This window comes from Cupressus sempervirens, chromosome 1 (genome assembly GCF_028749045.1).
Source record: "Cupressus sempervirens isolate cs-2001-9-10 chromosome 1, ASM2874904v1, whole genome shotgun sequence".
In the NCBI taxonomy this organism is placed as follows: Eukaryota; Viridiplantae; Streptophyta; class Pinopsida; order Cupressales; family Cupressaceae; genus Cupressus; species Cupressus sempervirens.
Window position 1 is genome coordinate 375,951,799 of NC_143118.1, and position 72,089 is coordinate 376,023,887.

At 34.3% G+C, this 72,089-nt stretch overlaps 2 protein-coding genes across 2 annotated transcripts; both read left to right on the plus strand.

Moving 5' to 3' along the window:
* Nucleotides 1-31,624: 31,624 nt before the first annotated feature.
* On the plus strand, nt 31,625-33,729 carry LOC149577812 (chalcone synthase 7-like). Its single transcript, XM_089825986.1, has 2 exons — nt 31,625-31,892; nt 32,505-33,729. The coding sequence occupies exons 1-2, from the start codon at nt 31,694-31,696 to the stop codon at nt 33,497-33,499; spliced, it is 1,194 nt and encodes a 397-aa protein (XP_089682112.1). The 5' UTR covers nt 31,625-31,693; the 3' UTR covers nt 33,500-33,729.
* Nucleotides 33,730-46,873: 13,144 nt separating this feature from the next.
* Nucleotides 46,874-48,451, plus strand: LOC149577813 (chalcone synthase-like). Its single transcript, XM_089825997.1, has 2 exons — nt 46,874-47,147; nt 47,260-48,451. Exons 1-2 carry the CDS (start codon nt 46,949-46,951, stop codon nt 48,252-48,254), a joined length of 1,194 nt encoding a protein of 397 aa, XP_089682123.1. The 5' UTR covers nt 46,874-46,948; the 3' UTR covers nt 48,255-48,451.
* The last annotated feature ends 23,638 nt before the right edge of the window (nt 48,452-72,089 follow it).

Consider the following 72,089-nt stretch of genomic DNA (forward strand, 5'->3'; position numbering starts at 1 on the left):
GGAAAGAGGCATATAGAACAAGTTGTAGAATTTTGCGACACTAAGAGCATTGGATAGATTCTTGCTTACCTCATAAGCCCAATCAATATATTGGGTGTCAAAATAAATTACTTGCACCAAGAAGAAATATTGCTCAATAAAATTCAAAGCTTTTACCTCACCTTTCAATCTGTGCAAGAGGACCATGATGTCAACAATCTCAAGTTTGAGGTTAGTCCCAAACAGAGTTTTAGGAACCTTACTCTTGGCTCCCTATGGCTTTTGGAACTGTGATTGCATGATCTCCTTTTTCCAAATCATTTTCTTAGCAGAGAATTTGGAGATGGCTCATTTGAACATTAAATTCCAAAATTCTTCCTACTTTGGAACTCAAAGGCAATTCACCACAATTTACCTATCAATAGAGATCAATAATGTGTTATTAGGCAAGACAATCTACCTAGTGTCTAGATTATAATGATTTATGCATTCATAAATCAGTTCAAGAGCCTAGACTACAACTAGAAAACCAACTACCTCAGCTAGCTCACATCCTCAAAGCTTCTTGGTAATGGGATGTATTGGTTCTAACTTCACTCTCCTCTGAAAATCTTGCATGTTGAAGAAATAAAGAGAAGTATCTATGAAATTTTGCAGTGAAGACTTGATTCCATTCAATTCGTCGAAACCCACAAATCTAGTTTCCATTTTGTTTGTGAGTGAATTTTAATGTCTAGAAAAATAGAGAATAGTAAATGCACAAATACTTTCTTTTCAAAAAGAGGTTGTACAAATTAATAGTTCAAACAAGAGCGGTAATTTTGCAACTGTTCATGTATCCATCTATATAGGAGTTCCAATCCATCCATTGATCTTTAGGATTCATGCCACATGAATGAGTTGCATGAGAGGTCTGTTGAAATAGTAAATGCATGGTTTTAATGGATATCTCACTATGCCAACAATAATTTTATATCCTCTCGTACCTACTTTCCCATTTCACATTAAGTTTGAAAAGTCACAAATAGAATACTCTATAAGGGAAAATCCATCGAGTCAAATTTTTCTTTAGTAACTTTCCCCACAGTGGTTTAAGATAATCCTATCATTATCTTTGGAGGCTTTACACACATTTTGTGAATCCAATTCACTTCTAGGTTTAATTTCCTTTAAAATTTGGAATATTTTCCTCATGGCTTGAAAACCCATAGAGGAGAAGACAATTTCCATTTCTCTACCCAGGTTTCCATCTTTACTTTACCTTTAGGTTTGGGAATATCAAAAGTGAGTGCAAAAATCCATTATGGGCCCACTTCTCATTACTTTCCTTCAGAATTTCCTTTTGTGGAAAACTAACTTCATCGATAGCAAACTTGCCGAGGAGAAGTTGATTTTAAGCTTTCCACCTAGAATGATTATTGGGACCATGACAAATCTTGGATACTTCCTGAGGTAGATAATCATCAAGAGAAAAGTAAATCATCATAAGGTACTTCATTTTGATCTTCTTTTGACTCGCATGTGTCATTTGAGGCTCTTTGTGGAAAATTGCCTTCATGGGTTGAAAACCTGCCAAGGAGGAGACAAAGTCTAGATTTTTGTAGGCTTCTACTTTCATTGAGTAAAAAAAAAATCACAAGTAGAAATAAATTTGAAAATGATCTTAACATGAACCATGTGGATTTCCATAAGATTGGGTCCTAAGCTACCCACAAAATCTCAACTTCAAAAAGGAGAACCACCTAGCTATGAAATGCGAAGAAGGGGGGATGGAAAATTTGATGAAAACTCATATCTCCTAGGGTTTTAGACTTGGACTTGAACACACCTAGGACCTTACTAAAAAATTAATTTCCACTTTACTTGATTGGTTGGAAGGAGAAAAGTGGGGCACTAGGTTAAAGTATTGACAATATGGTGTCAGAAAAGATGGTCACAAATTTAAACCTCAAGAGGTAGAAACACCCATGTCCATACAGTATTGCTTGGGTGCAGGATGACCACAAGATCATGGTTAATGAGTAGTTCCTAGTGAAGTTAAAGATTGGAAGCTATTAGGATGAGGTGTTTTGCGATATCATACCTATAGAAATATGTCATGCTGTTGGGTAGGTTGTGGAAATTTGAAAGGCATGTTATAAATGATGGTGAAGAAAAAACCTACACTCTGACAAAGGATGGTGTGAAATATAAGTTGAAGCCATTAAAGAAGAAAGAAGAAAAGGTATACAGTGCTACCATAATATGTTTTGTTGATGGAAAGGAGTTTCTCCAAGGTATAAATCACAAGCATATATATCTTGCTGTAATCCCAAAAGATGGTAAAGAAGAAGTAGAGGAGGTATTTTTTTCACAAAAGTTTGCACTCTTGTCCAAAGTTTTTACCTAAGGAAAACCTTGTGAAGCATTGAAACAAACTCCATGTTGTAGGACTTGAACCATGAGGTTGAGTCTTCGGAGAAGGATGACTTCCTTTACTATTAGGATGCACCTAACTACTCTTATAGAGGAAACGGGAGAAGGAATGCATAGAAGAAAACTACCTAATCTATTCTAAGGATGTTATGCACCAAAATAGAGTGTTTGATCTTATCTTTGCCCATAAATGCACAATTAACCACTTATAAAAAAGAATATAGATTCAAACCTTGGTTAATCTAAAAATCACATGTAGATGAGACAACAAGAAAATGCTATAGGAAGAAACTTCACTCAATATCATTCAAATGCCAAAAATAGATACAATCCTACAAATTACAAAATATAGGTAAGAACATTAACCAGAGGAAAATAAGTCTTACATAATGTGCTAATGGCTAAAAGAGATACAATAGAGAATTAAAAAGAGGCACAAGACATTATAGTAGTATGCATGGGAAGTAATACTAGAGAATCAGAGAAAGATCAACCCTTTGAAAGGGTACAAAACTTGTTCTTATAGTTCAAGCATAATTGAGAAGCTTCTACTGGAAGCTAGGAAACCAACCACTATTATCAAGTTATAGAGAGACATCAATGTTGATATAGAAGGATTTTCTTAGGTGCATGCCCATATGAAAAAAATATGATTTCTATATGCACATTCCACTCTAGAAGGGATAAAAATGGTGACCATGACTGAAAATTGGGTAGATGGATATCCCATAGTCACAAGAAGATAGAAAATTATTTCACTAGGCCTGGAGAAACAAAAAAGTAGTTGCAGATGATCAAAATATTGATCTAATCATTAAGAGCCATGTTTTTTGTTCTCCAAACTCACTAAATTTGATATATTAGTAAGTCAAACATATTCAACCTTCATCTTTTACCCTTCCTATAATTTTATTGGTTGAAGATCCCTTTATAACCTCTACAATCTTATGATCGTCATCTCATCTTAGCATCAGGCTCTTCTTTTACCCTTCTTATGATCTTATGACACACCAATATTTCATAGCATCAAAAGCCTACCAATTTGTATGTATGATCTTATGATATGCCTTGTTCAGGGGTCGTGGGACCCTCAATCTTTCCTTGCGATGTTATGATATAGATAACTAACCCTATGATCTTATGATCATGATTTGGAATCACATTAGAATTTAAACACTTAACCATTACAATCCTATGATTGTGATTTACATAGATCATTTTCATGACTTTGGCAGTCACATCATTTGCACCTATGATCTTATAACATTGCTTCATCGTAAGATCAAAAAACTTCACATGACTACCTTTGCCCTTAAACATGACTACTAACTACATTATTACCTTCCAAACTAGGCCTTCCATGTACACATGTCCACTCATCACTTTCTTGCATTGCCAAAATAACTTGCAACTCCAAAATGTGGAAGAGTGACCATCATAGGTCTTCTTTAATCTAACGGTGAAGATACCTTGAAGTTGAATGTAGAATCAATTCCTTGACCAATAGGAATGAGCCAAACATATAACATTTGACACATCCAAAACCTATCATAGCCCACCAAAGAGGAATAGACCCAGCATGTTAGGTCTCAACTCATCACTTTCTCGCATTGTCTAAAGTTCATACTTCTTCAAAAAGCTAGATTGTGATGGCCATAGATTTGGGAAGATCTGACAGTAGGGAAAGTTGTAGCGGAACATAAATAAACTTAGATTCATATGAAAATATAATAAGGTTTTTAATTAAGTTATTTTGTATTTCCATTGGCATTTAATATTCAAATGTGGAAGTGACTATTGAGTGGGCTTTGGAATTTAAATTCAATTTTTTGGCGGGAAGACATTTTTGATTAAAAATTCTAGTAAATCAGAGGGGATGAAAGCCTACTATGCATAAACTAGTAGCCTGTGCATCAATTGGGAAATAGAGTCATAGAGATCATGAAGATCTAGCTAGCAAAACCCTAAAATCATAGAACAATATGCTCAACAAAACCTCAAAACTTCCCTTTGCAATTGTAAAACAAAAACCAAAAACTCTTTGCAACAAACCATGTGCTCCCAAAATTCTTGAAAAAATAGGAAATAACATAAATACCTACTTTGAATATATACACAAAACCCTAACTTTTATAAAAAATAAGGCTTAAGATATATCCCATTGATTGGAATAGGCAAGATTTCACCATTAGGCTTACTTAACTGGAAAGCATTGGCCTACTACAACTAATAACCACATTAGGACCACTCCATAATGTATCAATTTTGAGTGCCTCCCTGGTTTTTCTTTGTTGGCATCCTACTTCAACACAAGATCACCCTCTCTAAAAATTCTAACCTTAGCCTTCCTATAAAAGGACTTCTTGACTTGCTATTGATGTGCTTCTAGGGTCTGTATGGCTGATTTCTTTTCTCTTCCAACTCCATTAGTTCTACCATTCTTATAGAGATAACATCATTTTCAATAGCTCCAACTAATGAGCCAACTCAAGAGCAAGAAAATCCGATGAAATAGGAAGTCTAGCTTCTCTATCATATACCAACATGAAAGGATAATTTCCTATGGCTCTCTTAGGTGTTATTCTATCAACCCATAGTGCTGTTTTCAACATTTGATGCCAACATCTCTAGTTATCCTCTATATTCCTTTTCATAATCTTTATTAGGTTCTTGTTAGATGACTCAACCAATCCATTTCCCTTAGATAGTAGTTTGAAGATGAGCCCAAGTAGATATTATGATCAATTTTCCCATGCACAAATTTGAGCTCCTATAAAATATTTTGCATTTTCTAAAATGATGGTTAAAGGGGCACCAAACCTACTTACAATTCCACCAAGGAATTTAATAACCAAAGATTCTATGGCATCCTTCAAGGAAATCACCTCTTTCCATCTGGTAAAGTAATCTATATTGCTAGAATCCATTTTTGACCCAAGTTGGAAGGTGGATTGATAGGGCCTATGAAATCCAATCCCCATTGAGAAAAATGTTGCTCAACCTGAATGGGATGAAGAGGAAGAGCTGCAAGTCTTTGCTTACTAGAAAAGAAGGCACATTTTTCACACTTTCTTATATGTCTATGACAATCATGGAATAAGGATGGCCAATAGTAACCAACCCTCATGGTCTTCATTGTAGTTGTCCTTATTGAAAAGTGGCCACCATCATAACCGTCATGAAGCTCTTTGATCATTCTTTCAGTTTGATCTATATCAATACATCTTAGCAAAGCTCCATTGAAATCCCTCTTGAAAAGGATAGCATCAACTATGACATAAGGAATTGACTACAACATGTACTATCTTTTTTAGCTCTATCCAATCTTTGAGGATATCCATTGCCTAACAAGAATGTCATCATATCATCCATCCAATTCCATGGATTATCATTTCTTTCTTCTTGCTGTCTTGTCAATATAATAGCAACTTCCTCATCTATATCCTAAGATGAGATCATCTACTTGCAAAATCCTTTCCCTCTTACCAAATTGGTAATCTAAATTTTCACATCATGCTCCATTACCTTAGTGACCCACCCATCTCTCTTCTCAATAATATCTTTTCTCAAAAGAAAGTCCTTCACACTTGTGTAAGGTACTAGAAAATATGTCTTGTTGTGTGATAGAAGGTGTCTGAACTTCTTCAAAGATCTTATAACTATGAGGGCCTCCTTCTCTACATAATTATACTTGTCTTCATATTCCTTAAGCCCTTCACTAAAGAAGGCTATGGGTTGTTCTTTATTCTTATCATTTTCTTGAGTCAAGACAATAGAAATGCTTGACTCACCACATAAGGTATAAAGAATGAAATCCTTCTCAAAGTTTAGATTGATGAGAGTAGGGGCTAGTGCTATGGTTGCCTTGATCTCTTCAAAACTTGTCTTCCCTTACTTTATCCATGAAAAGACCATGTTTTCTTTGACCATATTTATAAGAGGTCTCACCGTGGTAGCTAAATTAGGAATAAATCTCCTTAGAAAATTTATTCTACCAAGAAAACTTTGCAACCTTTTCTTGTGGCTAGGAAGAAAGAGAGTAAGTATTACCTTTTCTCTCTCTGGATCAATGGTTAGACCATTCTTATATAAAATGTGTACTAAAAGTTTTCCTTAATTAATAGAAAAGACACACTTGCTTGAATTAAGTGACACCCCAAACTCTCTACATCTTATGAACACTTGCCTAAGATGGCCCAAATGATCTGCTATATTCTTTGAATACATTGTTATATCATCAAGGTATACCAGCACAAACCTTTCAATCATGTTCTTGAAAGCCATTTCCATTTCCTTTTGAAATGTGACACCTACATTTGTTAGCCCAAAAAGCATTTTACTGTGGGCATAGGTGCCCCACTTCATTGTGAATATAGTCTTATATCGATCAGCCTCTTTGAGTAGCACTTGATTGTAATTAGAGAATCCATCAAGGAATGAAAACCTCTCTAAATCACTAACCTTAGATAGGATTTTCTCCATGGAAGGAAGGGGATGATGATCTTTAAGGGAGGCCTAGTTAAGGTCCCTAAAGTCCACACACAATCTGATTTCTCCATTCTTCTTCCTAATAGGGACAAGGTTTGCTACCCATGATGAGTTCTTGATAGGTAAAATTATATTAGCCTCAATCAGCTTGGATAGCTCTTTTCTCATTAATGGCTCAATCTTAGAATTCATTGGCCTCTATTTCTATCTTACAGGTTTGACATTATTAATTAAATATATGGTATGCTAAAACAAACTTGGGTCAAAACCCTTCAAATCATCATATGTCCAAGACAATACATAATTAAATTATTGACATAGATGAATGCAATTCTCTTGCTCAGTTTCAGTATATACCTTCCCCATGTTTAAGATCTTCCCATTGGCCACCACAATTGGTGTGTAATCATACTTGTTAGCAACTAGGTTCATGCCTCTATCCCTTGCTTGGTCACCATGATTGAAGATTCCCTCTAAGGTAATCAGACCCTTAGGCAACTTATTGAAATTGAGATTGATGATCTGATCACCATACTGGCCATGCAACCTCGACTAATTTATTTCTAAGAATTTTACCTCATTCTACAAGAAACTTACAATTTGTGCAGTTGATTCAAACACTTGCCAATTGGTGTTATTTTTAGAAATAGTAGGCCTAACTACCACTTTAATCTACTGCTTCTTTTTACTTCAAGGCTCTTTGGCACACCATAAGATACACCCATTACCGTAAGTCTATCAACATATCTATTCTCTTTCCTAGGGAAACTTTAAATATTAAATGCATTGAAACCTTCAAGAAAAACTCATACTCTATGTTTATAAGACTTGAGAAAACCATTCTTGGTGACATTTTTATTTCTCACTTGATTAACCACCAACAACTCACTATCTCCATATATACTAAATGCTTGAATTCCTCTTTTTTGACAAAGTAGAAGACCTTGAATTAGAGATTCATACTTGGCCACATTATTAGTACAGCTAAATTGGAGCCTAAAGGAGAAGTACTACTTTACTGTTGTAGGAGAAATCAACATCACACCAACCCCTGCTCCATTCTTATTCCTTGATCCATAAAAGTACATACTCCATACCCCACTCATATCTTCTTTTTCCTTCATAAAGTTAGGGACAAGATTATCCTTATTTGATATACATTAAGTACCAAGGCATATCTCTAGGGTTTTTGATATAGGATCAAACTGGTATGCATTAGCCTATTCATCAAAGAGAAAATTAGGTGTCTCTGCTAGGAAAGTAGTAGGTTCATTTACTATGTCATTCTCATCTATCTCTAGGATAGTGCAATTCATATTGATGAGATTAGGGGTGTAGGGCTCAATATGATGGAGGGCTAGAGGCTCTACTTTGATTGAAGCCTTGGTCTCACATCCTATTCTAAAAAACATATATGACCAGTCAAAAGATATGTAGCCACCTATTTATGTAGTGAAGTCTCTTGAAAGACAAATGGAAAAGTGTCACTTGACCTCAACAACTAATATATCTTGAGTTATAATACAACTAGGGCATGCATATAGGCCATTTAAACATTCCTAAGGATCCCTATAGTCCTAAAAGTACTACCATCCAACTGTAATGCATCCCTAACAATGGGCTCATATTTCATTTCTAAAGCATTAGTAACACACTTAGGCATCACTGAACTACTAGCCCTTGAATCAATCATGCAGCTATGGACTAGTTTATCCCCTATAATTAGAGAAACATGAAATGAAGGAGGTCTAATATTTTTACTTGTTTCTACCTCCCTTGATGGTTGTACTAGGCTTGTGGAAGTTTCTTCTCTTGTTGGCTGATCATTTGGTTCAATGCTCTCCAATTCTTACTTCAGCAACCCCTTCTACATAGGTATAGTAGCGACAACATCCCATATGGAAATATTCACATTTTTCTTCTCAATCTTCTCTACCACACTGAATGAGGCATTGGTGCTTTGGTAGAAGCCTTGGGAGCTACATGTGTAGGAGTTTGAGATGGAATAACTTGGGGATCATTCACATCTCCTCTACTATTATTTTGTCTTTGTTGTTGAGGAGCATTGGATTGATCATTTTTTTTTTGTACATGATGTACTACATTTAATGTTGAAGCTTGATTAGGAGGAGGAGGGGTAGCATCTTCAACAACTCATCTTTTTCTTCTAGTATTGTGAGAAATGGAGTCCTAGTTTACATTACAATGTTCCTCCACTCGATGATTCATGAAGGAGGAATCACCCCATCTTTGCATATGTGAGGCATCTTTGGGTTGGCTCTCATTATATGACTATCCTACTGCATGCCCTTGAGTGGTCAAAACCAAATACAATCCAACCTTTTGACACATACAATAGGCTTAGGAGTAATTGCAGGAGGGGAAAAAATCTTGATCTTGAGCCATATTATTTTGAGGGAGTATGGCCCTACTTTGATTTGTACTTGAAGTAGAAGCATAATCATTCTACCTACTATGATCAAAAGAAATGTTACCATGATTCTAATTTGGAGTCCTACCATTATTTGGAGTTTGATATTGTATTTGAGGAGCCTTATTACCTTGAGCATGTTACCTTTCTAAAGTCACCACCTTATTGCCAACTTTATGTATCACCGAGAGACCATCCTCTAGCATCTTATCTTGGCCTTGAAATCTCTTATCTATGTTTTGCAGCATAGACTGCATCATCTCTTTAATTTCATTAGTTCCATTTGAAGAGATGAAAGCTTGAGGGGCAAGAGCAAGGGGGTGTGATATGGAAGGTGTGGGAATATGGGGTTATTATTGGTTGATGATTTGGCATATTAGGGAAGAAAAGCATAGGGGGCCTTGGAGCTAACTTTTCTCCTTGTATTAGGATATTTTCTTCTTTTATTACTATTTCATAAGCATCATGTAATGTGTCTTCTCCCATGGTTTGGATTGTAGTGGCAATTTTACTATTAAAGGCTCTAAGGTAATGAAAGAAGGCATTACCAAGGGTAGGCTTGATTGAAGTAGGTATTTGGTCCCATGTCTTTTGAAATCAGTAGTTGAAATCAATCATACATTCATGGGGGCTCTTTTTACAGTAGCTAGCTATTCTAAAAGTGACAAATAATCACTTTTGTCCTTAAAATGTTGACATACTCTTGCCTCTAACCCATCCCAATCCATTATAGAACCATGTGGTAGACCCCTGTACCATTGTAGGGCTTTCCCTTTTAAAGATGAATCTAGGAGTCTAACAACCACATCATCTTTTGCAATACCATGGATATTGCAGAAATTTGCAATCTCTTGAATGTGTTCTAAGGGAGAGATAGAAATTTAACCAGTAAATTCAAGTATACTTTTAATTATAGTTACTAGTATGTCATGTCTTTGGGCTAACAAAAGATAACTTCAATCATTAAAGGTGGAAAAATCATGAGCTCTAGCCATATAAGAAAGTGACCTATTGATATGAGTAGAGGGTATTCTAGGTTGAGATCTCACAACAGGAGGAGTAGAGATTGATCTTGTAGGGGTATGTATTTCCTCTATACTTCTAACTAGTGATAAAGATACTCTAGTCTTTCTACTTCTAGGATTTGAAAATGAAAGCTCTTGGTACTGAAATTTACCTTTAGAAGATGACCTTGTTTCAGCTTTGGTCATGAATCACTGCAAATGAGTCTGAAAATAGATATGAATGGTGTAGAGTCGCCAAGTTCTTCATGGAAATGAGCCTCTTGAAGGCCTAGAATACTGAGAAAAACACTATCTTCTCAACATCAACTTGAAATTCTTCTCTTTTGACACCAATAGAATTTGAAATCTTCTAAATATTGTCTCACCAAACATGACAAAAACTAATGTCACAAAATTTTGCACCCTTGTCCAAAGTTTTTACCTAATGAAAACCTTCTAAAACATGGAAACAACCTCCAAGTTGTGGAACTTGAATTGTGAGGTTGAGTTTCTAGAGAAGGCTGACTTCCTTTACTATCAAGATGCACCTTACTACTCTTGGAGAGGAAAAGGGAGAAAGAATGCATAGAAGCAAACTACCTTATCTATTCTAAGGAGTTGATGCACCAAAATAGAGTGTTTTCTCTTATCTCTACCCATAAATGAACAATTAACCATTTATAACCTCAAAGAATATAGATTTAGAGCTTGCTTAATCTAACAACCACATGTAGATAAGACAATAAAAGAATTCTATAGGAAGAAACTTCAATCAATATCATTCAAATGCCAAAAATAGATACAATCATGCAAATTGTAGAATATGGACAAGAACATTAACCAGAGGCAAAGAAGTCTTGCATAGTGTGTTAATGGCTAAAAGAGATACAACTAAGAATTTCAATGGCTTAGAGGCACAAGAAATTGCAGTAGTATGCATGGGAAGCAATACTAGAGAATCAAAGAAAGATCAACCCTTTGAAAGGGTACAAAACTTACTCTTATAGTTCAAGCATAACTAAGAAACTTCTACCAGAAGCCAGAAAATCAACCATTATTATCAAGTTGTAAAGAGACATCAATGTTGATACATAAGGATTTTCTTAGGTATGTGCTAGTATGCAAAAAATCTAATTTCCATATGCATATTCAACTCTAGAAGGGACATAAATGATGGCCATAATTGAAGATTGGGTAGATGGATAACCCACAACCATAAGAAGATAGAAAATTCATTCATCAAGCTTGGAGAAAGAAAAAAGTAGTTGTAGACGATCAAAATATTGATACGATCATTAAGAGCCATCTTTTTTGTTCTTGATGCTTGCCAAATCAGATATATTAGTAAGTCAAACATATTCAACCTTCATCTAGTACCCTTCTTGTAATTTCATTGGTCGAAGATCCCTTTATAACCTCTATGATCTTATGATTGTCAACTCATCTTAACATCAAGGCCTCCTTTTACCCTTCTTATGATCTTATGACACCCCAATATTTTGTAGCATTAGAAGCCTACCAATCTATCCTTATGATCTTATGTCTACCTTGTCATCAGGTCATGGAACCCTTGATCTTTCCTTGCGATGTTATGATACAACTAACTGACCATATGATCGTAAGATCACAGTCTAGCATCACATTAGAATGTAAGCACTTAACCCTTATGATCCTACAATTGCAGTTAACTTAGCCCCTTGTTGTGACTTTGATGGTTACATCATTTGCATCTATGATCTTACGACATTGCTTCATTGTAAGATTAGATATTCACTTGATTACCTTTGCCCTTAAGGAGGACTACTAACTATGTTATTACCTTCCAAACTGGGCCTTCCATGTACATGTGTCTGCTCATCACTTTCTCACATTGTCAAAAAACCTTATAACTCCAAAATGCAAAAGAGCTACCATCGTAGATCTTCTTTGATCTAATAATGAAGATAACCTGAAGTAGCATGTAGATTCAATTCCCTGACCAATAGGAATGATCCATGTGTATAACCTGTGACACATCCAAAACCTGTCATAGCCCACCAAAGAGAAATGAACCCACCATGCCAAGTGTCAACTCATTGCTTTCTTGCATTGTTTAAAGTTCATACTTCTTGGAAAAGTGAGATTGTGACTGTTGTAGGTTTGGGAAGATCTAACAGTAGGGAAAGTTGTGGTCCCATGGAAATAAACATAGATTCATATGGAAATATAATAAGTTTTTAAATTTGGTTATTTCATATTTCCATTGGCATTTAATAGTCAAATTTCAAAGTGACCATTAGATGGGCTTTGGCATTTAAATTCAAATTTTTAGTGGGAAGGCATTTTTGGTTACCAATTCTAGTGACTCAGAGGGGATGCAAGCTTGCTATGCATAGACTAGTATTCTACACATCAATTGGATAATAGAGTTATAGAAATCATGATGATCTGCCTAACAAAACCCTAAAATCATGGAATAATATGCCCAATAAAACCTCAAAACTGCCCTCTATAACAATAAAACAAGAACCAAAAGCTCTCTACAATAGACCATGTGCTTATGCACTTCTTGAAAAAATAGGAAAGAACAAAAATAACTACTCTGACTATATACAAAAAACCCTAACTTTTATCAAAAAAAAAGGTTAAGATATATCCCATTGACTGGAATAGGCAAAATTTCACCATTAGGCTTGCTTAAGTAGAAAGCACTGGCCTACTAATTGATAAACACATAGGAACCATTCCATAATGTATCAAATTTTGAGTGCCTCCCTGGTTTTTCCCTATCTGCATCCCTCTTCATCAGAAGATCACACTCTCTAAAAATTCTCACCTTAGTCAAAGGACTTCTTGACTTGTTGTTGATGTGCTTCTAGGGTCTATATGGCCTGACCTCTTCTAGTTGCATCAGTTTTTCCATTCTTATAAATGTAGCATCATTCTCAATTAGCTCCAAATGATGAGCTAGCTCAAGAGCAGGAAACTCCAATGAAATAGGAAGTCTAGCTTCTCTACCATATACCAACATGAAAGGAGAATTTCCTATGGCTCTCTTGGGTGTTATTTTGTTAGCTCATAGTGTTGTTTTCAACTTTTGATTCCAACACCTTTGGTTATCCTCTATAGTCCTTTTCATAATCCTGATTAGGTTCTTGTTAGATGACTCAACCAATCCATTGCCTCGAGGATAGTACTTTGAGGATGCACCCAAGTAGATATTATGATCAACTGCCCATACACAAATCTAAGCTCTTACAAAAGATTTTGTAGTCTGCAATGATGGTTCAAGGGGCACCAAACCTAGTTACAATTCCATCAAGGAATTTAACAACCAAAGATTCTATGGCATCCTTCAAAGAAATCACCTCTGTCCATTTGGTAAAGTAATTTGTAGCAGCTAGAATCCATTTTTTATCAGAGCTAGAAGGTGGATTGATAGGGCCTATGAAATGCAATCCCCATTGAGCAAAAGGCTGCTCAACCTAATGGGATGAGGAGGAAGAGCTGGAAGTCTTTGCTTACTAGAAAAGAAAGAACATTTTTCACACTTCCTTACATGCCTATGAAAATCATGGAATAAAGATGGTCAGTAGTAACCAACCCTTATGATCTTCATTGTAGTTGTCCTTGCTAAAAAGTGGCCACCATTAGGACCATCATGAAGCTCTTTGATCATTTTTTCAGCTTGATTTGTATCAATACATCTTAGCAAAACTCCATTGAAATCCCTCTTGAAAAGGATACCATCAACTATGGCATAAGGAATTGACTGCAACCTATAATATCTTTTTAAAGCTCTATCCAATTCTTGAGGATATCCATTGCCTAACAAGAAGGTCATCATATCATCCATCCAATTTCTTGGATTACCATTTCATGTTTCTTGTTGTCTTGTCAATACTATAGTAACTTCTTCATCTATCTCCTGAGATGAGATCATCTACTTGCAAAATCATTTCCCTCTTACCAAATTGGTAATCTGAATGTCCACATCATACTCCATTACCTTAGTGACCAACCCAGCTCTCTTCTCACTAATATCTTTTCTCAAAAGAAAGTCCTTCACACTTGCATGAGGTACTAGCAAATGGATTTTGTTGTGTGATAGAAGGTGCTTGAAATTCTTCAAAGATCTTATAGTTGTGAGAACCTGCTTCTTTACATAACTATACTTGTCTTCATATTCCTTAAGCCCTTTAGTAAATAAGGCTATGGGCTACTCTTCATTCTTATCATTTTCTTGAGTCAAGACAAAATAAATGCTTGACTGACCACCTAAGGTATAAAGAATGCAATCCTTCTCAAAATTTGGATTGATGAGAGTATGGGCTAAAGCTATGGCATAGTGTGGCTTGATAAACTTACCTAGAAAATCCTTCAATGCCTCATTCATGACCCTCATGAAAGTTCTTGGTGCATTGGTTAGCCCAAAAGGCATGACTAACCAATCATACAATTCTTCCCTTTTCTTGAAGGTACTATTCTACTCATCTCCTTCTCTAATGCGAATGTGATGGTACCCACTCTTCATATCTATCTTTTTGGAATATAGAACTCCACTCAAATAGTCCATGTAGTATAAATTTTTAATTGATTGTGATCTTGCTAATACCCCATGAATTTGTGCATATCCTCCATTCTCCATTCTTCTTTGGTTCTAATATAGTTGGTACAACATATGGACTCAAACTCTCTCAAATCAACCCCTTCTGCAACAACTCATGAACTTGTATGTTAAATTCTTCACTTTCTGTTGGTGTCATTATGAGCACTACCTTGTTTGGAAAACTAACTCTTGGAATTAAATTCATCTGGTTACTAACCTGATTGGGGTAATCCATTAGGTACATTATCTTTAAGTTTGAGTGTCTAGAACCTTCTCAGGTGACATAAACTTTTAGATTTAAGAAATGTTTTTACATTGTCTATGACAACACTGGGTGACAATTCAAAGCTTTGTCTTGTAAATTACTCTAATGAAGGTGCTCGAGTGGGTTAGCATATTGTAATTATGAATTCTATAATCCTACATTTACAACGATAATAAGAAGCCCATATTTTGGTCTCATAAATTGTTGTTATTTATTTTTTTCTCTTATGTGTTTAAGGTATTAAGGGGAGCACGCGTCATCATGATAATTTTTTTGGGAGTCTTTAATTAATTTACTTAATTAAATCACTTTATATAAGTTGGAGATGTTATAATTTAATATGCAAATTTCATAGGCAATCCTTCCTTTAGAAATGCAAAGTTGTTGTCTCCCAATAGAGGAGAAATGAATGATGACACGAAGTAGCCATATCTTGGTTATAAGGAACATGGAAAAACTTGTCCTACCTTTGATACACATAGTATTGTTGAGGCCTTGGTTGTGATTGACATACATTATGAAATTTTAAATTTTATTCCCATTGTTCTCTTATGTTTTAAAGGGGAATTGATAACCTAGCTTGAAAAAATAATAGAGAAGATATAAGTTTGCATGAACTTGGATTTTAATAATGTTTTAAAATCAAATATGAAAATATGATCTATCCTTATATGAGATTCCCCTTATCTAAATTCTCTCAATATATAAGAGATAAAAGGTGGATGTGTCCCATATCAACATATTCTTATTAGAGATAAAGGTGGTTGTGTCCCTCTTCAATATGATCTAGACAATTTCATGAAACAATTTAAACACTAGTTAAAACTTCATTTATCAGTTGTGGGGTATACAAAAATATCATATTTCCAAATAATTGATTTTGCTAAGGATGTGCACATTTCCTTTTCTTCGTCTTTTTAAAATATAATATTTAGTTTTTCAATTGCCAACATCACTTGAATATGAAAAATTTAAATCATATAGTTTAATTGATTGTTGATGGTACATTTCTTCATTATGTTATTTCATCAAGGTTCAAATTTATTGGAAGTAAAATAGACAAGGACCGAGGCTAATATTGTGACTTAAAAAATTTTGATAAGATCTTTAATTATTAGTCAAAGAGATATAAATTTAGACTCACTACTCATATAAAGATAAATGTCAAAGAAAGAGAATCCACCAATAGTTCAATGTATTCATTTCCTATAGGAATAAAATTTAGAATTAACTTCCACAATTCCTTTGTTGGCTCCTTTTTTGGTCTAAGAATTGTATATTTGTAGTTGTCTCATTAACTTTATGTTATTTATATTGCAAATAGTTCTTTGTTTATCTCTTTTGACTTTAGCAATGTAATGCATCGATATACTATTTTCACCCAATCTTAACTTTAAATGCAATATGCTATCGATATGAACTATGATGCTTTATGTCTCTTGTTATTATTAGACAAGAGAGAACATCCACCATATAATACATAAATTAAATTTGATTTTCTTTTAAAATGTAAAAACAAATTTGATTTATTTTCAAAAGGTAGCAATCAAATTAATTTTGTTTTTAATTTTCCTAACTTAAAATTTAGATATAATTTTATTAAACTTGAAATTATGAAAAATAAGGCATTTTTATTATTATTAGATAAGATAACATAGTTACATAAAAATTAAATTTATATTGTTTAAAGTAAAAAATAAAATTTAATTTGTTTTTAAAAAAAAAAAGATTTTTTAAAATTGTCTTGATAATAAAGTTATAGACCTTTATAACATTTAAGTAGATTAATAATTTCATTACTTTGGTCACTTTATTTAATAATTATATTAATTAAATAAGTCTTATAATTTAATTAAATTATCCTTATGAAATTATTTAAATTTTGGGACCACTAATTAATTAACTTAATTAAATAACTCTATAGAAATTAAGGACATCACAATTATATATCGAGTTTTCATAGACAATCCTTCCTCTATAAACACAAAGTTATTTTATCTCAATTGAGGAGAAATGAATGATGACACAAAGTAGCCATCTTTTGGCTACAAGGAATGAGATAGAATTGATCTTGCCATTGATATACATAGTATTGCTAAGGCCTTGGTTGCAATCAATATGCATTATGAAATTCATGATTATGTTCCCATTGTTCTCTTATGTTTCAAAGGGGAATCAATAACCAATTTTGATAAAATAAGAGAGAAGATACAAGTGTGCATGTATTTGGAATTTAATAATACTTTTTAAATCAAATATTAAAATATGATCTTCCCATTTATGAGATTCCCCTATTCCAAATACTCTCAATATAAGAGCTAGAAGGTGGTTATGTCCCACATCAACATGATATCGTTAGAGATCGAAGCTGATTGTGTCCCTCTTTGACACAATCTAGATTATTTATGAAATAATTACACTAATAAATGCTCCATTTATCAGTTGTGTGACATACAAAAATATTTTCTTTCCAAATAACTGATTTTGCTGAGGATGTGCACATTTCCTTATCTTCCTCTTATTTTCATGTAATATTTTTTTTTATCAACTACCAACATCAATTGAATATGAGAAGTCCAAACCATATAGTTTAATTGGTTGTTGATGATACATTTCTTCATCATACTATTTCATCATGGTTCAAATTTATCAAGAGTAAAATAAACAAGGTTTGAGGCTAAGGTTGTGATTTAAACAATTTCGAAAAGATCTTTTATTCTTAGTCAAAGATATATAAGTTTATGCTTGTTGTTCATATGAAGGTAAATTTCAAAGAATGAGAACCCACCAATATTTTAGTGTATTCATTTTCTATAGGAACAAAGCTTAGAATAATTAACATTAACAATTCATTTGTTGACTCCTTTTTTTGCCTAAGAATTGTATATTTGTAGTTGTCTCATTAATTTCATGTGCTTTTTATTGCAAACATTTAAATAGCTTATCTCTATCTACATTTGTAATAAATCATTTTGAAAGCTTCTGTTTAAAGGAGAAATCTATACATTTGTAATGCATCAATCTAGTAATTTCACCCAATCTTAACTCTAACTACACTAGCACTTGCACCAATAGGAGCACAAGGATGCACTGATAGGAATGCAATTAAATAGTGTATTGGAGATTTTAAATAGAGAAAGGTAGGTTAGAAAATGTAGATAGGAACACAAAGCAATGAAGGCAAAATTTTATTTCTTTAAGCTGAATAGTAGTTTATCAATATTATTGTAAAATGTCATTACAAGAATGCATAATATTTGATAGAAGCATTGTATGTAAGTAAAAGTAAGTGTGCCAAATTTTATAGTACAATGTTGTTGTATGGGTAAAATTTGTAGGATGTCCTATAAGATTTGAGCAGTGCAATTATTAGGACTTCTTTAGTAAATCTTGTGTATGAAAAGTCAAAATGACTTTGTTCCTCTTCTTCCTACAACTAGTGAACCTATAAAATAGAAAAAGATAAAATTGATAGAAAACAAATGGTATTCTTAGGTTAGGTAATTGAAAAAAAAGGAAAAGTGTATTGAAGAGAGGGAGTGAAAATGAAAAACATACCAAATCAAAGTGAGAGCAAGAACACTCAAGCTTCTTCTTTCTTTCTAATAATATTGTAGGGATTTTTTTTCATTTTGCAAAAGTTCTCAAAAGAAAGGATAGGTTCAATTCAAAGGCTATGTAGGGATTTGATCCTAGATTTGGTTGCAAAGGTGAGTCCTTGTCTTTTAGTTTTACCTATATCAACTATGGCTCACTCTAGGGTGAGGCCTTGTGATTTGTGTATAGTGATAGCCCATGTAATGGTTAGCAATAGTTGGGTATGGTTGCCTCGGGTAATTGGATGAATTGGAATAGTTGTTGGGTTGTTGATATATCATGGTGGGCCATTGTAGGTATCAAAAGTAACACTAACATATGTTGGCAACTATGAGGGCTTAAAGGATGAGGCATATACAATATCCTTTACTTCACCAAGAGATCCATTGACAAGACCAACTTGTATCCATAGGTTTGTGGTAAGCATGACATGTTGAAATTTAGATTGGAGAACTTCTTACGAGAGCTAGTCATCTGTATATGTTTCAACATATTTGTGTTGTGTATTTACTGCTACACAAAGTGCAATTGTGCATTTAGTTGTTTGAGTTTTTTTAACTATGTAAAGAAACTAGTTCATTAGTGGCAAACAAATGTACTACTTGGTTGAAATTCATTGCTCACTTGGTGGTAGGTGTTTTTTTGTGCACATCATTAGTAATTTCTATTCATTTGTGGATGGTTTTGTATTGCACATGTTTTGTAATGCATGGCACAATTTTATTTGCATTGGATCACCACCATCTTGTCTAAAAATTGTTTTCAATGTTAGAATGATATTAAACTTGAGCCAAAGATTTTGAGCTATCATGTGTGCTACATAGATAGGTTAGTCCATAATAGGTGAAAGTTGTGCAAGGTCTCCAATTAGAATTATAGATAGAACCCTAAAAGAAATGTGTTGTCAATGGGGAAACACCTCACATAACCTAAAATCAATTGTAAGCAGCAATTTTGGGCCTATGAAACTCATCTCATCGATCAAAATATATTTGATATTTTTCACATCTTCTTGGAAAGTTGTTAACATTTTCCCTTATAGTAGTATCATTTCTCTAATTGGAATCTTAAGGGTTGCATGTATAGTTGTTCTAAGTATATTAAATGCAATGAATCCTATTGGTGCAAGAACTAGGATTATAATTAATCCATATGTGGAATTATTTTGGAGAGATGTTCATATGCAATTAAATAGCTATAACTTGTCCCTTCCTGTTGTGCCTTGCAAGAGCATGTACAGAGGTTCAATATAACAAGTTTCTTTTGAGTAGTTGAAAATGAGTGAAAGGTCCAACTGTTGTTTAGGAAATAACTCATAGTTTTGATTGTGCTCATGTGTTGGGAGGTCAATAGCCTGTTGAGACATCTTAGTTCTATAAAACAATTGGTTTGTATCTTCGTGCAATTGTGAAGGAACATTGTGACCCTTCCAATTGTGGTTGTTGTCAAAATCATGTTTTCCCAACAAGTCAAGTTTATTGAAGTTCAAATAATTGGAAAGGTTCATATGAGAAAGAAGTTCCCACTTGTGCAATTTTGGTGGGTTTGTAAAGACAACTCATCCTCACTTTCATTATCTTCTCCCAAGTTAGTTTCAGTGAGTAATGATTTCTTCTTTGGAAATACCAATATTTGTGATGATTATAAAAAAATATTTGCACAAAAGGATCTCACTCCAATAGAATAGTTCAAAATTGTCAAAGTCTTTAGGTGGAACCACATAAATTTTTGTGAAGACTTGGAAAATTGCTTTGTCCTCTCTTGGGTGCCATTTGCACCCTTTACGATTGGCATAATATGTATAAGATTTAGTTGAACCAATGAGTGAAAGTAGTTCTAAGTGTGTGGGGTGATGTACATAGGCTTTTATGTAAGTGGACTATATCTCATTTCCATCAGCAGTTGGTGTAATGCGATGATTTTTTTTGCCGACATTGAGCAATATGAAATGGCAATTGCAAATGAAAAGAGGAAGTTTTTGTAGCATGTGGCATCTTTCTTATGCACTAGTATCATGCTCAGATACAATTTTTGCCATGAATTTTTGGTATGCTTTGATGACATTATCTTGTTGGCTAGCATCTAGACAAATCCTTGATAACATATTAACACATCTCTCAGATTATTTTCTCAGCTTTAGAATCATATTTGGTGATGTATCTGAGAACAAGAAGTTGTGAGGTGGCAGGTTTGGAATCTATGTTTTCCCTCGACATAGAGAGCATAGGTGGGTTATAGATTTTAACCCTACCATCATTTCCTACAAGCTCATATAACTTGTGACCTAAATTATCACAAAGCAATAATGAATCATCACATTCTTTCCAAGGTACTTTATACCTACATTCTAATTGGTGGCCTTTTTTTCATAGGAAAGTCCACTTGGTACAATTGGTGTATCATTGAACATGATTAATTGATTCTTCATAGTCAACATGTGGATTTGTAGCATATATTGCATGCATGTTGAGCAAGCATGGATCATTAGTTGGGACCCTATGAATAACATTTTCATTATCAAATTTGGATCTAGGGTTCCAAGTAGTGACATATTAGTCGAAGATTTCTTTGGCCTTTTTTTACTTTGATAGGGTTTCCCCAGTCTAATGTATCCATATTGGGTGCATTCTTTATACAAATGAACCCATGAATGTGAGAAGACCCTCAATTTTGCCACTTGTAACAATACCAATAATTGATTACACCTATTAGTTTCTCAATGACCTCTTCTTGAAAGATTGTGAAACACTGATGTAGGTATAATGATGTTGAATGGGGGTTACTAATCACATTATGTATGCATTATTTGTTGTTTAGATTGGTAAATGCAACATTTGGGAAAGGACAATGTGTAAGTCGGTCCATTTTGTGTCAGTTGCACTTAATGTAAATAAAATTAATATGGGAGAGCATACTTGGGTAATCAAATCTATTATATTAGTGTGATGTTTATTCTAGTATGAGTTTTTACCTCACAAGGTGGATCTAAAATGTATTAGTTCTTTAGCTAATTGACAATCTGGCAGGTTTGTTAAGTGGGAGCATAGGTCTTCTATAGTGGAAGGTATCTTATCATCATTTTTTTGTTTAATAAATACTAAAGCTAGAGCTTGGCTATGATGGCGCATCATAAGGTTAATGAGGAAGTATCTAAAGTGTGGGTGTTGGCCAAACCTATCATCATGGAATCACATAAGGTGCATAGCATATGAAGTTGCACATCTCTTGCCCAGGCTTGCATGGGTTGTGCAATTCCATTTGGGAATAGAGCTAGAAATGCCATATCAAACAATCCCTTAGTGGTGTACTCATTAATAGGCATTAAACTAATGTGAGGCCAATTGAGTATGGTGTTTGGTTCATGGTCAAGGTGCAAAGATTCCTTAATGATTTGTAATTCATGCAGTTTGTTTGGTAGACTGACCATAAAAGAGGTAGAATTTTATGTGTACAGTTCATGGTTAATAAGTTCACTGTCAAGGTCATTATTGGTTGAATGTGTCTCTTCATTTTCAGTATGAAATGAATGAAGCATTTTAGAGAGGTTAGTAGTAGTATTTGGCAGTAGGGATAATGTGGTCTCATCAATTAGCACATCATTTTAGTAAGATCATATTTGATCATGTGTTAGCATTCATTGTGAACAAAAATTTTACACACATAAAAATCACAAGTCTTCCAATGTGTATTAAGTCTACAAATTATTATAGCATCCAATTCTTGAAGTGTATGTGGGAATATTTTGTAATAATTTTTATATCTTGGAGAAATCTGATACTATATTTGGGCATGTGTTACTTGTAAGATTGGGTTAATACATGTAATGAACATCTCTTCTACTTATGTGAGAACTTTAAGAATGTTTTGTTGTTCACGTTGGTCCATATTGTTTTCAAAAGAGAAGTAATGAAGGTATTTCTCAACAATGCATCTCCTACAAGCTAGGCCTTTGTTTGAGGAGTGCACAAACATACTCGAGTAGCACTCATTACATAAATGACTTGTGCATAAGTTGGACAATGCATCTAGCCTAGTTCTATATGAATTTATTATGTCTAAGAAGGAAGATGACACATTCAAATCCATCTGGGTAAGTGAGAGTGGACAGGGAGCCCTATGTTGAGGAAGGTGTGTTTGAATCGGTGTACATGAAGAACTTGCATGGGTGGTTGGAAAAGATTACGAAGACAAAGTGTTTGGTTATCCTAATGGTTGGTGGAGTGGTTGCATGCACTAGAGTTTTTGGTGAGCACTCATTTCCTCTCTATGACGAGCATAATACAAGCGTCTTCTCTTGCAAGACTGTAGTTGATTGGGGCAATTGAAGAGTGAAAGGATGTTAAAAGTTTGTACAAGTGAAAGTGGAGGTAGTGGGGTTTGTGTAGGAAGATGTGTTTGAATGAGAACAATGGTCAATTGATATAAAGAGGTAGTAAAAGGGTGGGAGTAGGACTGGAGTGTGTGAACAAGAGAGGTTTGGGAGAAAGATGCATGATGGATAGTATGATGTGCACTGATTTTAGCTCTATGGCTAGCATAATACAATCAACTTCTTTTACAAGATTGAAGATCAATAGGCCTTGTTAGATTAAGATGACCATCTGAATCATGTAGATTTGAGTTCATTTTTTTAAGTCCATAAAATAGACAAAATAAGTGATCAATAACTTTGATCCTTAATACAATATACAAGTGTAGGAGAATGTATGGTAGCAACAAAAGTAATTGTTATTTTCTTAGTGAGGTATAATGTGTTACAATTAATCTTGTGTGATTAACTATTTACATGAAAGAATTTTATTGTGAGAATTCTAGAATAAAGGTTATAGTGCTAATCCATGTGGATTTAGAATGAATTGGTTTATAGACTACATTATATAGTTGTAAGGTGCAAAAGAAACAACATCATACAGCTATACATAAACTGTATGAATATTAAAAACACCAAAGTGTGTGGATTTAAAAGTGTACATAAAAGAAAATGAGTTGCACAATTGTATACCAGACAAGTAGTACCTTTGTTAGATGCTTTATTAAAACCATAAATAAAATTGTTATCTCTAGGTCTAGTGTATGTAACAAGTTTTGAAGGGGACTTGAAACCCTTTACATAGATAGAAAACATAGAAGTGGAAAGAATAAAGAGAGTAGGGAAGAAAAAATAAATTAAAGAGGTATATATAAATGTGTGTAGAATAGAGATGCTAGGTAGCACTCAGAAGACACAATGAAGAAATAGCTTGTAAGAAAAAGTTGCTTTCGTTAGTGATACCAAACTTGTTCACATCTACAATTGTTAACTTAAGACGTGATCCATTATTGTATGTTTCCATGTGGTTTGATAGGGTAAAATGGAATTGATGGTATTGTATATTTTTAATAACAAACTCAATGGAATTTTCATTTTCATGGTTGAATTGTAGCATAAATAGTTCCTTTGTGGGCATTCCAATGAGTTTAGTCGTAGCCTCATCAAAAGTTATTGCCCAAAGACCACCTATGGGGTCTTCAATCTTGACTTGAAGAACGCATCTATAGTTACATTCTAGAGAAGTAGCTAGGCACTTTAAACAAGACCAATGTTTATCAATATTTTGTTCTACTCTTTTTTTACATTGTTTCCCCTCAATTTCATTGGGACAAGTTGGATAGTAGGTAGTTTTGGTCTTAATGAAAACCAAGGTTTATCTAACAATGCATTGTACTAGTTGTAATGAGCATGAAGGTTTTTGTGTGATAGATGAGATGTTATATTGCTTTAAGATGGTGGATGGCTCTACAAGGTCTATTTTGGACATGAGGATTTTTGGCCCATTTGATCCAAACCAAGATAATAGTTGCTTTGTCTCATCGATATCAGGATTGATAAACAATTGGGATGTTGCCAATGTATTCATCGCCTTACTATTATATTTAGTGACACAACCATTTTTATAGCAAGAACAATAACCTTTTCTAGATGGTACATTTCTTGCAATTGAGTGCCTTCCTATTGGGTTGTTTTACCTCACAAAGTAATAGTTGCAGTGGATGAAGACATATCTATAAGTTTGGGACTTCACCTAAGGACCTCAGTTGCATAAATTTTGTATTTTATTGTAGAGGAAGGATCAAAACATATGATGATTCCAATGAGATCAAGAGAACAATTAACATTCTGAGAAAAGATATCTAGAATGTGCATAAATGAGAAATGTAGTGTTAGAATTAAGAGATCACCATCACAACATTTGACCCTTGAATTATGCTTCAATGTGATTTCTATATCACTATTAAGCTTATTATAAAACTTGTTTGCAGTTTGACAGTACCACAAGACAATGCATAAACACTTCCAAGTTGAATATATTAGAAATGGAGGTTTTCTATTTCATTGAAGCATGTGACACAAACTTTAGTTCTTTCACAATCAATCATATAAAAACTAAACATGTGCCCATTTCCTTTGTTGTTTATGAAGTGGTGGATGTCTTTCTTTGTAGTAACATGACCTTGTATCATCCACTGTGGTTGGAATGGATTCAAGCTTCTAACAGGAGAAATAGTAGTGGGGGGAGGTTTTTTTAGTAGTGATGCATGCAAGACAAACATAAACTTTGGAGGAGTTGGTGGAATGGATGTGAGAACCTCTTTTGTATTTGTAAATGTATCTAAAGAATGTTTTTCCTTTTCTACAAGTTTCTTAGGTTCTTTTAAGAAGAAGGTGGGGTCACCAATTATTGCATGTAACACAAATGCAACTAGTAGTTTGAAGACTAAAATCCACCTACACAATAGAGAATATTTGTATATTAAGTATATTGTGTTCTTGGATGACACAACATAAATGGTATATTGCAAGAAAGATTCTACAATAGGTGGTTTACCTTGAGGAGCAAATGGTAAGAATAGTAAACGTAATAAGTTGGACTATAGCACCCTTTTGAATCTGTCATGTTGTGACAAGGTTACTAAACTTGCTTGGAAAAGGTATCTTTTTGTATGTAGATCCCATCAGAGAGCTCTAACTTGTATCTAATTGTCAATTGAGTTGTATGACCAATTGGTGCAATCAAAAATACTTGAAGAAACAGATGCATGTTTAAATTGTCACTATTGAGAAGTGTAATAACATCTTGTGTCAATGACAGAGACATAACTAAATGGATTGGTAATGAACCTATTATTGGTGGAGAGGTGTTAAGCATTGTTTAAAATATAAACACAAATAAAATGTTTTCAATATTAAGGAGCATGGAAACAAAGAATGTAATGCAAGGATAAGATGTTTGTAATAGACATCGAACCACAATTATACTATTGTAAAAGTACAAGACTATGAAAGCAAAGGTGATAGAAAAATATTAGGTTGTTATATATAAAATAACATGGATGAAAAAATATCAGGCCATTATTCCTTGTGCAAACATGTATGAAAAAAAATGAAGAGTTGGGCTAATGTAAGTTGTAAGGAAAAACAAAGCAAAAGATAGAAAGATGCACCTTCACACAAGAAGTAGATAAGAGTATGTCGTAGAACTTTTAAAATGCTAGATATAGCAAATCCTATAAATACAAAAAAGAGGGAAAGCAAAGTTAGATAATAGAATTAAATAGATGCACATTTGCGAAAATTGGGCTATGGTAATTTAGCTTATTAGTATTTGTTAGTAAAGAAATATTTTAAAAGAAAACAAATTTTCATACCATCAATTCAAATTGATTAATCAATATCTCAAACTTTTCATGGAATCAACTAACTTATAAGATATATATGGGTAGCATTAAAATGTGAAGTGGTTGTATTCATCTTAAATAAAAAGAAAAAAAGTGAAAGTTGTATAGTAAAAAAAATCTAGGAGGAAAGAATACACATAGAATATGCCAGGTAACTAAAACAGTAAAGCATGTTTAGTCCCATGAAATAAGAATAAACTTAGTTAAATTATGGATTTCTAAAAAAATCAACGTTAATTTGAGAGCTAAATATGAATGGAAAGTAAGTAAGAATAAACATAGTTAAATTATGATTGTCAACCAAAACAATCTTAAGTTGAGATCTAAATATGAATGTAATGATAGTGAAAAAAATAGAAATAAACATATAAGAATATAAATATTGATTAGAAAAAAATTGGTATAAAAGTCAGGTATTCAATTATTGTAAAATATATTACTTATATTACTTATATAACTAAAATATAGATGCACAATTTATGGAAAATTTATAATTTTTTAAAGAGATCTCTAGTGTAGTGTTGTAATTATTTTTTTAAAAGTAAAGATTTAAATGAAACAAATTATACAACAACCACAAAGAACATAGAATTATGAAAAAATAATAGGTAAAAACCATCTTTTTGAATAGTACAAAAAAATTAGATGTAAAGAGTATTTATTTGAACAATCTAATAACTAATTTTTAAAGATTGTATTTATTTGAATAGACCTATTTTATTATGGAGGATTTACATTGAGGTAAGGATAAAAATTTACATAATTGCAAAAAAATTAATAAGTTAACAAAAATGATATAAAGAAACTTATGAGTTAAAAAAAATATTTTAAAAATAACAATAAAACAATTTCAATATAGCATATTGTAATATGAAAAAACTATAGTATTATATTAAGAGTAACATTTAGTTTCTAATTTTCTAAATTTAGAAATATAATATAATATAATATTACAATTTTCTAAAAAAATAAGTGATTAACAAGAGCATGCAATATTCATCTATATTTATAGGATCTAGTCGTTTAGGTTGTTTAGGTCATTAAATCTTGTTAAAAAATGGCCATTGTTCAGAAGTAAGATCTATAAAAATAGAGATAGCATTTGATAGGGTATATTTTATTTTCCAATATATTTAGAAATAATTCATCGATGGCACTCTTTACTAAGAGTTTATAATACTCAATATACATTCTTTATGAATTGAGTACACGCAGATTTTATAGCATGTCTACGAAGAGGAATATGCCCATTTACTAGACCCACAAAAAACATCTTTTAACAATGAATAGTAGAACTATATCATGAGTTCTTTAATGGTCACTGTCTATTTCAAGTTTGCATAGGCTAAATCAAATTTTATTAAACCCATAACACATTGTTAAGTGCGGTTGAGGTAGTCTTGGAATGCACGATGAATGACTAGAGCATAGCCTTGACGATAATGTTCACCATCATGCATTTTCCTTAGGTAAGTATGGAATCCAACACATTTAACATAATTGGCATGAAAATTTTCAAGCATATCATGTATAGCGAAAACTTCAAATTCTTTGACATCACATGTATGCCCACTTATTACTTTCAGCTGTTCAACATTTAGTTGACAAGCAAAATTAGGTGAACTTGCGTAATGCCCAATCTTTGTTTTTGGAAACCCTTGGTAGTTCATGGATGAGTTTGAGGTAGTTGACGAAAGTGGAATACTTATTTTAGACAAGCTACTCAATACATCAATAATCTGGTCTTGAAGTGAATGGTGTGCCATGACCTATAAAATAGTTTAAATGTTAAATATATGATGGAATATGAATTGTACGTTATTTTGTGTTTATGGAGTGCAGTGGACATAAAAATAAAATCACCATCCCCAAGCCATAAGTGGGACATAATTTATAAGAATCTATGTCATTTTTACATAGCCTTGGCCTAAGAGTCTGGATAGTAGACTTGAGTATAAAGACATAATAAAGGGGTATCAATACAAATACAAATTCACAATAATAAAGTTTGTTTTAAAAAAAAAACATAGCAATTCAAAAAATTTGTTTAATCTTCTTATATGCTCACAGAAAATCGGAACAACCTTATTGGAAAAAATAATAGAGAATTATCCAATAACTAGACTACACAAAATATGACATTATGACTTATATAATGTAACCTCTCTTAGTATCATTGGTTGTGAAATAGTGGTAGATGCTATCAATTCTTTTTATAGCCACAAACTCTTTTAAATAATTGCGTTGTGTAGAAATATAATGTCTAATGTTAGAAAAAGTAAAAAATATAGAATAAAGCATTGTGAGGTTGTTTAAGCATATGGAGATTAAATACACTATTCAAGAATATTAGTTCTCTTAACAACATATCAAAGATATCAAAAAGATATATAAAACGAGATGGATAAGAGATGTTAGCTATTTTTGCTAAACTATAAATGTTATTAATATTATGAAACTCTAAAAATTAAAAATATTACAGGAGAAAGTGCAAATTTCAATAAAAAACAATGGTTAAAACATTTCAGATCTCGACATTGTATGAGACACTACTCTTCTGATCTTTCGTCAAACACTTATCGTGTATTCCAATGAATTTACTCCTGAAGGATATTTTATCAAACCATTCACACATCTTTTGTATGCTTATATTCCTTAGGCTTTTTTTCGGATTGTTAATGATTCATTGATTCCATCCATTCCTTCATGGCTAACAGACAACTAAAGCTAAAACATTTGATAAAATTGCAAGAATAACAATGTGCTCTTCAATGATTTTGCAACTGCCATGATAAAGGTGGGAAGCAATAAGCTTATCGTTGGTAGCAATGGAGAGGTACATAAGTATTGTAAGAATGTTGGATGAGGCACATATATGTGTTTTACCTTGCTATTACATTGGATAAAATCAAGTTTGTTTCCTGGAGGAAATCAACGATCATAGGAAGATTAAACAATGTTGGTTTTCTCATTTAAGCATTTATTGTACCCTAAAATTATAACAAAAATATATTCAACATGCAGGATTATAGATGGGAATCAATTAATACGAATCACAATGACTGAAAAAAATTGAACAGATTGTCTCAAATAAAAAAAACTGCATCACATTGTGGAAAATACTTGAATAAAAACTCTTGATTGTTTTTTATTTGAAGTTTAATGCTTATGGTCTATACTGTAATCCAGAAAATAATTGGGAAACTATGAAACTTGATGGTATTGAAAACTGGAAGCATTTTTATACAGCTGAATGAAAAATCTACATACCTAAAAGATTGCAAAGGAGATTAGCAACAAAATCAGAAGTGTTTGACAATAGATTAAGAGGATTTGACACTACAACAAGAGCAATGGACAAGTGGACTATCGTAGATAGGTAATTGGATCAAAGAGAAAGATGTAAAGATAGTCATTTGTTCAAACTCGAACATTGTGACCAAACTACAATGAAACTAGAAGCTTGCTACCAAGAGTAAAGCACTGTGGTGGTTCATTATTTAGACCCAGGAAGAAAGGAGTTCATTATCTATAATGGAGTTTTGTTAGACTGGAGTAATTTCTCCACTCCGCTTCTGCAATCAATTAACTTGAACGTCAACATGTTTCCTAGATTTTATGTTTCATTATACTCCATGTTTTTCATTTTATCTCAACATCTTCTTCAATCTTCTGTACGCATATTTTTTATTCTTTTATGTAGTAGTTTCCTAAACAAAATAGAATTCCTTATATCCATTGAGATTGAGCATATCAACCATATCAACCATATGTGAGCAATTTACTTCTTGTAGTATCCATCTCATCCATTGAAATTATAAAATATGACGTCCTAGTTGATTTGTAATCACATTGTATGCTTTTCTCCCTTTTGAATGGCTTTTCTACATTGGTTGAGGTTTACTTTTGTTGACTTGAATTAAATTTTAAAAAGTGGCCATGATATAGACGAAAGCTATGCTGGAAATTCATTAATTAAGTCAGGGAATGTGATGGTGAGGGGATATGTGCTAGCATAAACATACACATTCTATTTTTTTGTGAGACGGTGATTGTGCATGAGACAATAAATGCATATATTTTGGAGTGTTTGCTCCATAGGAGAAGCCTATTGGCTTAATTATACTATTGACATGACTAGCGCTTTGTGTCTCTTGTTTCCAGCATATCAATGATAAAATATAGAAATTAAATTTGATTTATTTTTAAAAAGAAAAAAATGAATTTGATTTGTTTACAAACAAGTCAAAATTAAATTATTTTTGTTTTTAGTTTTCTTAGCAATGATATACATCAACCTTTTTTATTTTTATTAATAAATAAGAGAACATACCCACCATAAAAAAGTAATTTTTAATTATTTAAAAAAATTAAAAATTAAAAATAAGTTGAGATGTTTTAGAAAAAGGAAAGATTAGACTTTTTAAATTGTCTTGATAGTAATATCAAAGACCTTTTTAACATTTAAGTAAATCATAATCATGACACCCCTGTTATAGCTAACCTCAAGACAAAGTGTACAACTAGTAACCAAAATTCAAAAAATCTATCAGCTGACCTATATATTTTTTGATAAAAAATAACATAAAAATTGAAAAAAAGAAAAGCAAAGTTTTGAATTTTGATTTTTGTTTTTTTGTTTTTTTCATGCAACGCCACCATGAGTAGAACTTAGTGGAACACTCCACACGAATGTTGACCACTCTTAAGTGCAAAAGCAATTAGATACACCGAATCGTCACAACTATTAATGGCTTGCTTAATTATTTGGTTGGCACGCTCGCACGTACCAACACAAATGGCTGTTTGTTCTAATGAGCCATCGTCGGAAGGGTTAAGTCGACTATGTGGCACGGATTAGTCGAAACAAAGTTTAAAAAGGGACGTAACATCCTAACTACCCCTCAAAATTGTGATGTTATGCCTACCCTTCACTCCCACCTCTCATTCTCCAACAATTCAATTTAATTCCCCTCGACCTGATTAACTGATGTTCCGCAGTCATGTGTATTGTGTGCTCCGTTAAGTTTTCGCAATTAGTGCCTGGCCCTTGAACCATCGCTCGCACGTGTTCTCCATCTAACACCTCGTCCAACTGCCCCCTCTGCAGCTATAAACCTTAATCACTCCACTCTAACCCCAAGCCACAATCTCCAGTGCAGGCATTTCATTCCTTCATATAGCTCGCCTGCCCCTCTTTCTCTAACAAAATGCCTTCAGGAAAGATGAACATGGAGGAGATCGAGGCCTTCAGGAAGGCCCAGAGAGCCGATGGCCCTGCAACAGTCTTGGCCATTGGCACTGCCACTCCCCCCAACGCCATCGACCAGAGCGAGTACCCTGACTACTACTTCAGAATCACCAACAGCGAGCACAAGGTCGAGCTCAAGGAGAAATTCAAGAGAATGTGTAAGTTCAATTTAACCCACTTCAATTTATAGCCTCAATTGCTTAAAACAAATACCCACCTGAAATTATAGTCTCAATTGATCATCTATATATGTAGTCTCGATTGTTCATGTATATGCCTAGAAAATGCTTAGTAAAATACCCAGTTGAGATTATAGCCTCAATTGATTATGTATATGTCTATCAATACTTCAATTACTAAGAAAAGTGCCTACTTGGGACTTTGGCCTCAATTGATAATAATATTTATCTCTACGAATGCTTTAATTCTTATGAAAATTGCCAATCTTGGATATTAGCATCAGTTGAGATTGTGTATATGTTTATGAATGCTAAAAAAAATTTACCTACTTGAAATTATACTCTAAATTGAGTACATATATTGTTGGAATAACCTACAAATCTACAATCAATTCGTCAAGAGGGACTACTAATTCAGTTGCTAGAACACTCCAAGAAGATCTAAGTGTGCATCAATTTTAAACTTCGTCTTTGTTTTTTTAATTCTCAAGAAAAAATACTCGGTTGAGATTTTAGCCTCAATTGATTGTAGATATGTCTAGGGATGCTTTATAGGCTTAACAGAGTCCGTCTAATGTTGTGTTGCTGCAGGCGAGAAGTCGATGATAAAGAAGAGGTACATGTATCTGACGGAGGAGATACTGAAGGAGAACCCCAACCTGTGCGCCTACATGGCTCCTTCGTTGGACGCTCGACAGGACATGGTGGTTGTTGAAGTTCCCCGCTTGGGAAAAGAGGCGGCGGCGAAGGCGATTAAGGAGTGGGGTCAGCCCAAATCTAAGATTACCCACCTCCTCTTCTGCACAACCAGCGGTGTCGACATGCCCGGCGCAGACTATCAGCTCACCAAACTCCTCGGCCTCCGCCCTTCCGTGAAGAGAGTCATGATGTACCAGCAGGGCTGCTTCGCCGGCGGAACGGTCCTCAGAGTGGCGAAAGACCTCGCTGAAAATAACCGCGGTGCCAGAGTTCTGGTTGTTTGCAGTGAAATCACCGCTGTTACTTTCCGCGGTCCGTCGGACACCCATCTCGACAGTCTGGTCGGGCAGGCTCTTTTCGGCGACGGCGCGGCGGCCGTGATCATTGGAGCAGACCCTGTTCCTGAAATAGAGAAGCCCTGTTTCGAGCTCCTCTGGACTGCACAGACCATTCTGCCCGACAGCGAGGGCGCCATTGATGGGCATCTGAGAGAGGTCGGTTTGACATTCCATTTGTTGAAGGACGTTCCCGGGTTGATCTCGAAGAACATTGAAAAGGCTCTGGTGGAGGCATTTCAGCAGTTCAACATCTCCAACTGGAACGACCTCTTCTGGATCGCCCACCCGGGTGGTCCGGCCATTCTGGATCAGGTGGAGTCGAAATTGGAGCTGGACCCGAAGAAGATGAGGGCCACCAGGCACATTCTCAGCGAGTACGGAAACATGTCGAGCGCATGCGTGCTCTTCATATTGGACGAGGTAAGGAGGTCGTCGAAGGAAAAGGGATGTGCGACGACTGGAGAAGGATTAGACATGGGTGTGCTCTTTGGATTTGGTCCCGGACTCACAGTGGAGACCGTTGTTCTGAAGAGCGTGCCACTGCAGTAAGGTGAAATTTGTGTCTACGTAATTCGTTTGACAGTCTATTTCGTGTTTGTATTCGTGTGTTCGTGTGACTAATACGCATCCAGAGATGGCAAATAAATTTTTGCCTTCTTCTCTTCTTCTGTAATGTTTGGACGCTTCTCGCTGATATAGTATTTCTGCGACATTTGTCACCTGCTCCAAACAATAAAATCAAATGGTAACCATCATTTAAAAAAAATTAGATTGATAAACACTAGGATTTGTCGCCGTGAGGATCAAATTTAATTATATTAAAATCTAAATAACGTGAGAAAGATACATGTATTGTTAATACGACAAACACTAGAAATGGTCTTTCTCTGAAAATTTCATGTCAGTGAAATCTATCTATAGAAGATTATAGGGATACATCTCTATTGTAATACGATAAATGCTAGAAACTAACATAATATTAGATCAATATGTATTTATTAAATGATAAGTTTGTTATTATTTTAATACATTGAGTATTATTAGCTGTCTTTTTATTCAATTGTCACATTTAATTACAATTTTGAATTTAATTAAATAAATATATATTTATTGCAATTAGATAAGTTATCTTTCTTCTTAATTGTTTTAAGATCAAATTTTATGAAATCAAATTTCTCTCTCTATATATACATACACACATACATATATATACATAATACTACACATTGCCTTTCTTTTAAAATGTTATGTAATGAAATCTATCGAAAAATATAATATTAGTGTAGCTCTTATTGTAGTACGATAAGTATTAAAAGTTTTTCTTTTTCTTTTTACATAAGATATTTTTTCCATTTCAATAATTCTATAGCGAAAAATACAATATCATCTTCACTGATTTATCTATATGTTCACAATTGATTCATTGCTTACACACCTTTTAGTTGATCTCTGTTTCATATATGAATGATATCTTCTACCTTTTAGTTGATCCTTGTTTTATATCACACACCTTTTAGTTGAAGACCCTCCTTTCATATTAATGACATCTTACACATTTTAGTTGAAAATCCTCAACATTAATGACATCTTGCAACCAACCATAATCATTAGATATTATAATTTTTTTATTTTTAGTAATTGATATGTATTCAAATTCAATATATTATCACAAAAAGCTTTATCTTCCTAATAATTTGCAACTTATACATGATAGAAAGTGGAATTTATGGATGAAAATAAAAATTTCTTTAATACCTTATTAGATATAATGAGGTAGTTTAAGTTATTACGATATCTTCACAAAATTGTGACGGTGAAACTTTTTGTTTAGTTTGTATTGAGGCACTATTTTAATTTATTTACATAGTTATAAATGGTGTATTTTATTTGTAAAATTGGATTTGTGTATCTAAATTTACTTCCACCTAATTTATGTTTTACAAATAATTCTATTTAATTGACATATAGAATTGATTATAATCAACGATTTAAATTTTTTCCATGATTCAATTCTGTCAAACATATTTCTAACCAAGTTGTTTAATGTAGGTTGTCCTTGCAAGTACGATCTTGTAGGTTGTCCTTGCAAGTAAGATTGGATTTGTGTATCTAAATTTACTTCCACCTAATTTATGTTTTACAAATAATTCTATTTAATTGACATATAGAATTGATTATAATCAACGATTTAAATTTTTTCCATGATTCAATTCTGTCAAACATATTTCTAACCAAGTTGTTTAATGTAGGTTGTCCTTGCAAGTACGATCTTGTCTTATAAGCTATATTTTTTATTTTTCAATTATCAAATAGAAATAAAATCTAAAAAGTTAGTTGATTATCTCCATCCAATGTTTAAGAAACATTCACAATTCTATATTATTTTTATGTATAAAAGGACATGAACTTGTAGTCATTTAACTCCACACACACACACGCACACACACACACCCCCCACACATGCATGTGTGTGGGTGTGGGTGTGTTGCACACTCAAAATATGAATTTCATCACTATTATGTATAAGTCACAAATGAGTCTATAGACTAAGATATTCTAAAGGGTGAAAGACAAATAAATAAGTCGACATCCACTTTCAACCAAAGTTTATGCATTATTGATAATGATTGATATGAATCACTTTTTCCTTGGCTTTTTTAATATGTAAAGATAAAATAAATTGTAGTTTTGATATTCTAACTTTAGTAAATCTTGATAGAGGGAATAGAATATAATAAAGAAAAATACTAAATTAATTGACATGTAAAAGTTATAAGATTGATATGTAGAATGATAAGACATTTTTTGTATTTTGATGTTCACATAGAAATAAAATGCAAGATAAAGGATTCTAGTTGTAAGGAGGCTTATAGAGTACAAGAGGAAAAATGTTAATGAATGTGAGTGGATTGAGATGATTCATGGATGTTTAAAGACAACATTTATAAAGACTAGACACTAAAATGAAATGAAATAAAAATAAATTAAACCTAAAAAAATCACTAGAACTATTAAAAATACATGAAAATAATATACCATTTCTTAATAGTTTTGTGAGGGAATATCTTAAGTTTGGGAGCTATTTTCTCAAGCTTAGTGACATCTTGCCACTTCGTAATATTTCTCACAATTTTCCTCTCTCTCTCTCTCTCTCTCTCTTCTCAAGCTTAGTGACATCTTGCCACTTTGTAATATTTCGCACAATTTTCCTCTCTCTCTCTCTCTCTCTCTCTCTCTCTCTCTCTCTCTCTCTCTCTCTCTCTCTCTCTCTCTCTCTCTCTCTCTCTACTTTACTATGAGTATGAGTGTAATTTTGTTCTCATGATTAATTGGAGGATAAATGAAGTGCCATGTAAACTATAATCACTTATATCTCATTCATTAGTATATCTCTAAATTTATCTTTCCAAGCCTATTTCTATGCTCTTGACTATCAAATGGTTGTCAATTGAGCTAATATGGAGATCAAATGTCGTTTCTAGAGCCTTGCATGTTCTATGTACGAGTATCCCAACTCTTATTGTATGGAATTTGGGGTTGGTATCTAGTCCCAGTGGACTATGGAGATATGCACCAGAGTGCAAAATGGGCTCAAATTTGAATATGGTCACATATTGGTTCTTTGATGTTGTTATTTGATCTCTACATTTACACATGAGTGTTGGGGGTTAACCCAATTTATAAAATAACTTAGGATCTCTATATAAGAGCATCATCTCCTAATTATTTTTTGTTGGACATATTCAAGCATCATCCTCTAAGATAAAACATTTTGGACAAAATTAGAAACAAGTTGGAAGGAAATTTCATATTTGATCTTGTTTTGAGGTGTCTTGTTATAGAATCAATACTTGATGATCTTGTACAAAGAGAATTTGAACTCTTAAAAAACATCAATCTTAAGATATTATATTGTGATGCTTAGTATTATTCTTCAAATTTACTTTCATCAATGTTATTTGGAAGCTTGAATCCTCTTGGGGCTTGACTAAGGAAATCCCTAGGTACAAAAAAAACACCATTTTTATCCTTATTATATGTAGGTAAACAAATACATAGGTATACAAATGCATAAGTAAAATATTGTAGATCTAAAGAAGGTAGATTAAGACAATCTAAGATTGTAATTAAAAAAAGGGACTTTAGAATATTTTTTATTTTCACACATAGTTTGCAATTAGTAAATTAATTTGGGGGTTTTTTTTAGAAGAAGCATTAGGCATTTTTAGAAAATGACACCTAACAAACATGTCCTATCCTTTTTAGCCTAAATATCAAGTATAGGTTCTTCTTTCACTCTCCTTTCTAGATCTATGCTCAATACCATTTTATTAGACTGGAAGCTTTTGTTCATGTTGATTAATTTAAAAGATCATATCTTGTACATCTATTCTTCTTATATCGAATAAATCCATATCAATAAAAAATGAAAAGGAAAAGACATCATTATACCACTTTGTAACCATCTCTTTCCTACCTTAATTTATATTAAACTAGGTAAGATATCAATTTTCAAACCCCACCTAGCACTTCAAAGATTTCATTACTTTAGGTGCAAACCCCACTGAGCACTAGGATGCTTTTTCCTTAAGCACTTGGATGGAAGATTTCCAAACCCTACTACTTGGTTGGTTCAAACCCCACCTAGCACTTTGAAGATTTCATTCCTTTAGGTGCAAACCCAACTGAGCACTAGGATTCTTTTTCCTTGTGCACTTGGATGGAAGATTTCCAAACCCCACTACTTGGTTGGTTCAAACCCCACCTAGCACTTGGTTGGTTCAAACCCTACTTAGCACTTGGAGGATTTTCAAACCCCACCCGGTACTTAATAAGATTTCATTGCCTTAGATGCAAACCCCACAAGTAGTAGGATGCTTTTCCTTGCACACTTGGATGGAAGATTTCCAAACCCCACTTATAACTTGGAGGATTTTCAAACCCCACCTAGCAATTTGAAGATTTCATTACTTTAGGTGCAAACCCCATTGAGCACTAGGATGTTTTTTCCTTGCGCACTTGGATGGAAGATTTCAAACCCCACTACTTGGTGGGTTCAAACCCCACCTAGTACTTGGAGGATTTTCAAACCCCACCTAGCACTTAAGAAGATTTCATTGCTTTAGGTGCAAACCCCACTAAGCACTAGGATGCTTTTCCTTGCTCACTTGGACGAAAGATTTTTGAACCTCACTTAGCACTTGGAGGATTTTCAAATCCCACCTAGCACTTCAAAGATTTCATTGCTTTAGGTGCAAACCCCATTGAGCACTAGGAAGCTTTTTCCTTGTGCACTTAGATGAAATATTTCCAAACCCCACTACTCGGTTGATTCAAACCCCACCTAGCACTTGGTAGGCTCAAACCCCACTTAGCACTTGGAGGATTTTCAAACCCCACCTAGCACTTAAGAAGATTTCATTGCTTTAGGTGCAAACCCCACTGAGTAGTAGGAGGCTTTTCCTTGCACACTTGGATGGAAGATTTCCAAACCCCACTTAGCACTTGGAGGATTTTCAAACCTCACCTAGCACTTCAAAGATTTCATTTCTTTAGGTGCAAACCCCACTAAGCACTAGGATGCTTTTTCCTTGTGCACTTGGACAAAAGATTTCCAAACCCCACTATTTGGTGGGTTCAAACCCCACCTAGAACTTGGAGGATTTTCAAACCCCACCTAGCACTTAAGAAGATTTCATTCCTTTAGGTGCAAACCCCACTAAGCACTAGGATGCTTTTCCTTGGGCACTTGGATGGAATATTTCTAAACCCCACTTAGCACTTGGAGGATTTTCAAACCCCACCTAGCACTTCAAAGATTTCATTGCTTTAGGTACAAACCCCATTGAGCACTTGGATGGAAGATTTTCAAACCCCACTTAGCACTTCGAAGATTCCATTGCTTTAGGTACAAACCCCATTGAGCACTAGGATGAATTTTTCATTTTGCACTTGGATGGAAGATTTCCAAACCGCACTACTCAGTTGGTTCAAACCCCACCTAGCACTTCTTATATTGAATAAATCCATATCAATAAAAAAATGAAAAGGAAAAGACATCATTATACCACTTTGTAACCATCTCTTTCCTACCTTAATTTATATTAAACTAGGTAAGATATCAATTTTCCTTGATCAAATAAGTAGATGGGAGTAGTTTTGATTCCTACTTTGTATGATTAGATCACCTATGCCATATTATATTACCTTTCAATATAAAAGTATGATAAAATTATCTAAATTAAAAGGAAGAAATGCTAGTTAATCTTAAGAGTTATTATATAAATATCATTTTTTTAATCACATTTTTGAAGCACAAACCAAAATAGCATATTTATAAATATGTTACAAATACAACAATGATGTATGAGCTACATATTTTAAAAAATTTAACTACGGTCAAACATGTATGTGTAGAAGTGAACTAAATAAAATCCATAAGTGTTGATCTGAAACTTACATGTGGATTTGAATTCTATGGACATAAATTATAATGCCCTCGCCAAAGAACCCAAAAATGCAATTTATAAGTATTAAGATCTTCACTCTTTTATTTTTAAAGCCTTACCTACTTAAATATGCATATCACACTTTCAATTTAAGGGTACATTAGACATTGCTCTAGGTTCCTAAGTATTGATACCAATGCTATAATCCAATCTATCAATGCATGCCTACCTAATTTGAAACATAAAAAATTCACCAACTTAATAATTACATAAGTTACGTATGCCATAAGAATACAAGTTACTTGGTTTACCCTTATATATTTAGCTAGTCCTAATATGACTATCATTATTTTTTTAAAACATTCCATATATTTTACATACAAGTGAAGAATTTGTAATGAGATCTACCCTTATAAAATAATATTTTTAAATTTATTATTAGTTCACCCCTTGTTCCAAATCTTACACGTGCATATATTTAACTCATTAGGTTTATCATTTGTAATTTTTGCTGGGTGATGCGACGCGCTCCCCTACCCACAGGTGGTTAATTATGTGGTGTTCCATGTTCACTAACAGTCATGACTTTTGGTGCAACGGTAAATAGGCCCTACAATTGGTATCAGAGCCTGGTTTTGGCTTGGTCATGGGTTCAAATCTCCCCGATGCCTTCCCGACCCGCGTAAGCACCTGGTATGCGCGTCGAGGGGGAGATTGTTGGGTGATGCGACGCGCTCCCCTGCCCACAGGTGGTTAATTATGTGGTGTTCCATGTTCACTAACAGTCATGGCTTTTGGTGCAACGGTAAATGGGCCCTACAATTGTAATCACCTAAAATTGGTCATCTAGATTATTAGCCTCCTTCTCAACATTTTGGCTAAATTAATTAATCATTTTCCTAGGCCAAATTGCTTAAAATAAATTTATTTTATTTTAATCTACTAATATCCTAAGTCCATATTTGATTAAAAGAACATGTTCACTTTTAATTAAATGAAATACCCCATTCTCCTAACCCACTCAATGTGCACACATAAAGTCTTTTTTCCTATTTACAAATTAAAAGAAAAAGCTTTTGTCTCACATGAAAAGTCAACTTCTTTTCATTGGTTGACTTTCTCTGACACATGGATCTTGCCAAAATTCAACCCTCACCCTTGATCTTCCATTTCTTGATCTTGATCCCAACTATCTATAATCCTTTAAAAAGGAGAGCCCTCTCCATCTCTAAAGATCCTTGATTTTGAGCTATTGTTATGCTACTATTTTCTTGATAGGTAATTGTAGGGCTTTTGTAGAGAACTGCTCATTTCTTATCCCATTCTCTCATTTTCACCCTCATTCTAGTTTAGATACATTTGCAATAGCTTATCTTTTCTATTCACATTATCATAGATCACATAACTTAATTAAAATGGTTGTAATATGCCCATCTTTCTTAGTTTAGTTGCATTCTTGCAATCCATATTAGCATGTAGTTCATTCTTACATTACATGCTTGAAAACTCCTTTGGACATTTGCACTCTTGTTCTTGTCTAAGGAATCTCCCATTGCATGGTTTACTAGCAAGGTTTGTGTCTCTAAGGTTCAACTGAGAGTTTCTCATATGCACAAACACACACCTTTGTAATCCATGGATAGAGAGCTCTGAGCTAACATTCAAGTATTCAAATCTATGGGATGTACCTTAGATAGAAGGGTCTAGAGAAGTGCACAAATTGAGTGTATAGTCATAAGGAACTGCTATTTCTTTTATTGAATTCCACATTGTTAAAGACAACACACATGAGATAACTTTGTATATTACATAAACATATGCTCCACAATATTTCAGATTTACTTTTTTGCATTATGAACATCAAAATACTTACAAGACAATTTCTTAGAAAACTATATCTTTGAATATACCACTTTCATCACTTTCCTTTCTCCTAGAACTACCATTTTATTATAACTTTATAATTTAAATATAGTCTTTAATCTCATTCACAATTTTACAAAACTAGTATATAAGATATCACCTTTTTCAACATTTAGATAGAATCATCTCTGTAATGTAACACTTTGGAATGTAAGGTATAGAGAATGATCTTTGAAATCTTACATAGAGATTAAATATTACTCATCCATGGAACCATAAGAAATACTTTGATATAGTATTCCACCCAACCACATGGATCCATAAAAGTCCACTCCTCCATTCTAGAAGATAGTAGCAAAGTCCACATAGGAAACTAGGATATTCTAAGGTTTCCGAATATTCATTCTCAACACAACAAGAAAAAAAAATCTCCAACAAGATGTAATAAACAAATCATAAACTTCAAAATACAAAGTCCATAAATGTATAATAAAAGCACCAATAAATATCAAGCCTCAACACAAGTATCAAGGCACAATATCAAAGGCAAAAAAATACATCATAAAGAATCATCACAAATACAAGAAAATAGTTCTCTAGGGTATGAGCTAGGTGAATGTCATTGATTAGTCCCTTCTTTGGGATCCTATCTAGTACTATTGTACCATGGAGCCCTTATGCAGTTTGTCTCAATGATTACAATGACCCATTTACTCCAACAAAATCTAGGTGGACCATCAATGAATATTTCATCTTGTTATAAAATTTCTATTGACCCTTACCCATTCCTAACTATTTTAATTTATGTTAGTTTTTTTACACACAACTCACCCAAAGGCTATCCTAACAACCTCATTGACTTTGGATCCTACAATGAGCCACTCACCTAATGTACCTAGAAAGTATACTCACACAAAGTCCATCTAGGAGAATTCAAGACTCTACAACAAAACATTCCGCCCTTGGGTTCTTAGGCATTTTCCTATAATCCACATAATTAGGAAAAATCCTAACCCTAAAATATAAATGATGACATAATAAGAAATAATATCTGAATAAATACTTCAAGAGATGCTACTCTACACACTTCCATAACAAAAAGAAACATAAACAAGTTCAAATCGATTCAATTACTTAAAGTACAAGTTTACATGTCCTCTTGAGATTCCACATCCGATGGTTGATCTAAACACATAAATAGGCATTCGAAAGTGCTAAAAATAATGACAGCAAATATATACCAAAATCAGCCCATAAATGCCACTAAAACTTGAATCAAGGCCACAAACACATTCTAGCAAGATCACACTAGAGAAACTATATTGATTCCCAAAATTGGCTAGGTCTAGAATTTCCTAAAACCCTCAAAATCTAAAATCTTTATTTGAACTCCTTTGAGGCTGAAACCACTCTCAAATATCCAAAAGCCATATGAAAACTCATAGAGTCAGTCATCGTAACTCATACAAATCTATGAACTAGAAAAATAAAAAAAACTTTTAGATTGATCCTTTGATCTAGTCCATGCATGATAAAATATTTGGGGAAGGATTTAAGGCATTCTCAAACAAGTATCCAACTTACCTATCTAGATCAATTATCATATCTAGTAATATCCCAACTAGCCGAGTTAGCTTGGGATAATCCACACTTGCAAAATAAATGATAGAATTTAAACAATAATAAGTCTAACTATACTAGTTTACCCTCTATCCTAACTCTAACCTTAAAGACATATCTACATCAAGACTACTAACACTCTTGAGATTTTCTAGGTTCAAAATGATATAATATCAATTCTAACATCATCCTCAGTTATTTCTCTATCTTTTATGGAGTGAACCCTCTAAGGTCCTTCTTGGAGAGATATCCTCTATCCAGGGCCCTTATCACATATGCATATGTTACCTTCAAAAGAATATTCTGGCCTTAAAAAATATATCACCCTCCCTAATATCATTCAAATGGGGACTTAAACTTACATACCAACACAACTAAGGTGTTCGAAGATCACTTGCTTCCCTCGACAGGGACACTCTTGATCTTAAACTTTCAACCATTAATTCCATGTGTGCCATCCATTAGAATTTTATATTTACATATACATACATACATACATAATGTATGTATACATGTATGTACATGTGTGTGTGTGTGTGTATAAATTATCCATATGAAAATAAATAAATTCATAAATATAATTAAACAATTTTAAATGCAATTCACAGTTCATACCTTCCTTACCTTGTCTTTTTCTTAGTAGATGTGGTTCGGTCCCACAATGAATTATGCTTAATCTCATTGATACTTTGTTGATTGGTCCTTGTGATTTTGCCTATTTTCCTAGCTCATTTCATTTGTTCCTTATTTTTAAATAATCAAAACCTTTCTTAATAACAATGCTTTGAAAAGTCACACCATTTCATAATTAAAATCCTTTCAATAAGTCACAACACTTCATAGTTACAATCCTTTCGAAAAGTCACAATACATAATAATTGAAATCCTTTTAAAAATTCATAACACTTCATAGTTAAAATATTTTTGAAAAGTCACAAGACTTCATTATTACAACTTTTTTGAAGAGCCACAACCATTCATAATTATAACCTTTCCAAAGAGTCACATCCTTTCATCATTGTAACCTTTGAGAAAGTTCCTTCTGTATTTTCTTCTCATTCCTTTCCTTTCCCTTTAATCCTTATTTAACTCCTCTCTTATTCTATCCTTTCTTCCCCTTTAAAATAAACTCTCCTCCCTTTTATATCTTAATTTGAAGGAGTCACGTCTCTTTGCTACATATCTCTTGACTTTTCATTAGATTTAGTTAATTTATATTATTTTGTATTATATTATTTATTCGGTTGTTTACTTTGTGTCTATTATAATTTATTATTAAATCCTATTTAGAAAGGTAATATCCTCTACAATTTTCTCTCTTGTATTTAAATTTATTTATTCATTATAGTTTTATAATTATCTAATTAATTCAAATTTTATACCACATATTATTTCATCGATACTTGATTATATTTAATTGTTATTTTTATATTTTAATAAAAATATTAGTATGACCTCATTATCATTATTTATTTATTGAACTCCTCATTGGAGCAACAATATTAGACTTACAAGCTTTTTTGAGCTCCTTATGAAAAGCCACACTAGAAACAACAATTAGAAAACCAAGAGTCACAACTTAGAATCTGCCTTTTACAATAAAAAAAATACAATGAATGGAAGACCAAGAGTCACAACTTAGAATTCCACAAAAGATATTTCTCTTGGAATTTGAACTAGGATCTCCACAATGAGAACTCATTGCTTCAACCAACTAAGCTAAACCACTTGGACAATATTTCTTAACTTTAAAAACAAGTCTAATAAAAATACCTATAATAGTAATAATAAAATACAATTTAAAATCTATTTATTTTAATTTGTCAATAAGTTAAACAATAATGTAAAATTTTATAGTCAATATTTTTCAAAATTTGGCCACCTAAATTTTTATTATCAATGTTTTGGATCAAACTATATGATCTATTGAACTATGAAATAGAAAAAAGATTGTATAAATTATCCATATGAAAAAAATAAATTCATAAATATAATTAAACAATTTTAAATGCAATTCACAGTTCATACCTTCCTTACCTTGTCTTTTTCTTAGTAGATGTGGTTCAGTCCCACAATGAATTATGCTTAATCTCATTGATACTTTGTTGATTGGTCCTTGTGATTTTGCCTATTTTCCTAGCTCATTTCATTTGTTCTTTATTTTTAAATAATCAAAACCTTTCTTAATAACAATGCTTTGAAAAGTCACACCATTTCATAATTAAAATCCTTTCAATAAGTCACAACACTTCATAGTTACAATCCTTTCGAAAAGTCACAATACATAATAATTGAAATCCTTTTAAAAATTCATAACACTTCATAGTTAAAATATTTTTGAAAAGTCACAAGACTTCATTATTAAAACTTTTTTGAAGAGCCACAACCATTCATAATTATAACCTTTCCAAAGAGTCACATCCTTTCATCATTGTAACCTTTGAGAAAGTTCCTTCTATATTTTCTTCTCATTCCTTTCCTCTCCCTTTAATCCTTATTTAACTCCTCTCTTATTCTATCCTTTCTTCCTCTTTAAAATAAGCTCTCCTCCCTTTTATATCTTAATTTGAAGGAGTCACGTCTCTTTGCTACATATCTCTTGACTTTTCGTTAGATTTAGTTAATTTATATTATTCTGTATTATATTATTTATTCAATTGTTTACTTTGTGTCTATTATAATTTATTATTAAATCCTATTTAGAAAAGTAATATCCTCTACAATTTTCTCTCTTGCATTTAAATTTATTTATTCATTATAGTTTTATAATTATCTAATTAATTCAAATTTTATACTACATATCATTTCATCGATACTTGATTATATTTAATTGTTATTTTTATATTTTAATAAAAATATTAGTATGACCTCATTATCATTATTTATTTATTGAACTCCTCATTGGAGCAACAATATTAGACTTACAAGCTTTTTTGAGCTCTTAATGTGAAGCCACATTAGAAACAACAATTAGAAAACCAAGAGTCACAACTTAGAATCTGCCTTTTACAATAAAACAAATACAATGAATGGAAGACCAAGAGTCACAACTTAGAATTCCACAAAAGATGTTTCTCTTGGAATTTGAACTAGGATCTCCACAATGAGAACTCATTGCTTCAACCAACTAAGCTAAACCACTTGGACAATATTTCTTAACTTTAAAAACAAGTCTAATAAAAATACCTATAATAGTAATAATAAAATACAGTTTAAAATCTATTTATTTTAATTTGTCAATAAGTTAAACAATAATGTAAAATTTTATAGTCAATATTTTTCAAAATTTGGCCACCTAAATTTTTATTATCAATGTTTTGGATCAAACTATATGATCTATTGAACTATGAAATAGAAAAAAGAAATCATCCACATTTTGAATCAAACTTTATGATTGATCATTCTAACATAAATATAAGAAAAATAAAATTACCAACATCTCTAATCAAACATTATAACCCATCATCATAGTATAACAAATAAATAACAATATTTTGAATTAAACCCCTTAGATCCATCATCATCGGATGATAGAAGGGAAAAAAAATCACATATAAATAAATTTATCTTCTGTAAATATAAGGACTTTCGTACTCATGAGGGAGGAAAGATTTATCATCTGCAAATATAAGGAATCTCAAACACGAGAAAAATCATGTTATGCTGATAATATTAAAATCATCTGAATAACGGCGAGTCTACATTACCCTCCGAAGAAACCAAATTGAGAAATGAATTAAGGAGAAGGTACATTCCGAATTAAAAACGGAAGTATGGGCAGTACTCACCATGCCAACAAAATAGAGAAAGAACGTCGGATGCACACGCGGTGCTCTAACATATCACACTTGAAAGTCAAATAAAATGTTCAACCACCTTTCTGTCTACGCCCTCATGTGATCAACAACACAGTTTGAACACTCGCTAAGTGCGTGCCATCTACCTCATATCACCTCTCCTCTATATATCATAAACAACCTCGGACCTCTTTACCTCGACAGTGGACCTTCTCCCCGGGCCGAAAAAAAAACGTTCTCCATCGTCTATCCCTTCGTTAATTCCAAAAATGCCTGCAGGGAAGATGAACATGGAGGAGATCGAAGCCTTCAGGAAGGCCCAGAGAGCCGACGGCCCCGCCACCGTCCTCGCCATCGGCACCGCCACTCCCCCCAACGCCATCGACCAGAGCGAGTACCCAGACTACTACTTCAGGATCACCAACAGCGAGCACAAGGTCGAGCTCAAGGAAAAATTCAAGAGAATGTGTAAGTAAAAGACTTATCGCCTCAATTGCTTATATATAAGTGTCTATGAATGCTTAGGAAAAACACCCACTTGAGACTTAAATGTCGACTGAAATCTAATTTTATGTCGCAGGCGAGAAGTCCATGATAAGGAAGAGGTACATGTATCTCACGGAGGAGATACTGAAGGAGAACCCCAATTTGTGCGCCTACATGGCCCCCTCGCTCGACGCTCGTCAGGACATGGTGGTCGTCGAAGTTCCTCGTCTAGGGAAAGAGGCGGCGGCGAAGGCGATAAAGGAATGGGGTCAGCCCAAATCTAAGATTACTCACCTCCTCTTCTGCACAACCAGCGGCGTCGACATGCCCGGCGCTGATTATCAGCTCACCAAACTCCTCGGCCTCCGCCCTTCCGTGAAGAGAGTCATGATGTACCAGCAGGGCTGCTTCGCCGGCGGAACGGTCCTCAGAGTGGCCAAGGACCTCGCTGAAAATAACCGCGGAGCCCGAGTTCTGGTCGTTTGTAGTGAAATCACCGCTGTGACTTTCCGCGGCCCGTCGGACACCCATCTCGACAGTCTGGTCGGGCAGGCTCTTTTCGGCGACGGTGCAGCGGCAGTGATTGTGGGAGCAGACCCTGTTCCTGAAATAGAGAAGCCCTGCTTCGAGCTCCTCTGGACTGCACAGACTATTCTGCCCGACAGTGAGGGCGCCATTGATGGGCATCTGAGAGAGGTCGGTTTGACATTCCATTTATTGAAGGACGTTCCCGGGTTGATCTCGAAGAACATTGAAAAGGCTCTGGTGGAGGCATTTCAGCAATTCAACATATCCAACTGGAACGATCTCTTCTGGGTCGCCCACCCAGGAGGTCCGGCCATTCTGGATCAGGTGGAGTCGAAATTGGAGCTGGACCCAAAGAAGATGAGGGCAACCAGGCACATTTTGAGCGAGTATGGAAACATGTCGAGCGCGTGTGTGCTCTTCATATTGGACGAGGTGAGGAGGTCGTCCAAGGAAAAGGGATGTGCGACAACAGGAGAGGGGCTGGACATGGGTGTTCTGTTTGGATTTGGTCCAGGTCTCACGGTAGAGACCGTGGTTCTTAAGAGCGTTGCGCTTCATTAGGTTTAGAATATAGTTACCCACTCTAAATAATGCGTACCGTTCATGCAGTGTTTGTGTGAGGAAGGTTGTGAGCTGGGATTGAGCTCAGGTATCTGTTTTCATTTATTTATGCTGTCCTGGCTTTTCTGTTACATTGAATATTGAATTTGTGTAATTTCTATATCATTTGGAATGTGAAGAAAGTTTCCGAAGTAAAATTTCATGTATCTGCCAAATCTTGATCGACATTCAAATATGCATGGAAAAGGTGAATGGGCCGTACAAAGTTATTAAACCTTATACGTAATGATGTAGGTTAAGAGTTTGACTATTTTGATTAAATTGAATTATCCATCCATTCTTAGAGCTAGTTGAAAATGTTTTTGCTTAAGAGACGAGCGACGCTAGTTTTTGTCTATAGTGTATTGCTTTAAGGAGTAAGATATGGGCAAATGAAAATGCGAAGAGAGTGAATAAATTCTGTCATAGTCAGACTAGTACTTGTATCTAAAAGAGGTGCAAGGGTATGTTGATAGATTTTTTTGGAATGCAAAATTACACTGATGGTTTGAAAGAACGGGTTATACAAAATGATGAAGATTGGATTAAATTCTACGAGAGATTGAAGAGGAAAGTTCTGAGAAGATGCAAGATGACACATCTATGAAGGAAGAAATATCAGTTTCTAAGGACAAGCCTTCCTTACTTAACATTCACAAAGTAGACTGTTTGAGAAGAAGGAAACCAAATCATGTAATTGAAGATAGGAAAGTAGCATATATATCTTACAAACATCTATCTAAGAAACCTTTTTTTTTCTGATGAATAGTCCTTTCTATTAATAAATAATATACTTAGTTACAATTCACAAAAAAGGGTTGGGGGATACAAGATCACCCTGCAAAAGTTCACAGGGCCATAGCCGAAATCAATAACTATTCATCCAAAAAAACTTATAAGAAACAACCCTCAGAAAACCAATCCCTAGAATTGGCAGGTGGGTTGGGAACTGTCTAGCCATTAGCAGCATTGTCGGGGGCCTGGTCTTCATCTTTCGTATCAATCCGCGGAGGTGAAATAGCCAACTCTAGGCGAGAGGGTCATTTACCAGAAACAACACGCTGAGCACCACAAGGGGGAGCCATTGGCCTGGGGACCAGCCTGTGCCACCACGGGGCAGGAAAGTCGAGTGAGGAAGCCAACCACCATTGCCACCATTGGGAGAGTGGTGGCGGAAAGCCTATGAGTGTGGCATGTGCGAGTGGTAGCCAAAAGAACTCTGCCCTCGGTGGTGGCCCCTGGGCGGAGTAATATCAACCCAAGCATCAAGAGGCAATTTAACAACCATATAGGGAGCATTACCCCAATGGTTGAGAAGCTCCTGAAAGTGGGCCACCTCCAGCGCCACCTTATTGGCTTGCGCTTTAATATACACCATCACATTGTTACAAATGCATGCTTTAGTGTACATAGCAACATTTATGTCAAGAAAACTATGAGTGAAAAGAACAACATTTCTATCTTTCCACATAGTAAACAAAATCTCCATCTTGAAAGTATGTCGGATCTGGGTAAATTGTCTAGGGAACCTGGGAGAGTCACCCAAAATAACCATATGCCAGGAAAGAGGTTCAATTCGAAATGACTTAAAGAAATCATGAATCCAGTGCCAATAATTTTGAGCACGTCTACAGAACCAAAAATTATGCAAAAAAGTCTCTGGCTACCTGCAAAAAGTACACCAGGGATCCAGAACACCAATATGCTTGAGTCGAGGCCCAAGGGGAAGACCTTGAAAAACCAAGCACCAAGCAAAGTGAGCAATCTTGGGCTCCATAATGACACTCCAAATAGTGTCAAAATACTTTCTCCACTAAGAAAGGAAAGACTGCAAATGCTAGTGCTAGTTAAGGGTATCCACCATCGGCAAATGGGGAGAAAGCCATCAATACCCCAACCTTGGCTTGTAGCTAGTGAAGGGAGTGGTAGGATACCACTTCCAGTCTATCCACCAAGGTCAAACAGATTGAATACCCACCTTGTGAATTAAGTGATATGGAATTGCAAAAAACAACAGATCAAAAGTCTGTCAATTTGAATGAGTAAGATGAAACTGGACTTGCATATCTTCCCAAGATCTGAGACTCATAGAGACCCTGGAAAATAGGTCCTTAGGAGTCTTGATGCCACATTTGAAAAAATGTAGAGCACTAGAACCTTGAGTTTTGGCCAAAGGAATACCCTAGATGGAAAATAGTGGAGACCACCAAATCTTCTGCTGGTTCAAAGACAACCCATCATGGAATCCATCACTAGACCATCGAAGCCAAGGCTTGATAGCTTCCCAAGATTTCCATATTCTCTTAATAACAAAAGAGCTCTATATGTGCACAGGTTCCCACATGATGAGAAGGTTTTGAAAGCCAATCCCATTCTATGCAGGCCTATTAACAGGGAACCCAGAAGAATTGCAATGCCTAACCAGAACTTTCCAAGCTTCATCTCTAATAATGGCATATATAATCCATTTGGCATAAAGAGCGAGACCTTGCTTCTATGTGGAGAGAAGGCCAAGGCCTCCAGACTCTTTGGGGAGACAACAAAAATCCCAATCAACTCTGTGAAAGCCATGATGGTCAGAACCAGAAGCTCAAGGAAAATCATGGAGCAATCGCTCTAATTTTAGATAAGAGGTTTTGGAAGGAGACCAACAGGAAGAATAATAAACATGCATAGCCGCTAGGACCTTTGAGCAAATCTGAAATTTTTTGGCAAGAGAAAGGGGTTTAGTAAGCCAATAGTCAAGCTTCTTTGCAATCTTGACAAGCACAACATTCCAAAAATCAACTGGCGAAGCTTGAAAGGCAAAAGGAATGCCCAAAAAGTGGAAAATCTCATCATGCATGATCCATTTCCATTCAAACTAGTCAAGCCAAGGCAGAGCTAGAAAAAAAGATTGCCTATAACAGAGCGTTTTATGCCATTGAATAGTTGAGCCAGAGGCTTTACAAAAGTTGTCCAAGCATTGCAAGACATTAGTAATGTTTTCCTCATCTTTCAAAAGAGTGAGAAAAGAATCATTAGCAAAGTGTCCATTGACCAACTGAGAAGAGGAATCTAACAAGGAAATGCCACAAACCAAACTAGAAGAAATAGAGTGGGCTAGCAACCAAACCCTTCAGCAACAAGAATATATAAAGTTAGAGCCAGAGGGAAACCCGACCACATGGAGCGAAAGAGCCCAAAGGCTTAAGATTGAGAGCTATTGGTAGTAATACAAGCATTAGCATCTCCAAAAAGCATCTCCACAGATTGAAGAAAATTGGGACCGAAATCAAGAGCTTGGAGCATAGCCAATATGAAAGGCCATTAATCTGGTCATATGCCTTGGCAAAATCATTTAAAAAATAAATAGACGGCTGATTGGATTTGCGAGCCCACTCCATGCCTTCCTAGACAACAATGATGTTGTCAAGAATATACCTGGGCTTAACAAAGCCAATTTTCTCTGGCCATAAATTAAAGGAAGGAGATGGTGAATTTTAAGAGAAATTGCCTTAGCAATAATCTTATAAGACACATTAAGTAGGGTAATGGGCCACCAGTTACAAATATCCTCAGGATCACCAGCTTTAGGTATGAATTTGATGTTTCCTTTGTTGATAATAACTCCTTAACTCTTAGAATGATAGGCTTCAAGAAAAACTTTGTGTAGGTCAGGACCAATAGACTCCCTGAGGTGTTTGTAAAATTCAGAGGGAAACCCATCACACCCGGGGGACATTTCATTAGCCATGGAAAAATTGCATCCTTGAGGCCTTAGATGGTGAGAAGTTTCTCATAGAAAGCATGTTGTTTGACCACTAGGCCATTTGGAGTAACTGTAATACACATTCTGAGGGCTTCCTCCCGAGCAATCGAATTTCCCTGCGAAGAAAACACATTTTTGTAATGGTGAAAAAAAGCTCGCAAGATGTTAGGGAGACTGGAGAGAACATAAGTTCCTCATTTGGTTTAATCCCAAGATTGGTATGATGGGCTCTAAGAGCCTAGAAGAATTCCTTTGAAGCCTTATCGCTAACCTCCAACCAATGGAGGTGAGCTTTGATTTGGGCCCCTCAAGCAACATAATTATCTGCAATCTACTTGTCATGACGAAGCTTGGCAAGTTGAATTTGAAAATGTAGAAATGCTTTAGAATAACTTGGGGGGGGGGGGGGGGGGGGGGGGTGAATTAGTTATTCAAGGTCCAAATGTCCTATTCAACCATTTATTCATCTGTGCTTTAACTTTTCTAACTAGCAAGTTACTATAAATCAATATGCAAGCATAACACATAAGAAATCAACACATAACACCGTGATTTAGGTGGAAACCAAATTTGAGAAAAACCACCAGTAACATGCTACCCAATTCTCACTCTTTTGGAGTGATGCCCTATGAAAGGCTTGCCCTGTTAAAGGCTTACAACACACAATTAAATGTGACCTTGTTAGAGGATTTAACCACCCTGTTAGAAGTTGGCCAAGTTAGAGGACTTTAGAACATTCGCTTGGAATTCCACCCTATTAAAGGGCTTACAAATGGCTATTAAACCAACCTAAGTCCATAGGATTTTCAAATCTAATACAATTGCTAGAGAGTATTAGAAAATTTTGACCTGACTACAACATGCAACTTATCCTACAGATCTCAGATCACTTCTTAGCTCATACAATTGCTTGGCCTTCAATCTCTACAACTTTGACAACTTGCCCTCCTTTTAAGCTTAGTCTCCTTTAGTCTCCATGCTCAATGTATCAATGTAATTATGTCTTCATGACCACTTATAGAAGCTGAGCCTCTGTGCTCTTTCTTCTCCTAGATGTCTTCCTCTTGACACCCTTCTAACCACTTCACAGATTTGGCTCTTTAGCAGCAATAGTATCAACATCTCTCTGCTTCCTGGTCTATGAATCCTTAAATAGAAGTCTTAGAGTTCCTTTTCCCACTCAATTCTTCCATTCTTTAATTTCAATTCATATGGATTAGGTAGGATTCATTGCATCTAACCCATATTTTGTTACCTCTAGAAACTTCTTGAATAATCCTTTAGAATTTGTCCAAAAATGGTTTACATAAAATTCTGTGCCACCAACTCATCATCCTTATCTTCCAACTCATTCACAAAATTTAAGGTATTCACTTTGTTGGCTCAGATTTAGCGAACCTTTATCATTTGAAATAATGTAGCAGCTCGACACTATTGAAATACTGGTGCTCAACACATACTGTGTTACTCAACATCAACTGTGATTTTCTTGATGCTCAGCACCTGAAGATCATTCGACACCAACTACAATTTTTTGATGCTCGACACTTGAAATTCACTTGGCACACACTAGAATTTCCTGTTACTCAGCTCTAATTGAGAATTTTCTTGGCTTCAACTAACTTGCTCGACACCCACCAATGATCTTAGTTTAAGCTTTGTAGTCAACCTTGTTACAACTTCTTCCTCCAATGTTTCTAAGTGTGACCAACCTCTGTATCTTTGAGTATGCTATCAATACATCATTTAACCATTGGCTTAACTGATCCTTGCACTTCATTACAACATGATAACTCAACCTTTCTCTTAGGTGCTCTTGTTACATCTTGTTGATCAAATCCTCTTCATCAATCAACTAAGTGATAGTACTTGGATCTTATAAGAAAATGTCATTCTTACAAATAGTAGGTTTGACATCAATGGCAGAACAATGATTGAAAACATTCTTTTACAACAAACTTCCTTCTTTGCAACAATCTCCCTCTTTGATCTTCAATAATGAGCTTTTCAATTAGATTTCCAACAATCTCCCTCTTTGGCATTGATGGCAAACCAAATTGATCAACTATCAGACTAAAATTTTTGACCACAAGCTTACTAGGTTAGAATAGTAAGTCAAATGCCAAAAATTAAACTGTGACTTCACATCTCCTTCTACTATTCTGATTGATTCATTTTTGCTTCTCCCCTTCTCTCTCTTGGCTGTTGTATCCTAGTGCTTTGTTTTGCTATTTTGATCAACTTCTGATTATGTCTATCAACTTCTCCCTCTATCTTCAATTGATCAATATCTCCCTCATACTTCTGATCACTAGATCATCAGCATGTGATTAGTCTCTCACAACTTCTCCTACTGATTAGTTTCTCAGATCTTCTCCTTCTTGCTTCAATAGTTGTTGATTAGTTTTTTGCTATCTCTCCCTCTTTGAAAACAATGCCAAAGACATATTAGCATCTTGGTATTGAAGTGCAACTTTTTTAGGTTCATTTCATTTCTCCCTCTGTCACCTTGCTTGTGACTGGTTTGGAACTTCAACACTTCTACTACTTTAGGTATGAATCTTAAAGTAAACATCCTCTGCATTAATGTGTAAGATCTTCAACATTCAGCTCATTTGATGTAGGACATTCTTGCTTTTGCTTCAAGTAGCCTTGGATAGGGGTATCACCCCTAACTTACCTCTAAGATACTCAAGCATCTTTAGGTAGTTCTTTTGTGAAGATGTTAGCAATCTGTTCCTTTGAGCTAACATATTCCATCTTCACTTGTTTGTTTTCCACCAACTTTGTTACATTGTGATACTTGATTGTAATATGCTTGGTTTTAGCATGCATTACAAGGTTCTTTGATATGTTGATAGCACTTTTATTATCACAATAAAGTATCATAGGCTCAGTTACCTCTTCCTTCATACCTTGCAACAAATGTTTGATCCATACAATATTGGTGCAATTTATAGTAGCTGCAACATATTCAGCTTTAGCAGTGGACTATGAGGTGCAACTTTCCTTTTTGCTAGTCCATGTAATCAACCTCTTTCCTAAAAAAAGTGCTCCTCCACTAGTTCTTTTTCTATCATCAATGTTACCTCCCCAATTTGCATTAGTGTAGGCTTTCAATTCAAAATTTTCACTCCTCTTTTAGTACAATCCAAAGTCATTAGTTCCTTTCAGGTACCTTAGTATTCTTTTTACTACCATAAGTGATTTTCTCTTGGATTTGTAGAAAATCTAGCCACTATTCCAACAGCTAATGCAATGTCTAGTCTACTATGTACAACATATTTGCAGCTTTCCAATCATTGATCTATACAATGTCTACTTTACTTTAGCAGACTCATCATTCTTGGATAGCTTATGGCATGTTGCCATTGGTGTGCTGACTAGTTTTGAGTCTTTTAACCCAAATGTTTTGAGTATCTCCTTAATGCATTTGGATTGGGTCACAAATATGCCATGCTTCATTTGATGTACTTGTAATCCAACAAAGAATTTGATCTCTTCAAACATTGACATCTCAAATTCGTGTTTCATTTGATCAGAAAAATCTTTGCATATAACATCTTTTCCTCCAAATATTATAACATCAACAAAGATTTCTTATATCAAAATGTCTTTACCTTTTTCAATTTTGATAGACAAGTTGATGTTGTCATCTGTTCTCTCAAATCCTATCTTTACAAAATATTTGTGCAATCTTTCATACCATGCTCTTGGTGCTTGCTTTAATCCATAAAGTGCCTTGTGCAGTTTGTAGAGCATGTCCTTGTTCTTTTCATCAAAAAATCCCTCTGGTTGTTCTATCTAGACTTCCTCTTCCAGTATACCATTCAAAAAAGAAAATTTAACATCCATTTGGTACACTTTGAAACCTTTGTATACATCATATGCAAATAATGTTCTTACTCCTTCCATTCTTGCAACAGGGGCAAATCTTTCCCCATAATCCAAACCTTCTTCTTTTGTATAGCTTTTGCAAACTAGTCTAGCTTTGTTTCTTGTTATCTCACCATTCTCATCAAGTTTGTTTCTAAACACCTATTTGGTACCAATCACATTCTTATCAGCTAGTCTAGGAACTAGAGACCATGTTTTGTTTTTCTCAATCTGATCTATCTCCTCTTCCATGGCTTTATACCAATCATCATCTTGTAGTGCATCCTTCACTGTTTTAGGTTCAACCTTGATTAGTAGGCATGATTCATTCCTCGATCTATTCTTTGTCATTGGTCTGGCATCCTTGTCTCCAATGATTTGATCTGCAGGGTGATGTCTTCTCACATACTTGGCTAACCTTGGTTCTATCCTTCTTTCCATGTTGAATCCTTTAGCTTTAGAGTCATTTTGTTCTTCCTCATCTAGTACTTCATCATTCCTTTCATGTATACTATTTTCAGAACCAGAATGTGCATTTTCTACATTTTGCAGCTTGGCTTTTGAATGCAGCTTGACATTCACAGGCTATGATTTGGTAGATACTGAAATTTGTTACTGATTCCCAACTTGATTTGTAGCACTGTCTTCAATAATCATTCCTTCATAGAAGTATGCAAAGGATCTATAATCCTCTAATTGCTTGGACTCATCAACTTGGACTTCTGCATGCTCATCAAAATTTACATTTGCACTCTTCACAATCTTGTTAGTGTTAGTGTTCAAACACTTATATGCCTTGCTTCTAGTGGAGTATCCAAGGAATCTGCCTTCATCACTTTTAACATCAAACTTGCCATTTATAGTATCTTTAAGAATATAACATTTACAACCAAATACTTTGAAATGTTTAACATTGGGTGAATGACCATACCACAATTCAAAAGGTGTTGCATTTGTACCTTTCTTGACTTGAACTCTATTCAGTGTGTAGACTACAATACTTATAGCTTCTCTCCAGTACTTTAGTGCAAAATTTTTCTCCATCATTAAGGTTCTAGCACAATCAATCACTGACCTATTTATTCTTTCAACATTACCATTTTGTGGTGAAGTTCTTGGTGCTGATGTTTTCCTTTTGATACCTTTGTCATTGCAAAATATTTCAAATTCTTTTGATGTGAACTCACCTCCTCTATCCGACCTTAGACATTTTAGGTTCTTTCCTATTTCCTTCTCAACTTTGGCCAAATACCACTTGAACATTTGAAATGCATTAGATTTTTAATTTAAAAACATAGCAGTCATCATCATGGAATAATCATTCACAAGTAGCATTATGTATTTTTCTCCTAGGTAGCTTTGCACTTCTATTGGTCCACATAAGTCTGTATGGACTAACTCTAGTACTTCTTTGGAAGTATATGTTTTTCTTTTGAAACTAGACTTAGTCATCTTCCCTAGTTGACATTGTTTGCACATTGTGCTTTTAGGTTTCTTTAATTTGGGTAACCCTCTGACTTTGTTCTTCTTGCTGATGCTAATTAGATTATCAAAGTTAACATGGCACAACCTTTTATGCCACAACCACACATCATCAAATCTAACAACAAGACATGTTGCATCTTCCATATCTAGGTAAAACATATTACTCCTAGTTTGTTCACCTTTTCCTATTATATTTCCATCAATGTCATAAATCTTGGCAATTTTGTTTCCAAAATCAACTTTGCAACCTACATTGCCTGACAATGATACACTCAACAAGTTGTAGTTCAATCCTTCAACATAATATGCATAATCACATGAGATTTTCTCTTTGAGTTTAATAAAGCCTTTTCCTTTGATTTGGCATGGGGCATCATTACCAAATCTAACACTATTTCCATCATATTGAGTAAAGGTAATGAACTTACTTTTATCTCCTGTCATGTGATGTGAGCATCCACTGTCTATGATCCACTTGTCATTCTTGTTCACATAGGTAACCAATGTTTTTGCTTCATCTTCATCTTTATCTGATTCATCCTTCATGGCCACATAGACCACTTCTTCATCATTTTCAACAAAATCTGCTTCAACAATGTAGCATCTCTTGCCTTTCTCCTTGTAGTCTTTGCTATCATCTTCTCTTTTGTTCTTGTACTTGTTTGCTTTTTTGTAGTTCTTCTTCTATGTACATCTTGGAACAATATGACCTACTTCATTGCAATTGAAACATATTATAGGGAGCTTACCTTTACCTCTATGGAATCTCCTAGCTAGTAGTGCTTCTAACTATTCCACATCTTCGTCATATGTGTTGCTATCACTAGATGCATGTTTTTCTTTTTTTCTCTTCTTGCTTGATGTCTCTTCCTCAGTGTCTTTTATTGTCATCTTGGCCTTGAAAGTAGTTTCAAGGTTCTCAGGTTTGTAGTTATCAAAATTGGATAGCTCAAATGCAGTAAGTCTTCCCACTATTCCTTCAAAGGTTAGTGTGTTTCCTTGTACACACCTCAACTCTTGGATGGCTGAAACTCTAATAGAATAGATAGGGAGCAGAGTTCTTAAGTATTTGCTAATGATAGTTTCTTCTTCCAATTGACCACCTAGACTTCTTATTGCACTTACCACTTCTTTCATTCTTGCAGCATATTGGGCAACATTTTCACCTTCCTCCATTTTCATGTCATCAAACTTTCCTCTTAGACTTTCTCTCTTGGCTCTTTGGACATTCTAATCTCCTCCATAGATATTTGATAGGGCTTTCCACATCTTGAATGCATTGTCACAATCTTTGATGTCATCATATTCTTCATACACTAGTAGATTTGAGGTCATTTTTCGACCATTTATTAAATTGGTCGGTATGGAAAGGGAAACTATGTCTTTTTTTTAATCTATGCCCGTGTTGGTCAAAATTTTGACCAACATGAGCTTTATATCTGAAAAGGGAAAATGCCACCCATTTCATTGTATTCTCTATTCAGTAAATGCTGCCCATTTGATTGTATTCTCCATTTAGGTTGAATGTGCACACGAGAGTTGAAGAACCAGGGAGCTCTGAGTGAAAACGTAGATTTACAGGTTTATTTTTATGATAGAGATCCACATCAGTGTTTTATTCTATGCATCGCATGTGATCTAGTGGCTTCTTGCATTGAGAGGCAGGCATCAGTTGCAGAGGCCCTCATAAAACCTATGGCCTATTCATTCGGCTTTTCATTTCACATTGCCATGATGAATGAGTGTTTTCATGAAGCTCTGTGCAGATCTTATTGAAGAGACCTTTCTATTGGTCTATCACAGATTTTCAATAAAACAGGTAAGCTTTTGGAAATATTAAACCTTGAGTGTTGTCCTCTTGTTTACTTAGAGATTTTATGCCTTCATTCTCTGTGTTTTTAAAGTGCTTGAATCACCCTAACAAAAACCAAGCCCTCTTTAAAAATGATTAGATGCCATAATAAATTCACCATCACTATTTGGGGATAGATAGAAGTTCCTAAAATATAATGAGGGATGCTATACCATGAGATATCTAAAGAAATATTTAATAAACTAGGGTCAACTCGGGTGCCTAAGAATCTTAGAATGGGAATGAAAAATGGGTGTGTGCCACAACAATACCAAGATGATATATAGCTTGGATTTTTTTCTTAGGTTTCAGAGACAAAAGTGGGGCATTTTATACCCAATTCATTTAGAAAGTTAAATGATGCATGTACATCATAATATCTTGTGCTATCATTCATTTACTCCATTACACAATGTCAACTACCTCACCATTCATGAGGCTTGATATTATCTTGGTGCTCTCTATATGACCCTTTTATGATCTCCTTTATTACTTTCTTGGTTGTATTTACTAAAAGATGACTAATTGAAGAATTATGTCCTTCAAAATATTATCTCCACTTTTCGCTTTCAATATTCTCATTATATAATAAAATATATGTATACTTCTTCCAACCTTTCTTTTCACTAGCATATTAGAAACAAGTTATGCAATTATGTATATTTAACTATGCATATAAATTTTGGACATAGGTTTAGAAAACTTTCTTACCCTTTAAGATATATTATTTCCTATTGGTTCTTCTCTTGAACACACAATTTAAACTTCATAAATGCCTACAGTAATACCATCAATGATATAGGAAAAGATCAAAGTACCCAGTTAAAGGTTTCTTAAACCAATTCATTTCTCTACACCAACTAGCCCGATGCATAATGGAAATACAAACAAAGAATAGAAATTAATACATTATACCAAAACATAACTATGTTTGAGATGATATCCATTATTGCCTAAAAATAATTATAATACATTGAGTCCTTGAGCCCTAAGATTCAATACACAATGAATCTTTGAAGATTTATAAAAACCATTGATTATATAAACCTAGTATGGACTCCATGATATGGTGTTCTTTGATATTATATCTCCTTGGCCCCTTATTGTTCAAATGAACATTTTAACTTATGATGGCATTGCATGAATTCAGAATATGCTTCAACTTATGTACTTTATGCGGCAACAAAAGTCCATCCTATGTATTCATGCTACCATAATATCATAATTATAAATTTAAAATTAAATATAATGCTATAGCAATATTATTAAACTTGGAGAACATTAAATACTTACAAATTTCATAGAAATATAGAAAACTAGTCAAGTAATTAAATGAATTAAATTTTGTAATCAACTCCAAAAGTCAAGAAGGAATTATTATGATAGACAGATACTATTTTTTCATGGTATGAGAAAATGGTTCGTTTAGATGAGTGTGTCATGATCTTTGTGATTACAAAATAAAACCCATGTGAAAATTATACTTATAGTTGAGATGTGAGCATCTATTGATGACTCCTACCTATTCACTAATGTGTTTGTGACTTATAACAACTACCTAACAATGTTTGAAGAGGTTGCTAGATAGGGGATATATTTTTGTTCAAAGTTTAAAGTGATTTAATTCAATGTTAGTGATCAAAGATCAAAATAATAGGCATCCATTTAGTGTTCCTATGACGATGTAATGCTAATGTTCTAGTTATGATCTCTACATGCATGCATGACCAATGCTAAAAACCTTTGTATGACTATCCAATTCTCCTCTATGCTCATGTTAAAATGATCTATGTTATTACAAAATAAAACCAATATGAAAAATTGCACATAGAGTTGAGGATGTGAACTTCTCTTCTTGATGCTTCTATGATCTATTCACCAATGTGTTTTTGGCATGTAACAATTGGCCAATAATATTTAAAAATATTATTGAAGAGTTTTCTAGTTAGGGAGTATGTTTTTTGCCAAACCTTAAAGTGGGCTGATTCAATGGAAATGAAAAATATCAAATACTATCAAAATCCATGTAGTGTGCCTATGATGATGCAATGCTAAAACTCTAGCTATGTCCTCTATACTATATCAATATTACTCTTGAATTTCTACTTAGCTAATAATAATGAATTTGGGCATATCATTTAAATCATCATCTTAGGATACAGGTTAAAATAATTTGTATTTTAGCAACCCATAGTAGTTAGTAGGAAAGATGGAATATGGGTCAAACTTAAATTTGGAGATGTGAATGCAAGCAATTCAAATGAGTAATGAAAATAACATGGGTCAATTTTGCATCTATGAACCAAAACTTCGGTGACGTTTGATAGAGATTGCAATATTAGAGCTAGACCTTTTGGATGTATACATGTAAATGAAGTTGGGTTGATATTATTTACCAACTTCCATGCAAAAATCATCTACTTTAAATCTAATCAATTTACAAAACAACCTGATTAAAATGATGTCAAAACATGTTAAATTTTGGGATTCTAATTTGTGTATCAAAGTTGGATGAGTTATCTTTGCATCTATGAATCAAAACTAAGGTGATGAATAATAGAAATTCCAAAACTAGATCTAGGCCTATAGGATTCACACATATAAATGAAACTAAAATAATATTATTCACCAACTTTCATACAAAAATATATCAACAAATATGGTTATATATATATGAAAACAACTTGATCAAAATGTCACCAAACCAAGAAATGAAAAAGGCATGGGTATGCAAAGGGCAGTTTAGATCAGTGTATCATTTTTTCCCTTTTTGTTGATTAGAACAAATCCATTGGAGAAGTAAGTACATTGATAAGCAAAGCATGTAGGTATAGGTGTTTAAGTTGATCAACTCATTCACATGTGAAAGTTGAGATGTCAGCATCCCCACAAAAGAGAGATGGTCATCTTTAAGATAATAATGGAGGCGAATCCTCTAGGTGAATGATTGAATGGCTCTGAAACTTCCAGGGAATGAACTTCTATTGTTTTCATTGGGACACCTTGTCTCCATTCATGCATCCACTCCCAAATGGATGAGAACTATTCCTCATTATTAGGATGGCTTGTCTTAATACCTAAATCTAGACCCAAGTCGACCAAAATTGATTGCATTAATTATACTGTCTCCTCCATCATATATGATATAATTTGAAAATCACAAGGCATTTAGCCAGTCCCATATCATCTTCACATGCTTATCATATTTTCTTCCAAATAGACAGATCACTTCACAGCACATGGAAGTGATGGAAGTCTCAAAACAAACTCTTATAGACCTCTTTATTCCGTCTAGATTAAGCCCACATGCATTAAATGTAAAGGTATGGAAGCCCATCAACATTGATGGAATAGAAAAAAAAACTTGTGTATCATGTTTGAGAGACAAATGTTGTTAACTTATTACAGTGAGGAAGAGAGAGACAAAGAATGTTCCATGCTTAAGGAAAAAAAGGTTATGTTTGGAAATCTCAACACATAGAAGATGAATAAATAAAACACACTGATTGTATTTCTTTTGAACAAAAGTATCACAAATTGACATTGGGACAATAGCTCACAATGGCATTGTAACTATGCTTGAAATATAACCCTTGTTTGAAGTAACTTAGAAGACCATAAAATATGGGTCCTTATCTATAGATAACACATATGACTCTCTTATACACATTGTCTCAATTTTTTTTTTATAGTAGGGCAATTCAATAAGGTGAAAAGATGGTGCAAGCTATGATTAAGAGTATTATTATTTGCATTGATTTGATCAAATTTAAGGTAATGCCTCATTGTGAATAGGGGGTTTTCTCTGAGCAGGAGTGTAGTCCATTCTTGTAATCTCTCCATTATCATCATAATCAGTTGATTTTGTTGAATGTGAGTTGAAGAATGTCTGAGACTTTTCTTGAGAAAGTGGACTTGCTAGGCTAAGTCTCTCACTATTTGAATCTAGAATGACATTTTTAGAAGCAAGAGTTCTACCAGACATCTTCTTGGAGGAGACCTTTAGCACTGTTGGCCTCTTGTGTAATTTTCTGAGAAGGTTGCTCATAAATGATTTCAAAGATGTTCTCATGTGTTTGTTTTTCATTCGTCTATTAAGATAAAATGAAATGACTATTATCAATAGGTTTGAAATTTCAACTCTAATCCTAACCCTAATCTTAATGAAATGAAACGACTATTATCAATAGGTGTGAAATTTCAACCCTAACCCTAACCCTAATCCTAATCTTAATGATTTAGTATGAAATGAAATAGAAGTTTGAAATAAGAATTAGAAAAGAATAACCAATCTAAAGATAATATTGTTATATAATACCTCTAAGTTGGCTTTTTCCTCTCCATTGACCACTTGTATTGCCCTAGTTGTCCAAATGGAAGAAGCCTATTTATCTGCAACAAGAAATAATAGTTGTCCATCATATTTTGTTACCAACTAGCCTCAAAAACCCAACTTACCTAAAGAAGACATAAAACACCCATAAACAAATAAGAATATGAAGTATTATGGTTAGATCAGAAGAAAAAGAATGTGCGTGAACTGTGAAGTATAGTTTGGTGATCATAATTGAGAATCGGTAGACAAGCATAATTCAAGCTTAAATATTGAAGATCCAGACTGTAGAGCTTTAAAACAAAGAGAATATAATACCAGTTCATTCAAGTTATTATAATGTTAATTATAGATTGTTTTTAAATTAAATTGTGTTAGTTTCTTTATCAAATTTTTGGATAATATTCTATGATCTATCATCAAGATGAAGAAGAATTAATAGAATAAACAATGATGATAGATCATAGAATATAATCTGAAATATTAATATAGAAACAAATACACAATTGAATCTAAAAGAAATCTACAATTAATTCATAGATTGTAGAAAATCAATACATTTTGTTTAATATTCATAGTGCTAAGCACCGAGTCTTTGGATTACACACCAAACAACATACAACCACATATTAAAAATCTCATTTATATATGCATATAACTTAAGTTTTCATAAATGGATAATTTTGTCAAATTTCACACACCCCAGAGAGAGTAATGTGCAAACTTTATCTCGTAAGAGCTATGATAGAATATTATGATGTCTATCTAATTCATACATTTGACCCCATGGATGGAGCTTATAGAACTAGTTTGAGTTTTGAGTCATGAGCTTCTTACAAATCTATACAGAAGCCCTGATTTGTTTGTTCTCTTTTACTTGGTCTAAGTTTATATATACTTCTGCTTACATCCAAACTCTAAATGTTAATCCCGTCTCTTGTCTAGTAATATCCTCTTTGGATGATGCTTAAACAAATATTGCAAAACCAACTTAGTGGTGCTTAGGGCTGTGGGTTTGGGGTCCACTATAATCAACGTTAAAATTAGGCTTCCCATACATCTGAGGAGGTATGTGCACTTGAGTAGGTGATTTAGTCATCTCATTTGAAGCCAAATGTTTCCCTTCATTTTGTGAAGATTTATGATTTAAACTGGAACCTGCCAACTCATTGTCAGACCCAATCTTGGAGGCTTGTGCATGGCTGCCCTTAGGTGACTTATTGCTACTACGGCCCACTTTCTTCTCTCTCAATGCTTCCCCTTCCACTAATAGTTTTGTACTCCTTAACGCCTTCCATGACAAACATATCATGAATCAGATAAGATTGTACCAAATAAACAAAAAGAACTAGATTACAATATATGCTACATGAATCTAAGGTTGTATCAAACACAATGTTTGACTTCATTTTTTTTTATAGAAATTTTATATATAGTCACCCAAGACTTAAAGAGGAGAAAACCCTTGTACCCATCTAGAAGGATAAGAGAGCTTTATATCATATAAATACCTTGTGCTTCCCAAAGGAGGTAAGGAATGATTCATCGGTTATAGAAGCAGCTGGATGCTCCATTTGCAATGCTTTCTTTATACTTTGATCTGCAAGAGAAGAGACCCAAGTCCACAATTTATCATTGTAGGCTAAATTCTTAATCAGTTTCAGATATGCTTACTGCTGGTTACGATAAGATAAGTTATGCTAGAGGATCCATTTCTTGAAGGATTCCAACTAAGACAGTATTGTAACTTCTTCATTAGTTCATACATGCTTATTGTCAGTTTCTATAACATAAGTTATGCAAGGATCTATTTTAAGGAAGATTTCAACTATGATGTTACAAGATTTTCATCAATTTCAGATATACTTACCATTTCTTTCTGTCGTTTCTTGATTTAATTGTGTACATTTATTTCCATCAACATTCAGATCTTATTCAATGATCTAACATCAAAACTTTACAGATTTCATCTTTCTACTTATGAACTCTTGAAGATCTTGATGTTGGATCAATAGATATGATCTAAGACATCCATACAAATAAACATAATCGACAAATAGCACAAAGAATGGCAGAAAATGCCCTAACAATCCCAACAATTTTTTACCACTGTATTGGTTGAAAATTTGACCAAAAAAGTTTCGACCATTACCCTACACTTTTCCACAAAGAATTGGTCAAAATTTTGACCAATGCCCTACAGAATTCTACCAAGCATTGGTTGAGAGTTCGGCTAATGAATGGCAGAAAATGTGGTCACAATTTCAACTTTTTTTGACCAACATATTGGTCAAAATTTTGACCAACCAATAGGTTGGTCAAATTTTGACCAAATTTTTTTGACCAATGTGTTGGTCGAATTTGGTCGAAGTTTGGTCAAAACTTGGGTCAAAATTTTGACCAATAAAGGTTGAAAAATGAGCCCAAATGTACTAGTGATAATTAAGTGCATAGGCAATCTCTAGCATTCCTTGATTGTGCTCCTTCTTTTTATTCAAATCATCTACAGTAGGTTTTGTGCATAGTCACCTATTGATCCAAGGTGTAATTTCATTTGACTCTGCCATGCAACAAAGTTGTCTTTGTTGAGCTTGAGAACTTCTCTCTTGGACATCTTGATCTTCCTACTTCTAGTACCTTGAAACTAAATCAGTAGATGGCTCTGATACCAATTGTTAGAAATGATTTAGAATAATTGGGGGGTGGGGGGTGATGAATTAGTTATTCAAGGTCCAAATGTCCTATTCAAACTTTTTACTAAGTGTAGTGAGTCCATTCAACCATTCATTCATCCAAGCTTTAACTTTTCTAACCAACAAGTTACTGTAAATCAATATGCAAGCATAACACATAAGAAATTGACACATAACATAGTGAACTACCAGTAACATGCTACTCAATTCTCACTCTTCTGAAGTGAAGCCTTGTGAAAGGCCTGCCCTATTAGAGGCTTACAACACACTATTAAATGTAACCTTGTTAGAGGATTTAACCACCTTGTTATAAGTGGGCCTGGTTAGAGGACTTTAGAATATTCACTTGGAATGCCACCCTATTAAAGGATTTACAAATGGTTATTAAACCAACCTAAGTCCATAGGATTTTCAAATCTAATACAATTGCTAGAGAGTATTAGAAAATCTTGACCTGACTACAACATGCAACTTATCTTGTAGATCTCAGATCACTTCTCAGCTCATACCATTGCCTGGCCTTCAATCTCTACAACTCTAACATCTTGCCCTCCTTTTAAGCTTAGTCTCCTTGACTCTCCATGCTCAATGTACTAGTGCAATCATCTCTTCATGACCACTTATAGAAGTAGAGCCTCTGTGCTCTTCCTTCTCCTAGATGTCTTCTTCTTGACATCCTTCTAACCACTTTGTAGATTTGGCTCTTCAGCAACAACAGTATCAACAACTCTTTGCTTCTTCGTCTATGACTCCTTAAATATAAATCTGAGAGTTCCTTTTCCTGCTTGATTCTTCCTTACTTTAATTTCAATTCGTATGGATTAGGTAGGATTCATTGCATCTAACCCACATTTTGCTACCTGTAGAAACTTCTTGAATAATCCTTCAGAATTCACCCGAAAATGGTTTACATAGAATTTTTTGCCACCAGCTCATCATCCTTATCTTCTAACTTATTCACAAAATTTAAGGTATTCATTTTGTCGGCTCAGATTTGGAAAATCTTCATCATTTGAAATAATGCAACAGCTTGACACTATTGAAATACTAGTGCTTAGCACATACTGTGTTACTCAACATCAACTGTGATTTTCCTAATGCTTGGCACCTGAAGATTACTCAACACCAACTATGATTTTTTGATGCTCGACACTTGAACTTCACTTAGCACACACTAGAATTTCCTGTTATTCAGCTTGAATTGAGAATTTTCTTGGCTTCAACTAACTTGCTTGGCACCCACTAATTATCTTAGTTTAAACTTTGTAGTCAACCTTGTTACAACTTCTTCCTCCAATGTTTCTAAGTGTGACCAACCTCTATATTTTTGAATATTCTATCAATACATCATTTAACCATTTTCTTAAGTGATCCTTGCACTTCATTACAACATCATAAGTCAACCTTTCCCCTAGGTGCTCTTGTTACATCTTGTTGATCAAATCCTCTTCATCAATCAACTAAGTGATAGTACTTGGATCTTATAAGAAAATGTCATTCCTACAAATAGTAGGTTTGACATCAATGACAAAAAAATGATTGAAAACATGAACTTTTACAATAATCTTCCTTCTTTGCAACAATCTCCCTCTTTGATCTTCAACAATGAGCTTTTCAATTAGGTTTCCAACATAAAATCAACATCAAAAGGGTTAAGGGTGAGAATCTTAGAAGCTTTCTTGAGAGCCATGGTAGTAGATTCATAATATCATCATTTGTAAACTACCAAGTATCACTCATAGATGCGCAAAAGTCTAGCAATTTTGATAACAACATCATTCTGCCACTAAATCCACCCTATCTAAGAATGCAGACATGGCTCCAAATTCTAGACACTTAGGATATGAACAATAGTGGAAGCATGCATCAATACTGACATATTGAGGAAAAACTAAGTCCTGACAACTCGCTAGATAGCTATGTGCCACGACATGAAAAAATAAATTGAGATAGTGGTTTGATAATGTCACATCTGGTAGAGGAATGACAGGTAAATCTTGATCTTTAGAAAAGGAGAAAAAGGATTGTACAATAATCATGGCATGATCGAGACATTTTAAAATATGGTTAGAGCTAGCTTGAAAGTTGGACCAATTGTGCCAAACCCCACTACATTAGCGACAGTTAGTATTGGGATAAAAAAGGCCCAATTTATTATGCATGTAGTACCAAGCTTCCCTTTCCCTAGTTGTTTAGCAAAAAGGAAAAATGTCATCTTTGTTGGAGGCTAGCTCAACCATATTGAAGTCACCACACATAACCCAAGTACCTTGAGGTAAGTTGTCAGCCATCTAGCCCCACAATTGAGATCTTTCCACAACATCAATGGAAGCATAAACATTAACTACTCTAAAAGAATGATTTTTGATAGAAAGAAAAAGCCAAATTATTTTGTGCATGGGGTCAAAACCATGTGAAATAATAGTAGAATAAAGAGGAGGTGACAGAAGAGTAACTACATCACCTCTATTAGATTCATGCTAAGAAGAAAACATAATGCCATTTGGCTAAATGATGCGACATGTAGTGAAAAGCATTAAACTAAAGATTTTAAGCTCTTGCATGCAAAGAAAATCTAAATTACCATGTCTATGATGGGTATCCTTGACATAGTACTTTCTAGAGAGGTCTGTAAGACCCCGCACATTCCATGATAAAAAATTCATGAAAATTCTTCCATGTCTTCCTCATCCTTGAGAAAGGAGTAACTATTCTACAAGAAAGTTGAAACTTGGTTAAAGCTAGAAGGAAAATCCTTTAGTCTAATAGACTGTTGTTTCTCCTTTGATTTCTTAGCACATCTCGAAGGACTGGGAGAATGTTGCACATTTTGAGTTGCAATGGAGGAAGCAACAAAAGGGGTGTGAATTACAAATGAGGTGTTAGCCCTTATGGCCATCTTGATCCCCTGCTAACTACCAGTGTTTAAAACTTGTGAAACACTAGGATTTGGTTTTGGCAAAACCATCGTCGACCCTATAATGGCTAGGGTTTGCACTCTTGTTGAAATAGGAGGAATCAAAATGACAACTGCATATGACTATTTAGGAGCCAAAGGAGGCTTTCCCTTGTGCCCAACAATAGTCATTTCTTCTTTTTGTTTCCCTTCTACTAGTTTGACAGGGTCCTCCTTAGGTAGGGGTTTAACCTTGGGCACAACGAAAGGGTAATCCCTAATCTTGTGTTCTACTGATTGGAAACTATAATAGGTGTTGGAAAGGTTCAAATAGAGAACCTTCTAAGAGAAGGTTTGAGAACCAATCTATATCTCTATAGAATCCTTGAGATCCTTGGAGAGATCAACCTCAACACAAACATGTTTCTAAGGACAAGCATTGAAATTTTTTTCATGTTCCTTGGTAATAAATTTTCCAAGAGTATTAGAAATGGACTCAATAAAAGGCCAACATGGCAAGGGTAAACCCATGAACTCAACCCACATAGGAACCCTAAAATTTTTGTCATCAAACAAAGTGAAATCTTGCGACCATCTTTGAAAAACTAGCAGGAAGGAATGGACTGACCAAGGACCATTTCTAAAAACTATGTATGCCTGAGATGGGTTGGAAAAAAAAAAAAAGAAGCCTTTGTAAGGTTTTGCATAGTGTCAAGGCAGACTCCATGAGAAGTCCAACTCTCATTAACCCATTGTCAAAGCATAGCTTTAGGAGGAGTGCTACCAAAAAGATACCCTATTAAGGTATGTTGTTCTAACCAATCACAACCAACATCAAATTTTTGCAAAGGAAAGATAATATTAGGATTACCTCATGAAAGACCTTTAGAATGAATTTGCAAGGATGTTTGTTTAATGGAGGCACCATGGCTTTCTGAAGCAACAACATGAACAATAGTATCAGCAACTGTGTCACTGTTGGCTAGGGCCATTATAAACTATCCTAAAAAATCCCATAGTAAATGCAATTTGACAGGTGGTAAACACAGAAGGAGAGCTCAAACAGAGATCTGTATGCAAAGAAACTCAAAGAATGCATGAAATCCTAGTAGAGCAAAAAAAACCTAAGAAACCTATTTTGAATAACAAAATTTTTAAATATAAATTCCTCAAGACTGATAGCTCTCTACCTTTGTTAGCTATATATACATATACACATATAGATACACACACATATAAATTTGAACAAAATATAGATAATATCTCTTAGTTTTTTATATTAAGAAGCCTCCAAAATTAGGGGTTGAGCAATACAAAGAAAAAAATAGATTGAGATTCAGTTGGAAGTCATTACCATGCAGATACCCAACTCCCTTCTTAACCATCAAAACTCCCCGCTAATAAAGTCTTTTTTATACTACTACTAGAAAAAAACCATTGGAATGTCAACTTTATACATAACCTTGGCCAGAAAACTCATAGAGGCCATTAAACTGGTCCAATTAAAACTAAAGAGAGAGCCTTGAGGGCACTAAAAAAATCTACTAAACATAGAATGACAAATTTTTAACTAAATTGAAAGAACACCAACAAGCACTAATCCTCCTTTCTTTGGTTCCTTGGATTCTCTAGAAGCAGTCACAACCAATCATCAACTAGGAATCCGTACAGTGAGCGAGTCATATCCATGTCCTTTACATCATTAGTGCTTTCCTTGTTGTTCTACATGAGGTAGAGGGTGGTGGCCACCAAATGCATCACCCACATTGAGAAATTGGCAACCCTGTCAAACTTATTTTCCAGCTCTACATTCTTCTTGACCAAGTTTGTGATGGATTTATCTACCCTCTCAATCTTTGGGATCCCCTTTTCTTTATCTATTTCTCCCATAGTTGCCTCCTCTGGTTGAATATGATATCCCTTCATTTTTTTAGGCTTCTTCCCATCCTCCCCCCCCATAACCTCTAATTTAGTTTGACTACCTAAATTCCCATTCTCATAGGTGAAGTAATCATTACTTGTTCCCAACATTCCCCCCTTCTTAGAATCTAGGGTAATGGTCTCTATTTTGAAGCTATCAAAAACCTTAGAGTGCAAAGGGCTATTTGGTTCCTCCTTCATTAATTCCTCATATATACCTTCACTTTTAGTTTTCTCCTTCTCCTTCTCTCCATAGTTTCATCTAGTGGCTTTATGTTTGAGTCTAGGGCAAAACTTTCTCCCAAAATTATTAGTTGAAGAAGATTTATCACATTTATACAAACTAGGGTTGGGCAAGGGCTTTTTCTCTCTAAGTATTTTTCTCGATCTATTGGTTCCCTTCATGATGGTGGTACAAACACTCTCAACATTGAGGACCTTGAATTTTTCTATTTTTATCTTTCGAGTAGAGGCAATGGGATTCCTATCACTTTGGGTACGGGTGGAGGGGGAGGAATTTTGACTCATACCAGTGACTTTTAAAGGCAAAGGGCTCAGGGTTGAGATTTGGGGGTGAAGACCTTTGTAGAATTTAAAGAGGCAAAAATCAAGGCTTGGTGATACACATAATAGCATTTGCCTTCCTCTTCTTCTTTTTTCTTATGTTCCACCAGTAATCTTCCATGGTATGTAAAAGCAGATAAGGAAAGAAAATGCATTCCTTATTTCTAAAATGGTTCAAGATGGGAAAGTGATAATAGTAGCATAGCTTGACTCTATCTTCCATGGTTATGTATCACATGATGACATAACAAACCCTATCCCAGGGCCTCGAGAGATTTTCATGGGAAAACCCACCACATAAGTGAACATGGGCTTCATTAGAATAGAAAAACTTCCCTATGCTTGTCACATCCACCACTCTAGGCTGCTTCCTCCAATTCTTACCTTCCAACACTAGACCGGTAGCATTAGCAATTAGCTCTTTAG

Bases quoted from the DNA above. Each gene is read 5' to 3' on its own strand.
- LOC149577813 (XM_089825997.1), top strand. From the start codon at position 46,949: ATGCCTGCAGGGAAGATGAACATGGAGGAGATCGAAGCCTTCAGGAAG. The intron at 47,148-47,259 runs GTAAGTAAAAGA...TTTATGTCGCAG, and splicing joins GGAAAAATTCAAGAGAATGT to GCGAGAAGTCCATGATAAGG.
- LOC149577812 (XM_089825986.1), top strand. From the start codon at position 31,694: ATGCCTTCAGGAAAGATGAACATGGAGGAGATCGAGGCCTTCAGGAAG. The intron at 31,893-32,504 runs GTAAGTTCAATT...GTGTTGCTGCAG, and splicing joins GGAGAAATTCAAGAGAATGT to GCGAGAAGTCGATGATAAAG.